This window comes from Lytechinus variegatus, chromosome 11 (genome assembly GCF_018143015.1).
Source record: "Lytechinus variegatus isolate NC3 chromosome 11, Lvar_3.0, whole genome shotgun sequence".
Lineage (NCBI taxonomy): Eukaryota > Metazoa > Echinodermata > Echinoidea > Temnopleuroida > Toxopneustidae > Lytechinus > Lytechinus variegatus.
In genome coordinates, this window is record NC_054750.1 from 29,744,130 (window position 1) to 29,816,218 (window position 72,089).

The window sequence follows — 72,089 nt, forward strand, 5'->3', positions numbered from 1 at the left end:
CTTATGTAAAATGTGATGCTGATTCCAAATATATCAGTCTTAATGACCCTATTTAACAGCTTTAGGTTATTTTGGCCACTTATGGCCCTTAAAATGGCCAATAACATCAGTTCAATTTATCCAGAAATACTTCGAAAGTTACCAGAATCTTAACAAGGGTGTGCTGTAATACCCAACACTGGTGAATGAATCCTTAAAATTGAGCATCCCCAAAGTTGACTACCTTGGTCATTTTGGCCACCTTGACCCCCCAGCCAGCCCTGCTCATTGTGTATGTTAATTCAGGTGATATCGAACATGGTGAGGAGAAATTTTGGATTGCGTTAATATTAGCATCAATTATTGTTAAATGGGGAAGTTTGAAAGCTTCTTGGTAGAAATCAATGAAATTATTCCACACAGACCATAACTATTGGACCCTGTGGTCATTTTGACCACGTTTCCCTCCATATTGACCAGTGACCATGGACCCTAGGAATCTCCAATTAGTGGAGAGATTAGCTAAGAGAGAGACCTTGCATGCTTTGATGAGTCAAAAAGGGCTCAAATGCTGGTCAGTATCATTATCAGCATGAGCTACCAATAATCGGTGAAGAGTGTCGATAATTGTGATAAAATCCTTTACATCGTGCATACATAAGGTTGTTTGACCATGGCACTGTGGTCATTTACATGATTTTAGCCACCTTGACCACACAGGAAATGTTTATGGAAACCTCACATATATGGGGCAGTAAATTCAGGAATGAGACACTTTAGCATCATTTACATGTTATTTTAAGACACTTTTCTAGATTAATGTAGATTAATGATTCCAAATATATTAGTCTTAATGACCATTTATGAGCTAGTGGTCATTTTGGTCGCTTTTGGTCCCGACAATGACCAATCACATTTGCATGTATCAAAGAGGATTCAAATGTTGTGCGTCGCTCCGTATTGTTAATAAGATGTATTATATCAATTATTGATTTCAATATGATATGACTAATAGCACATTATCAAAATTTTGAAACCAATTTGGCCATTTTGACTATCTATCGCATGTATGACTTTTGTAAATAAACATGACAGGAGCAGTTGTGGAAATGCGTTCAATCCCTTTCGATTGGAAATATTAAAGCTCACCTTGAGTAAAAAAAATTGTGCCAAATACCTCACCATTTGGTCATTGTGTGGTCATTGAGTAGCCATAACATCATTCCCTCCTTTTTTATTTAAATTATACAGATAACTATATTCTAGAGGAAGGCACTAATCCTGAACTCAAAGGTGCGTCATTACAAAGCTATTGGTCAAAGTGGATTTCACGAATAGATTTAACCATGGTGCATTTTTATTACCTTTGCCATTTGGTGTAATGTTTCACAAACCTCACATTGACATGATTGGTAAAGTTGAAAGTGGAAAACTTGCCCTAAATTGTTAAAGAGTGACCAAAATTCGGCACAGATAATAATTTCATATAGAGAATGTATTTTATTACCCAGTACGTCTTCAAAAGAATCAAGGGTAAGTTTGCTGCTCACCAATCATGCCAACATGTGAGCTTTGTGAATCACTGTACAAGAAAAAAACAAAGATTGTAAAAATGAATGATAGTCAAAACTCTTTGTGAACTTCACTGTGACCTATTTTGCTTTGTAATGATTCTCAATAAAATTTGACTTTAAAGAAGGAAAATAATTCTGGCTATTTAGGAACATACAGTGATCAAAGGGGCCACAGTAGACAGTCACATGATATTTGGCACAATTTTTACTCAAGGTGAGCCTTTGATATTTCCCATGAAAAGGGATTACGCATTTCATCATGTTCATAGACCTACAATTGCTGCTAAGTCATGTTTATTTCAAAATTCACACATTGGATAAACGGTCAAAGTGGCCAAAGTGGTCACATTTTGATTATGTACTATTAGTAATATCATATTGAATTAAATAATTTGTCATTGAAAATGATTGATACAACAAATCTTACAAAAATATAGCAAGAATATTGGAATACTTTTGATACATGTAATTGTCATTGTTAATTGTAGGGACCAAAATGACCACTAAGTAGTCATTAAGACTGATATATTCTAAATCATTGTATTAATCTGGTGCAGAAAGTTTTTGTAATATGTCTTATCTAACATTCTTGAATTCGTTTCCATGAATTACAAAATGGTTAATATGCCTAAACTCATGAAAATGACCAAAGTGCATGGTCAAACAACCTTATGTGTACTTGATGTAAAGGTTTTTATCACATTCATTAAACTCTTGATTATTGGTGTAGTAGCTCAAGCTGAAAATAATATTAAGCAACATTTGAGCTCTTTTTAAATCAAATAATGTGTGGTCACGAGAAATTATTGAGGAAAGGTGATCAAAATTACCACAAAGTCCAATAGTTCGGCCAATAACACTGATTTATATGGAATCATTGCATTGATTTTCACCCCAAAGCTTTCAAACTTTTCCAATTTAACAATAATTGATGCTAATATTAACACAATCCTGAATTGTCTCCTCACTATGTTCACTATCATGACTATAGGCTAATTTAGTATACACATTGGGCAGGGGACAATCTGGCCAAAATGACCAAGGTTGTCAAAAATATTTTTGGGACACTCAATTTAAATGATTAATACACCAGTGTTAGGTGTCACAGCACACCCTTGTAACGATTATATATAGTAACATTCAAAGTATTTTTGGATAAATTGACATATTGAACAGATGGTATTGGTCATTTGGGGCCAAAAAGTGGCCAAAATGACCATAATCTGTTAAATGGGGTCATTAAGACTAACATATTGGGAATCAGCTTGAAATTCTACACAAGAACGACATATGCATCATTCCCATTTTATAAAGGAGGAAGATAAAGCACACTGAAGACCTCAAATTCCTGCCGATTTGCACAGTTATTATGCAAAATTGCACGAATGGTCAGTTACCCAAAATGGTCAAAAGTCAAAACTAATGATATGAATTACATGAGGTCAAAATACTTTTGAAATGTTCATTTTAAAGGATTAATACACCAATGTTCGATGTCACAGCACATCCTGGTAACGATTCTGGTAACATTGAGGTATTTTGGATAAATTGAACTGATGTTATTGGTCATTTTTATGGCCATAAGTGGCCAAAATGACCATTAGGTGTTCAGTAGGGTCATTAAGACTGATATATTTAGAATCAGCATAATATTCTATACAAGATTTAAATGTATTACCATTTTATAAGGGAAGAAGATAAAACACACTGAAGACCTCAAATTCCTGCCTATGTGCGAATGGTCAGTTATGTCTAAAGTACCCAAAATGACCCTCATAGGTCAAAACTGATGGAATGAGGTCAAAATAATTTTGAGATGTTCAATTTAAAGGATTAACACACCCCAATGTTAGGTGTCGCAACACACCCTTGTAACGATTCTGGTAACGTTCGAAGTATTTGGGGGTAAAATGATCTGATGTCATTGGTCATTTTAAGGGCCATAAGTGGCCAAAATAACCATAAGCTATTGAAAAGGGTCAATAAGACTGACATATTTGGAATCTGCATAAAATTCTACACAAGATGGATTTTTGAACGCATTTGCATTTTATATTGGGAAGAAGATAAAACACGCTATGAGACCTCAAATTCCTGCCTACATGTATATGTGCACTTTATTATGCAAAACTTCGTAAAGGGTCAGTTATGTATAAAGTACCCCAAATGACCCTCATAGGTCAAAACTGATGGAATAAATTACATAAGGTCAAAATACTTTGTGAGATATTCAATTTGAAGGAATAACACACCAATGTTAGGTGTCGCAGCACACCTTGTAATGGTTCTGGTAACGTTTGAAGTATTTGGGGGTAAAATGAACTGATGTCATTGGCCATTTTGAGGGCCATAAGTGGTCAAAATTACCACAAGCTATTAAATAGGGTATTTATGAATGATATATTTGGAATCAGCATAAAATTTTACACTTGAAGGACATTTGAATGCATTCTCATTTTATAAGGGAAGAAGAAAAAACATGCTGAAGACCTCAATTTCCTGCCTATTTGAACAGTTAATAATGCAAATTGCGCGAATGGTCAGTTATGTCTAAAGTACCCAAAATGACCCTCATAGGTCAAAACTGACGGAATAAATTACATGAGGTTGATGGTTATGATCCAGCGCACATTTTGAAAATAAATGTGGATTTCTAAAAACATCCAGTCGAAGCTCTGATCAATATTTGTAACACATTTCGGCCAAAAAATCATGAAAATTGTCATTTTTGGCCAAATTATGGCCAAAATGACCACTGCTATTGTGATTTGGCAAATGAAAGCACTTTATCTGGAATCTGTGTGCATTTTTACTTAAGATAGACCCTTTTAATTGCATGTGGCTACAAAATCAGTCTGTTAAGGGACCATTTTCCAAAGAGTGGTCAAAATGGTCATTTTTGGCCAAAATGACCAAAATGGCGTGAGTACGGTCAATAAGAGTGGCATTTTTGGAATCAGCGCACAATTTTACCCCGGATAAGCTTGTCAAACCTTCCCCACCAAAAATTCTGAATAAAGCCCCCTGGCTCCTAGACTACCAAGGGTTCATTACCATCCTGCCGGTTTCACAGGCTTAATTCATTCCCCATATACTCATGTGTTAAATTGGCACTTTAAAAAAATCATAAAAAATAAGGATGAAATTCGGGGGTTGAATGTTTACTACCAGTGGATCTGGTAATCCATATCTGACCAGAAAAGGGTCCCTCGACCGGCTCATTTTAAAAGTAAATTGGCGTGTTTGAAGACACCTTCGGGGGGAGCAGATTCATCACCTCAAACAGCAAAATAGCCCTAATCCTTCCGCCAGTGAAAATATAGTCCAAAATTGGTGATATTTCTTCCCAATTTGGGAAAAGGAAGTTCAGTAATTACCAAAAATAGAATCAGTGTTAAATGGACAATCATATGCATACACTTTGTCAGCCATATCAAAATAAAAAAAATAGCAATGGGTTGGCTCGAATGAATATCTATGGCCTGCCACTAGTGATTAGGCCCGTGAAACCTGCCTGTGGGGAACCAACAGGTAGGACTATGGTATGCCAATGCTGTACACAGCACACAATTTAAAAAAAAATCATTGAAATATCACATTTGTGACCAAAAAATACTATTTTCCATACAGTTTCAATTTATTTTTCATTAGTAACTTGGGGGTAATTTTGTATTCACCAGAGCGCTCGAAAACTTGAAATTTGGGCATATTTTTGTGTACGCCCTCTATTGGTGGTAAGTAATACGGCAAGATAATTGTAGTTTTTTAATCTCTATTTTTGATTAGGAAAAACTTATTTAAAGAATCAAAATATACTTATGAGCCAAATCATATGATGAATAGCTGTAATCAAAACTGACAGTGTAAGGAAATCGGGCATTTGTCCTAAATAAAAAGAGAAAATAAGCCAAATATTGCCTACCTTATTTCACCACACAGGTAACAGAGGACAAGGTTATATCCATGGTTATATCATAACCTTGTTCATAGAATGAGTGGGGTTGATTAGTGTTGTATGTTAGGTCTAGGGTAGGGTTTAGGATAGGGTAAAATCCAGGGTTGAAGTTGGTCTTTCCACTAGTCTGTGGAATTTGAAGCGGGTATATTTTTATTCATTTTTTCGTTGCGAGTCAGATTTTCTGTCTGGCTAAAATGCGTCATTTTATGTATTAAATAATGTGGCACACCCTTTTTGATTACTAGAGAATTACTAAGAAATTGCACATCCGGTCTGCCTTCCCCTCCCTTTTTTGAAATGTTGAATCTGCTTCTGTTCTTTTTTTGGGGGGGGGATAAAACATGAAATATTTTGTAAAACATTGTAGAACAATAAATTAATATATAATACCAACGCGTTTTGTAACTGATCGTATTAGTATTACATTGTGCGAGTTTAAGTAACCTTGTAGCTTGTCAAACCGATTTTTCGACACAATGCAAGCAAACATACATGACAAAGTCAGATAGGCCCTGTATTACAGACAGATTGGTTCAGTATCAAGTATTATAGAATAAATTATGATATATAGGTCTTGATAAAATATCAGGATCTACTGAGGACTGTTAAATTGACATTAGTTGATTAGAATGACTGATATGGTGGAACCCCGGGGCCACTTCCATTCACGAGTGGATACCATGCGCGACCATGGGGTCTCGAAAAGCACCCTAAACACGTAATTTCCATATTCTGAAAATGCACCCCTTAACAAGTATTGGCGTGTGAAACACTACCCTTAACAAGTATTGGAAACAAAACGATACTCTTGGCAAATATTCCCTGAAATGAACCCCTAAACAAGTACAGGAATGTTTTATTGTTACGGGTCCTTCGGTCGTCGGCTTTACCTTATTTGGTTTAGTACGACCTCACCTTCTACACCTCTCGCAAATAGGACTCTAAACACGTAGTATTGGGGCAAAAGGACATCCTTTATAAAACATTTTAATTTTGTTTTATCATCCCCGCAAATTCGACCCTAAACACGTAATTTTCCTAGCGAAATAGATACCCTTTTTTCATTATCTTTGTGTTTTTGACACCCTTATCACGTTACGTACGTAACGTGCCCTATCGTGAAAAGGACATCCTTTTTACGTGTTTTTTTGGTCGCGCATGGTATCCACTCGTCAATGTAAGTGGCCCCCGGGGTGGAAATTACCAAACCCGATGCCCCCCAGAATAAAAGACGAGGCAAGACCTTGGACGTAACTTCAGTACTTAAAATTAAAGGGGTATTCCAGGCTGAAAATAATACGATTTGAACAGATTAAAAGTAGAATCAGACAAACAAAACAAACACTGATCATTAGATCAAATCAGACAAGGAATAACAAAGTTATAACATTTCAAAGATAAGCATTATTTCGGTGAAACAGTTCCAGACATGTCTTCATGAATATTCAATGAGCCTATTGACGTCATAGATTTTCAGGGTTCTTTGTTTGGTTCCGTTAAGAACAAACCACATTTGGGATAAAATTGTACTCATTCATTCTTTTCACTGCATGGAATGTTATTATTATATATACCATGGAGACGTTGAAAGGGATCTTTAAATAAAGATGGACCTTGAACCTGGATGTATTACCAGATAATCCAAGAATATTGGAACTAATGTTATTGGAGGAAGGCGGTATTCTAACATTGATTTTAGACTAACCTAAACCGAATGAAAACAAACCGAACACAACAAAACAAACTGGATTGAATAAATATCAAATATCCAGGTACTCGTAAACAATTTCTCAATATTAGCCTTTAATTATAATACCATTCTCCTTGAAAATTCGGCGATGTATGTCGCCGATTTTTTAAAAGTCTTTTAATGAACTGTGTAGAAAAACAAACAAATAAGGAGGCGCTAGAATATTTATGAAGTTCTTCATTCGACAGCATGGCTGTTGTGGTTGTAGGTAGACATTTGGGAAAAAAATCTCCACTGAGAATAGTTAGATAAATTTGAGGAAAACAGAATCAACTGGCACTTTCAGTTCTGCATTAGAATACTGAATATTTTCTTTTGAATAATGGGACCACTTCCATTGACAAGTGGATACCTCACGCGTCCCAGCTCCAAAACATCGTGAAACATGTAAAAGGGGTACCTATTTCCAGACGCCCCTACGTGATAAGGGTCTAATTTTAGACAAACAGTCTATATTTTGTTCACATTAAAGGAGAATAAAACCCTTGGAATAAGAAAGCTGGTGTGAAAACAAAAAAAATCAAAGAAACAGATCAACGAAAGTTTGAGAAAAAATCGGACAAATAATGAGAAAGTTATGAGCATTTGAATATGGCGGTTCCACAGGCGTATCCCGCCACAAGCATTATGCTTCTAGGGACATACGCCTTCCTCTTTACACATAAGTTGTTTATATTTATATTCTTTATAGAAATTGATTTGAAGTGTATTCTTGTGAACAATAATGAATGTAACTTTGTAAAATGGAGGAAAATAAATGTTTATTTGAATTGATTTGAATATTGCGATCACTAATGCAATGGAGATCACCATACATATTTCACTTAAACTGCCTCTTTTATCACATATATCAGTAGATCATGTGTTCTTTCTATAGGAGGGCATGCAATACAGACTAAACAAAAATACATCGTGGATCAAGAGTTTGTATCACCTTAAGAAAAAGCAAAAAGAGACATATTGGGGGTACTTTATAGTCCATCAAAGGGAAAGTTGTTCACATGTGACATCACACATCCTTGTCGCATTGCCAATTTGAGGATCTCCATTGCATTAGTGATTGCAATATTCAAATGCTCATAACTTTCTCATTATTTGTCCGATTTTTCTTAACTGATGACGGTCCGATCTACCCCGATCAGATTTAAATACAAGTGATGTATCCCTGACACTCTTCTCAAGTAGAATTACTTAAGACAACTGACCTGGGAAAAGGTCCCTGGGAGTAGCTGACCTGGTACAGTCCAATACTCAAAAGGTTTTCACACGACTTGTGAAGGGGTGCGTTTTCACTTAAAAATATTTGATTAGTATACGCTTTTTGAAACCCAATGGAGGCGCATGATATCCGCTGGTCGATAGAAGTGCATCGGGTTTAACATTCATTTTACATTACGGTTTAGCCATAACATAACTATGTAGCATGTTATAGATAGGAAGTCTGAGACTTCCTACAGCGACTTCAGTCAACGACATACCTTTCATAATGTCATAGGCGTATCTAGAAATTATAGAAAAGAGGAAATGGGGGTGGGGGTATGGGAGAGTATGGTATCTAACGCTACACGAAATATTCTACAATGGAAGTTATGGAAGGGTGGGGATGGACAGAGAGATGAGGGAGGGCTGATATATGTGCTCAGGAACAATCCGTCGCCGCACGTCTATATACATCAAGGTCATGCTCGAAATGTTATTCTATTTCGGTGGTATACAATAGAGACCAAGGGCTCACATGAATTGATAACATTTTCGTAGGAAGAGTACCAATGCAAAGTACCAATGCAAATGACCTGTCTGTAAAATCTTCTTCTTAATTTGATTTGACACCAAGAGATTTCTTCTGAGACATCATGTTCTGTCCAACGTCTGCATGCCAACCAGGCTGTCGCCTTTTCCCTTTGGCTTTAATGCTGCTTCTCCTTAGGGCCTCATCAGTAAGTATTGATAATGTTAATCAGTATTTGCAAACATTGTTGTTTCCATTATTATATCACTGTTGATTGTTATTTTTTAATTTACCTTCATTTGAACCTTCCTAGGGAAGCTCCTTCATCATGAGGGGGGGGGGGGGGTAGGGGAAGCCCCTGATAATGTCTCAAGTACTTTATAGGAGGTAAGTTGGGGAAAGACAGAAAGACGGGAAAGAGTACAGAGGTCTGGGCCATCGAAATATACTGGTTTCATCCTGGCAGGAGAGTATTAGACAGTCGGGAGGGGTGGGGGTATATTTTTCAGCCCCAAATACACTGTTAAAAACCCGTGATTTTACAGAAAATAAACAGAAGATTTTGCAGAAAGCAATAACAGAATCATTCTGTAAATTCATAAAACAGGAATTTTTCTGCAATTTAACATAACAGGTCTGTTAAAAAAAAGGGGAAAAGGGTGTTTTATTCAAGGAAATTTGTAAGATTCCATACACCAAATACCAAATTCCTGTAAGATTACGCAATTCAATAAGATTACAGATGATCTCGAGACTCTGCTGCAGGAACTTCTTTTATTTTAAGGATAAATTTTCTAACAGTGTAGCATATTATGCCGTTTGAAACTCGAGAAGCTCACTCTAAAATGATGTTCAGTTCACTCTAAAGGGATTGAGCCCTAGTATCACTCAAACCGCCCTTTCACACGGTAAAAAAAATCGTAATTTGAATGATGATTCCAGCGAAAATAAGGCTAATGACGAATTTTTAGCACGAGTGAAACAAAACTAGAATCACGAACGCTAATCACAATCACGAATTCCAATTCTACTCCGGAGTTGAATTCCAATTAAGTTTCACTCAAATTACGGTACGAATTTTCCGAGTGAAATGTCCGATAATTCTAAAGACGAATTACAATCATCATTACAATGATGATTCAAGAATAATGTGTGAAAAGGCCCTAAGAAAGTAATATACCCCCTGCAAATATCTATTTCATCCGTCGTCTTTTTCAAATCTTTTAATGATGATAATGATAGTTGGATTTATAAAGTGCCTTTAGCCTCGGGATACAAAACGCTGATTTAGCTCGAGCTACCATTAATAGCGCTCAGTGCATGCAATGAATTAATCCTGCCGGGTACCCATTCACCTCACATGGGTCGAGTGCAGCACAGTGTGGGTAATTTTCTTGCTGAATGAAAACAAGCCGTGGTAGGTTTCGAACCCACAACCCTATATGTTTGAAAGGCGAGGTTCAGGAGACCACGACAACGACCACCCGATCGATGCTACAGCATTTCTGAAATTTATATGAAGTTTGACATCCACGTGGAATAAAAAAAAAATCATTATTTTTATATTTAAACATACATATTGGCTGATCATGGAATCCTTGAAAAAAAATGTAATGAAAATATAAGTTTTTGAATTAATATTCGTAATGAGGTTAATGAGAGGTCTTGGTGCTTGGTGGGGGGGGGGGGGCGTATGAAACACACTCGAAATATGGTGTACAATTCGTCTGAGAAGAAAATAAAGGTATGTGGCTTTAGTAAGAACTTAACCACAAAGTTACCTGATGAATTTAAATTAATTGCAAAGCTTATGAGGAGTCTTTTCTTCAATATGATGTCAAAAATTCGCGCATGAGTAACTAAAACAAAAGAAAGGAAACAAAAAACAACATTTGGTAAACCCTATCTGAATTTCAAAGACATGATTGCAAGTTCGTTTCCTGTTTTAAAACCTCAGTCAGCATAAGCAGAGAAAATGGCCAAACAATAACAAAGTTCTGTTTTCACATGGTTTTAGGCTCACATTTCCATTAAATGATGACTCGATTTGAATGACTCTCTCTAAACCTACTAATTTGCTTTGTTGTTGATCAGCCGTGCAGCTTTAAGGCTATTCTTTTGCTACGATAGGTAAACAGCATTGGCGTAGCCAGAGGTTACCTGGCCATTTACCTTGTGATGTTCACCGAGCAATAAAAGAGGAAAAGGAAAGAAAACAGATAAATACATGTATATAGATAGATAGATAGATAGAGAGAGAGAGAGAGAGAGAGAGAGGGGGGGGGGGGGTGGTAAATTATCTAGTCTACTTAAAGTCCCTGTGCGTGCCCCCTAAATGTTTTAATAATTGTGAAACTATATGCTTCATAATTAAAAATTAAACGGAATCGCTACGATCTCTCACGTGTAAATACACGGACACTGCATGTAAGAAACTTAAAACTTTGTCATATGTTGGGAAAAAAATGTTTGAAAGCAACTTTTCTTGCATGTTGACTAATGACTATGCCTTTCACAAACAAGTATCCTCTCCTTTGCAGTTTTCCACTGTACACTTCTTTTTGTAGGTTCTTAATTCTTTATTTCATCTCTGAAAATATTTCTGAAACTGACTCTCTCGACGATGGCGGAATAGGAAAATTAAATTATAAACGTTGAAATCTTTGAGTTACTCTGTCAAAGTTCGTTTTATTTATAAAGTAATTTGTTGTGTACTATTTCAAAGTTGTCTATGATGATTCATGTTGATTTGACCATGAAATCAGAATGCTCTGCTGCTCGGAAATTTCCAGCGGTTAAACAACATTCTTTATTCATGTCCCCCCCTCGCGTGATTTTATCATTTTTTGTAGTCCATTCACAACAATGCTTTGTGAGAAATAGAGCATAATGATGATACTTTTGTAGCTGTGTTTATTTATTCATATCGTCGTTACCAGGGAATTTGGGTATTTCCCTTTTGTTTTTTTTATTGTTTCTTTAAGATAATCACTGCGGCAAAGAGCGGGGCGGGAGGGTATTTTGTGTGTGTGTGTGTGTTTGCAATGGTGTGGTGGTGGGTGAGTGATTCGATAAAGCAACCCTGTCTGTCTTTTCGAGATTCGCTCTCTTCCTTTCACTTTCTATGATAATCTATACTCTCAATTATTGGGCATGTTAGGGGTGGATGAGACAATACAATTTTGCCAATAAGTATGAAAGTAGGTTCCATACCACTTGGATATTTGGAAGAAGATGAACTATATACCATAAAACATGGCCCTGGAAACGATTTCTTTTTACTGTAAATTTGAAAAAAAAAACGGTTTTGAGTACATAATGGACAGCAAATGGTCCCGAGAAATTTGAGAAGCACAAAAAGAAGGGTTCCCACTACAAAATGGAGGTAACATTGCATGGTCTCGAGATGATTGAACAGCAAATAAAAAAAAGGTTTCAAAACAAGTTTAAGGTCATTTTGGTTACATTTTTCAATATTTACACATCTTCTAGAATGCGAGGGGTGCTTCGTATGGAAAATAATACACGCAGCTTCCCCGAGGAATTTTTTTAAGGTGCTACCCCCAGCACCCACGCTTCCCAGTACCATGCCATAGGGGTGGAAATCTATCCAAAAAGGTAGGGGGGACAAGAGGCTGGAAAATTTGACAAGCCAAAAAAAAAGAATAGGAAAAAAGATTATCACCTCAAATTTAAGGCCATTTGAACGAAAACAAATTTGACAAGCAAAAAAAAATGGTAATCCCAAAAAGTAAGGTCATCTCGTCCAAAAATACATGTTTTATTTCGATTTTAAATGATGTATTTCTTACCATCATGAAAGACCAAAAATAGTATGGGAACATCTGATATTGTGTCCCCCCTACTATTTTGACTAGGGGTGACATATCCCCCCTCGGATTTCCGCCCATGCCATTTCATGAATTCAAATGGCCAGTGTTTGTTACCTTCCTTTGAATTCCTCATCCATGTTTGGAACTATTTTGTTAGTTTGAAAATAGATTTCTTTCTGAAATCCTTGACTGTAATAATGATTATCCGTGCACATGCATCTTTACTTTATTGTATGTATACAGGCCTTTACAAGCATTTGCTGCAGTCTAGGGTCGTACGCCGCCATTTTCTTTTTCTATAGATGTAATATGTACATATATATTCTTCATGATAAACTGATATTTGTATGAATTAATGTTTGAAAAAATGAAGAAATTCGTAAAACAGAATAAAATCAATTTTCATTTAAAATGAATTGAATTATATAACAATGTAGAAAACAATCCTAATTAAATTTCCCAGTAATATTGAAAACTTAAAACGTGGAATGGCATAGTGTCTCCTACGGACTAAAATAATATTAAGGTCGTGAGCGAAACCAACCATGATGTATTGGAAACTTATTTGTTGAGTTTTCAAAGTCGTTTCCCACGGGATTACAAGTTGGTGAGGAATAACATTTACCCGTCGTCATATTGAATACGTAATGTGTATTTTACTAGCTCATTAATCAGTCTAGTTATTGAGCCATGACATTAATTCTTCAATAATGGAGCAAATGTCCTTCCAACCATTCTTGCAAAAAGCCGAAATGGGCATACAAAAATATGTTTTTAACTGCATTCAACAGTTTTCTGTGAATATGCTGTGCCATAAATATCAATAGGAAGAAATGTGTGCCAAAACTCACATCTCTTTCAATGTCTATTTTTGAATGGGCCCCGTATATAATTTGATGACGGCATTACTTAACGCAAAACGCAAGAAAAATAATTTAAACCAAAAGCAGTTGAAACAAAACAAAATGATAAATAACAAGAAACAGAAACACAATAATGATAATTAAAAACGAAACACACAAAAAACACCGAAAAAAAGTCTCACATATTTAAAAATTGACCATGTTGACGGTTGTGTCAAATAAATTCTGTTACTTTATAAATTAGTTTGCAATGATTAAAAAATAAAGTTATTAAGTTAGAGTATTTTTTTTATTTGCTCCATTGAATACTGATTACCTGTCGAATAATTTTACGATCTTTAATTCACGTCACAATTGAACAAACTATGTAACGGAGCGTGTAATTGCGGTCATATTCAGAGTGAATTCCCCCATGTATCATTCGGATGTATTTCCTTGTCGATAAGCTATTTAACCAATTTGCTTTACTTTTTATGGTACAGAAGATTGATTTAGGTCATTGCCAATCCACATAATAATAATAATAATGATAATAAATAATAATAAAGGGTTATTTACCCAAGGTAGCCACTTCAGTTTAATAGGAAACTGCTCTACCAGCGGGCCCTGCATAACATAACATGTTATTATTACTCTTCTCCAATCTAAATGCTGAGCGCCAAGCAAGAAGGCAGAAGGTCCCATTTTTATAGGTCTTTGGTATGACTCGGCCGAGGATCGAACCCACGACCTCCCGTTCATGAGGCGGACGCTCTACCGCTGAGCCACCATGCCCGGTTAATAATAATGATATGCATTTATATAGCGCCATCTATCTAGAAATATTCTATTCCTAGGCGCGTTGTTATTATTATTACCCCGGCTTTAGCTCGAGCTGCCTTTCAGCGCTCATGCATTCAAGGAATTAATCCTGTCGGGTACCCATTCACCTCAAATGGGTCGAGTGCAGCACAATGTGGAAACATTTCTTGATCATGAAAGATAAATAGAAAGGATAATGTAATTGGTTCATGAATTTACTTATCCATTGTATGATAGACTTACACTCTAAAAAATGAAGTGCTAATTCAGCTATTAAAGAGCGAGTATAGTGACTGCACATCGGAGTGCTGATTTGTCTCGTTCAAATTTGAACTAAAAAAAATCAGCACTCCGAAGTGCAGTCACTACGCTTTTTAAGAGCTGAATTAGCACTTCATTTTCTAGAGTGTATATTTATAGAGTTGCATTTTCAAGCTTAAACCTTCTTGCTTATCATGGTAAAATTTACTGTTCACCACGAATCATAACTTATGATTCCGTTTTTATATACGATGAACTGAAATTTGCTTAAAATTGCCTTCAGTTATAGCTTGTGGATAGACCAAATGATAGTCATGGCAAGACCATTATTTACGAGGTAGAGGGGGGGGGGGGGGGTAATTGCTGCAGTAATATCATGTCAACATCTTTAAGAGATGATGAGATGACAAGATCCCGGATCTCATCATGTTGACATCTTGTAGAAGAGATGATTAGATGACATGATCATGGATCGAAGATCTTGTCATCTGACCATTCTAAAAGATGTCGACATGACGAGATCCCGAATCTTGTCATCTCATCATCTCTTCTAAAAGATGTCAACATGATGATATCCGGGATCTTGTCATCTCATCATCTCTTCTAAAAGATGTTGACATGATGAGATCCGGGATCTTGTCATCTCATCATCTCTTCTAAAAGATGGTGACATGATGAGATCCGGGTTCTTGTCATCTCAACATCTCTTCTAAAAGATGTCAACATGATGAGATCCGGGATCTTGTCATCTCATCATCTCTTCCAAAAGATGTTGACATGATGAGATCTGGGATCTTGTCATCTCATCATCTCTTCTACAAGATGTCAACATGATGAGATCTGGGATCTCGTCATCTTATCTTTTGCTATCAAGATGTCGACTTCCCGAGATAATTATCTCAACATCTCGGTGGCACTTTTAAGCTTCCATAAAAAAACGACTGTGAATCAAATGCATTACCTACTATTCTAGGGTGTAATTTAAATATATATCAGGTGTTTTCCTCATTCTAAAGGCAACAATTTGTGATGATAATATCCATTTTTTTTTACTGTTTTTACGCGTCATTATTATGAAATATTGAATTGTTAAACCATTTTATTACTATTCATATTACTAATCAAATTATACGTTTGTAACAATTACTGTTTTCCACGTGTTGTTCTGCAAATAAGAGCAAATACTGAGCCTACGTGCAGTGTGATTCCTATCTTATTCCTTTTTGTATTCGGTACTTTTTCTCATTAGTCTCATTAAAATATCAATACTTCTTTCGCACGTAAACTAATCCTATTGCCACACTCCTGTTTTCCGTTGTCGTTTCCCTTGCCGGTTCAATTAAGATTGTTCCTTAAAATAACATTTAGGAGACAGTCTTCAAAGCGGAACTTGAACGTCTAAATGTTTACAGCTCAGCGACCTTGAAAATATTGAGCTGACTGAAAAAAATTATCCATGTTTAGAGAGGAAAAAAGAAAAAAAAAGAAATACATGTACATGTATATTTGTCAGTAAAATTTTGAGGAAAAGCTCTGAACATTTTACATCATAGGCATTGTAAGAAGCATTACAGAATGTAGTAAGTCTCGAGTACTGAAGATGGTTGATGCCGGGGGGGGGGGGTAAGCCTAACAATATTTTCAATTCAAACTTAAGTACAAATAATCTGGATAAAAAATACTGTACAGTAGTATAAATACGTATACAAAATGTAATCAAGTCAAGTCAATCAAAATTAATTATACACTAGATTTTAATTCGTCATGCGGACAAATTAGGTGGTCTGTCCTTATTCTCGCCATTATGGTCATTATCACCATGTTCATGCAGATCAATATAATCATCATTATGACAACTGAATGTTCATTATTGATAGAATACTTGTAAAAGACGGGAGATGATAAAGCACTGTGAAAAGGTCTATTTAATTTATGACAATACATGTGATATGAAAAAAAGTAATTATAATCTGTTTTATCTTGCTAAATTTTAACTTTTATGCCTTTTATTTGTCATAAAGGATCATGTACGAGGTGGTAAAAAGAAAAAAAATCGTTTTGTTCACCCGAGGATTCGAACCTGGAACCCCAAGGACGGTAGTCAAGTGCGTTATCCATTCAGCCACGATATTCCCAACATACATGTAGATTACATGTTCCTATAGAGAAAACACGTAAGCAAATTTGAGAATTACAAATCCAAAAAGAATTGCAATTAAACCAATACCTAACAAATTAAAAAAGAGAAAATCATTGCCATTGTTATCATTATTTTAATAAGATATTGACTTTTATTTAGAACATGTATAAATTAAAAATCAAACAACAAAACGTGTTATTTTCTAAAATTCCATGCTAAAGACCAAGCATCTCCCTTGTCCACCCCCCCCCCCACGTCACTCATGCACTTGCACGTTTAAAGACAAGATATATGAATGATTTTGGCTTTTTTCCAGGGCTGTTACGTTTTCAAGCTTTGCTTTTGTGTCGACCCTTGCAACCATCCTATTTTTTGTGTAATAGAGAATACCACTTAAATTTTTTTTTCATTTTTGTAAGATATATTTGATTATTAATAAATTATTGTTCATTATATTGATGTAAAATTTCAGATATGTATTTTCTTGTCCAGGATTTTGTTATAAAAAATGTTGCAAAAACCAATAAATGAATAAATGAATGAGCTTAGACCATGGTCTAACTCTGTGCTAAAATTATGGGAGCCAAATATAAAAAAAAATATGTTTGTATTGTATATTTCTTAACATAATGAAGAAAAATACATCAAAATACTTAATTTATCATTCAACAATCCCATAAAAGAACAATTTGGATGTCATATGAATTAAAAGATTGGATGTGTATTGTTAGGAATTAGCGCCCCAAATGGATATCCATCGTTAAACCACAACTTTAAACCAGAGTTCATATGCCCGAACTGTATCATGTGCAGTATGAATAAGGGAAATGGGCAAGAAATGCTAAGTTCGAGAAATTTATTTTCCCAATTCACATTGTATATGTCGGCTATTTGAATTGAAAATAAAAATAAGTATACAATGTGTAAAGTTATTCATTGTATAACTTTACACATTGTATACTTTCTACCATACGTGTACTATCAAAACAATACCTTTGATCCAGCTGAGGCATGGCGGCTTGTCATTGTTCAATTACCCGCCTTTACCCGACAAAGGAAATTATAATTGGTATAGTGTCGAAAATCTGTCTATCTGACGGTCAATCGGATCGGGGTCGCCCTAGCCACCCACCCGTCTCTGTGGTCTAGTGGTTAAGGCACCGGCGTTCAAAGCTGGGGGCCCGGTTCGATTTCCGGCAGAGACATTTTTTCGGCATCACCAATTTTTCCAAAATGGTAGATAGCTCTGTGGAACCTTGATTTAGGCTAAGCCTACCAATGCTCTCTTCATCCATTTCTTTACACAATATATATATATATATATTAAAGGTTCGCCAAAATTATCTGCCCTTTGGAAAAATTAGTCATGCCGAAAATAATATGTATAAGACAAGCCATGCCTCATGTAGACTGGACTTTACATCAAAGTTGTCTAGATGACGATATAAATATATCATCGTAATAATGACAATATGGTTTGAAAATGCACAAATATACATGTTACCCCACTGTATTATTTGTTAATAATGAAGTTTATGTCTAGTACGTTCTGCCGGGAGACCTTTAGGAGCCCTTTAGGGCAAATAGCCACACCCCTCATTGCTAATAGTTCCAATCAAAGGAATTTCCTCTGAAATAACGACTCGCAAAGTACTCTTTTTCATCTTATTCATTTTTCCTCGTATCACTTGAGAGTATCGACAAAAATATTTTGAATAGTCGTGAGTAATGGCGACATTGTATCGTAAAAAACATAATTCCTCATTGCCATGGTAACTTATTACACAAATATACGCCTTTCTTCCCTCTCTTTTTCTGAATAAAGTGCATGAAAGAAAATAATATTGCATTTTCATAGTGAATTTCGTTGTACTTTGAACTCATAACACAAGAATGGGAAACATAGAATGGTCATGATGATAAAGTATTCACCGCAATACACCGTTGATTCTTCCACCTATCTAGAACATACCTTGCGGTATTCTGATTGGTTGCAGTATTTAGTAAAAAGAACGAATGAAGCACAAAAAGCCCACTTTGCTATTTGATCGCAAGGAGCGGAGACCCAACTTGTTGTCTGATTAATTGATTTTCCGATTATTTTGCTTTTGGAAAAAAAAAACGATTACGATGGATTTTTGTTTGGTATTTACTCTCACGCTGTCGCTTCTGATTTTACCCTCTCATTCGGTAAGTAAGATAGCTATAACATAAAAGCAGATTATATTCAAAACAAGTGGAGTGCCTCTGGCAGTCTCACCTGCAGTACGCGATTTGACATAGCAACAGTTTTGACTTTGAAAACTACTATAAAACAATTATTCACAAAAACACCGTTCAGATAATGATACAATACTACGTTCATTGACCCTATGACATAATGACCTTGATATGACCTAAGACTTGTCAGTGATATTTAATTAACCCTATATGTCCACAATTCATAAACTATATCCATACACTTTGAAAGTTTGGGCAACAATTTAATAATTACCTCCAACATGGCCAAAGTTCATTGACCTTAATGACATTTGACCTTGATCATGTGACCTGAAACCCGCACAGGGATGTTCTGTGATACTTGATTAAAATGTCCAAGCTTTGTGAGCTAGACAAACACAATGTCAGAGTTATGATTCAAATTCAAGAAATAACCGCAAATGGCCAAAGTTCATTGACTTTAAATTACCTTGGACCTTGATCATGTAACCTGAAACTAGCACAGGATATTAAGCGATACCTGATTAATCTTAGGTCTAAGTTTCATAAACTAGGTCCATATACTTTGTAAGTTATGCTGTCACTTTAAAAAACTCAATCTTTGGTTTATGATGTTGACGCCGCCGCGGTGGAAAAGCGGCGCCTATGCAGGTGAGACAATAAAAGAGCAAATAGATTTATTTCTCTAAAATGCTACAATCTCACCAAGGAAGCCGATGATAGACCAATTAAATCAATTTCACTATTTTCAATTACATACCATCGGTCGGTTTAGTTGATGTGAATGTGCTCTAAATTTAGGGAATCCAAGATGTAAATAATATGGTTCCCATCAGTAAAGTAAATTCAAAGAAGGAAATACCTGAAATATCGACAAATGGTGTGAAAAAAGTGTACGCATTCAGATCGCAAGTGTCATGCAATTGAACAGGTCAATGATGATATTATTTTATATTTCTTTCTGGAGAAGGTACAAAAGTAGACTTGATGAAAGGAGCCTTTAGTATATTTGTACATGCATTATGTTAAAGACATTTCCATTATCCGTTCATAATAATTCAATACCACAGCTCGGATCTGGAATAGATTCTATTTCAGTTGAGACCAGTCCAACTTCCATCAACATATCCTGGGTGATATCATCAGGGTCGTCTTGGGATTATTACACCTTGGAGGTCATCAAGTCATCTCGGTCTCTGAGTGGTTATCCGACCAATACCACCGGAACAACACATCTAATAACTGGACTCGACCCTGAGAGATTGTTCACTATAACTGTGACACCTTGGAACGCTGAGGGCGCAGGAGATTCATTGACAGAAAATGCTACTACAGGTAACTTATGAAATTGAATATCAAATCAAGCGAAATCAAAATGAAAGCCTCCTTAATTAACCCTAAAAGGACGGGGGGGGGGGGGGGAGGCATGATTGGCCCCTCAACGCTTGCGCGATATTTCCGAAACGCAAAAAGATAACGCAGCAATTTTTAAAAACCTTTTTCCTTACATTCGCGCAACTTTTGAGACCAGGTTTGCGACATACAGACCAGTAAAGCATCGCCACGCCACATGACTTTTTACGAGACAACGTCATGCCAAAAAGGGCTAATTTTTATACTTTGTGTAAAAGTCTACGGGAGATGAAATTCATCAAAGGTTGATTATTTTTTGTTCTAATTAGTCTGCTTATCTGTAATGTTTGATTTAGTTTTTAAATGGAATGTAATAAATTCCATTAAAAAAACAATGAAAAACAAAATATGAAAAAACAAAGAAATACATAAGAAATTTTAAAAACATCTTGCCTTTCGCAATTTTTCTCGTGGAAACCTTTAAGTTGGATTACAAAGATGACATCTGAAAAGAAGAAAATTTGAAGTGAAATTGGGTGTTAAAGAGAGCCATTTTGTATACACAAATTGATTAGCCCCTTTTAACTGTGTATAACCCGAAACACCGTTATAAACAAATAGTAATGATAATATAATGATATTAAGAACAATAATAATAATAATGATACTAAGCATTTATACAGCACCATCTATCTTCTATTCCGATAGAAGAAAGAAATAATAAACCCATCGTATTATAAAAATGTCTATACTTATACAGAAGCGATCCCCGAAGGAGTCATATTGGTGTCTGATGTGACGTCATCGTCCGCGTTTCTTCAATGGAGAGCCGTTGAAGGAGTCCTCTTCTATACGATAGTCGCTGAACCAAGTGATGCCGTCGGGCTGTTAGGGGGTATCTTTGAAGAGGAAGTCGGACTGACCATTCTACTTCCGGGTACAGTGTTCAATGTGACTTTACAAAATGGCCAAACATTAATGGAGCTTGCATCAACGCAAATAAGAAGCGGTAACTATATCATAAAAAAAATGTTATTTAGATGAATCAGAAATCAACTATGGGATATTCTTGAAATAGAAGTCAGTCATATATATAAAAAAATGGGCGTTGTGGCGTGCGCTTGTAATCCAAACTCTGGGGAAGTTACAAATAGATGCAGGGGTTCGAGGTTCGAGCCCTGGTCACGTCTTTCGGATGGTGGCATTAAAGGTCGGTCCAGACGTAAGTAATTATATCTGATTAATACTTTTTTCAACATCGAATGGATTACATAAACTGAAGGTAAATACAAAATATTACAAATGTTCATTATATATCAGCAAGGATATTCAAAAAAATATTTACCCAAAACTGAAGCAAATAAGGATGGAATGAAATTCCTTAGAAATATACTATCTAAAAAAGCAAACAAACTAACATAACTGAGCCCCAACCCTCTATGTATTTTAATAATTAATAATGAATGACTGAATGATTGAATGATTTGCAGCAAAACACAAATCAACATACATGTATTATCATTGCATCCCATTTTACATCAAGCTTTAACATAACTTTACATAATTATACACAAATACACACACACACACACTTATACCCACCCAAGTTCTTTGGAAGCGCATCAATTATATTATGTACATGTATGTGATATGTGTCATAAGAAATGAGTATCATCGTCATCATTATAATGAAAATAATATCATGATAATGATAATTAATAATAGTTATAGCGTTAATAATATTAACAATAGTAATGAAACTAAAGTTCTACTATACTATACTACTAATGATGATAATAGTTATTATTATCATTAATGATTATTGTTATTATTATTGTTATTATCATTATCATTATGTGTGATATCATATTTATTGTTATTACTTTTTTCATTTTTATTGATTCAGTTGAAGGCCTAAAATTTCGCTTTCGTTTCCATTAGTAGTCATGCACATGGTCGGATTAAAAAAGAAAAGAATTAACTTTGGCATCGGTTGCTTCAGAAAAAATAACTTGCAGGTGGTGGTGGCTTAAGTGGCAGCAATGATGGTGGTGTTGGTAGGGCGATGTTCATCCAAGCAAGTATAAGACTGTGAAGCAATTATGATCGATAGGCGCAAGCGGCAATCAATATTTTCTTTACCATATCTCATTTTTCTAGCACCCGAGAGTCCAGTAAACATTTCTGTTAAAGAAATTGGTACAACCATGGCAACACTCTCTTGGATCCCTCCTTCTAGTTCACATGACGCATACGAGTTCTACGTCATCAACAATTCAACCAATGAGAGGTTACTGATTACAACGGCACAGCGTGGTGACGTCAGCGATAATATGGAGACGTTACCTGATCTATCACCCGCTACGATTTATTTATTTGAAGTTGGATCTGTACTGAACCCTATGGATTCTTTCCGATTACAGAGGAGTGATGAGGATGACAATCCGACAATTTATGTTCGAACTGGTAGGTCAAATATCGTGTTACGATACTGCAACAAATAACAATAAAAAAATGTAGTTTTCAATTTGATTTCCTTTTATTTTATGAAAGAAAATTCATTATGATGACAATCCGACAGTTTACGGTCGAACTGGTAGGTGAAATATCGTCTTCCATTTCCATTAAGTGCAATACTCTATCGATACGACGAGATGCATTATCATGCAAAGTCGACTTAAATAACAAACATGTCAAAAGTTATTCGACATCATGACGAGTTTACGTCATTGTTATCTACTACGTGCGTCATCGTATACGCCTTTTAGCAAAAAGTGTATAAGTCGACTCGATAAGTTAACGTATCGCGCCAGTTCGACATACAATATTTTACCAGTCGACCTGGCAAGATAATGTATCTAGTATGAAATAAATTTCTGAACTCTTAGAAAAATTTGTGCGACAATTTCTAACACATCACCCGATCAACTGCTTAAAAAGAATCCAGGAAGCTATGCCATATTTTTTCTCAAGTAAATAATACGGGTAACAATTACTCGATCAAGATCTCTATTTTTTAATGAATATTTTCTTCTACTTCCCATTTCTTTTTGACTACCGAAAAAACCCAAACTGAGAGAGCGAAGTTGGCTTTAGAGCGTCTACCCGTCGAACCAAACATCGTTGGTTCGAATCCCCCGGCGGATGACTGAAGCCAGTGCGTTGTGTGTAAACGTCTCTCCCCTGTTTCATAGATGCAGGCTATGTTACAGTGGAAAACACTCCGTCCCTCGAATAGGACGTTAAATTGAGGCCCCTTAATTGTAGAGGAGAATCACCACCTTTGCACGTTAAGAACCCACTGCACTATTAGAATAAGAGTAGGGGGAAACCCCGGTATAGTGGTCCACCTGCATTCCCGCAACCAGTTGTCGGGAGGAGAGACCTGCGGGTCACAGTTCTGTGTGCGCGCCCTTGTAGGCGACCCAGATTGGCTGGTTCCTCCAATACGCCTTTGAATGTCTTTGACAGATGTATGGCGCTACACAAATGCTGTGCATCATCATCATCAAACTGGAAAGCATCGAACAGACATTTTGTGGTTTACGACGTTTTCCTTTTCGTCTTGTACTATCCTAGGTCCCGAAGCTCCGTTGGATATCGTTATAAACGGTATCACCGAAAGTTCAATCGAAGTGACGCTGATACCCCCAAGAAGCCACCATGATGGATACGAGATCATCTTATCTTATTCAACAACAAACCAGACGACATATAATTCAACCATCCAGATGGAGGAAAATGTGGCCTACAACTGGACCAGTTCGGGTTTGTCCTTCTCCACCGACTACACTTTAGTGGTTGGAACGTTTCTCAACGTAGAGGGCTCTTTTCCGTTCCAGAGGAGTGAAAATAACCTGATGAAGACATTTAAAACAGGTATATCTTAAGTCATTTCGACCATCAAAATCAGTCATGCGTCATGTATAATGCTTATACCATTAATACTACTACTACTACTACTACTACTTCTGCTACTAATAATACTACTACGACTACTACTACTGCTACTAATAATAATACTATACTGCTATTACTACTCCTACTTCTACAACTAATGTTACAACAACAACAACTACTGCTACTACTTCTACTTCTACTTCTACTAGTATCACTACTACTAGTATCACTACTTCGTGACCCAAGAGGCGTGACTATAACTACAGCTCAAATTTTGAACCTTTAACATGCTACTACTACTACTACTACTACTACTGCTATTACTACTACTACTACTATTACTACTACTACTGCTACTACTACTACTACTACTACTACTACTACTACTACTATACTGCTACTACTACTTCTACTATTACTACTAACTTTACTACTACTACTACTACTCCTTTGACTACTACTACTACTAAGACTATTTCTACTACTACTACTTTTACTACTACTACTACTACTACTACTACTACTATTACTACTACTACGCCTGTGACTATTACTACTACTACTACTACTTTTACTACTACTACTACTACTACTGCTTCTACTACTACTACACTAATAATATGCGACAAAAAAGTGACCTACTAGAGCTCAAATCTTGAACCTTTTTGTAAATGGTAACTTCTTTAATTGTTGATTATATTACAGGCGCACGTCACAACGCCTAATCACCTATTACTTCTTACCCATGTTTTCAGTTTTCATGCTTTCCTCCTAATTTTCACTCCAATATCATCATCATTGTCATCATTATCATCATTACCATCATCGTCGTCAATCATCATTACCTTCTTCTTCTACTTCGGCTTCTTTAATTTCCTAAATTTCATTCTTCTTTTTCTCTTCCTTCTCCCTCCTGATACCGATATAATTATGATTGTTGTATTTTTCTTTCTTGCAGGAAGCGCCGTTGCTCTCAACCTTCATTACGTCCTTCTTCTTATCACTGCCTTCCTGTCTCTCTTACTTGTTTGAACTAACACAAGGGATTTTAAAGAATCGGCAAGCAATTTTGAAGGACACCATCAAGACCAGCCGATAACAAACTTGGAAGACAGCGAAATGGATATAATAAGAAACTAGACATATGCACAAAAGGCAACATGATAAATAAATTACAAATTAAAGTAAACGGAAATTCACGTCAATGCGTAAGAAATCTCGTCAACGTTACCCGATTTCTAATTAATGCAACAGCTGTGTCAAAAATGGTGCACAAATATCACAACATGAATTGTTTTGTAAGATCTGATCCGAAAAGTAAGTTAACTCAATAATATTTGAAATTGATATTGACTATTAAAAAGACCGATCTAAAAATCAAAGCTGACGTAATCAAACTTGAAAATAAGAACAAAAAATCATCTTCAGATTGTCTTTTACAATCCGAACCAAAAAGGAACGTTGACACAATCAGACATAAAAACGGAACAAAGTCCCACTAGATGGACTTGTACAATCAAATAACAAAAGTAAGTTGGTGCACTCAGAATTGAAAATAAAATAACAAATCGCAATTAGATTTACTGCTACAGTCCGATTTAACGCTGTGTTGACGCAATCAAACTTGAAAATATGAAAAAGATAATAATCAGATTGTCTCGAACAATCCGAACCATAAAGTAACGCAATTGACGCAATCATAATTGAAACAACAACAACAAACAAAGTCAACTGACTGACTCGAACAAGCTGATAAAAAATTAAGTTGACGCAATCAGACTTTAAAATAATTAACCGAAATCTTTATCAGATTGACTCGTAAAATCAAACAAAAATTAAATTGACGTTATCAGAAGTGAAGGTGATAAAACAAATTTACCAGGTTCACTGGTACAGGCTGTTCCAAAAAGTAAGTTGACGCTTATCAGATATGGACTCAATAATAAAACAAAGTCACCATTAGACATGTTAGATGTGCTGCTACAGTCCGATCCAATGCTAACTTGACGCAATCAGACTTGAAAAAATGAAAACAAAGTCACCATCAGATTGACTCGCACAAAAAGACTTGAAAATAATAAAATGAAGCCAATAGGTTGACTGGTACAATGAAATCCAAAAAGTAAGTTGACGCAATGAGACGTTAAAAAAAACAGTCCCCACCAAATTGATTCGTACAATAAAAAATGTTAGTCGTCGTAATCAGACTTGAAGAGGATATTAATTGACTGCTACACTCCAATTTCCGGTGCTTAGTAAATACAATCAGACATGAAAATAACACAACAAAGTCTTATTCATATTGTTTCGAACATTCCGACCTAAAAAGTAAATTGATGCAGTCAGATTCAAAAATCATAAAAAAGAAAATTACCGGAATGACAAGTACACTTGTTGACGCAGCGAGACATTTTAAAAACAAACTCGCCATCAGATTGACTCGTATTTTCAGATCCAAAAAATAAATTGACGCAAACTGACTTGGAAATAATAAAAATTATCAGATAGACGGGTACAATCCGACCCAATGCTAAGTTGCCACAACTACTGTAAGGTTCATTTATTAAGCCATATTGTTTACAATTTTAAACAGTGTTTCAAATTTTTAACGATATGATGTTCCATGATGATACACTTGTTGACGCAGCGAGACATTTTAAAAACAAACTCGCCATCAGATTGACTCGTATTTTCAGATCCAAAAAATAAATTGACGCAAACTGACTTGGAAATAATAAAAATTATCAGATAGACGGGTACAATCCGACCCAATGCTAAGTTGCCACAACTACTGTAAGGTTCATTTATTAAGCCATATTGTTTACAATTTTAAACAGTGTTTCAAATTTTTAACGATATGATGTTAAAGGGATGGTTCGAGCGGAAAATATTTATATCGAAATAAATCGAGTAAAATCCACATAGCAAAATGCCGAAAATTTCATCAACGTCGGATAAAAAATAACGAAGTTATTGAAATTTTAAATTCTATCAATATTTTGCGAAAACAGTTAAATGCACATGGTAATGAATATTCATTATATGGGCTGATGTTACATTCCCACCTTCCCTTTTCTTATTTTATTACATGAAATCATAAATGTTAAATTTTTTCATACATTTGATGTGTCTCCATTGTGATGAAATAAGATAATGACAATAAGTAACTAATGTACTTGATCAGTTTCCTATCATATTATCTTAGTTCTTGGCAGAAAAAAAAGAATAATCTAATTTATTATAATAAAATACAAAGGAACAAGTGGGGACATGACATCATCAGCCCACCAAATTAATATTCATGAAGACATGCCTAGAACTGTTTCACCGGAATAATGGAAATCTTTAGAATTCAATAACTTCGTTATCTTTTATCCAATTGTGATCAAAATTTCAGCATTTTGCTTCGTAAATTTTACTCTATTTATTGAGATAAAAACATCTCAAGCCTGGACAATCCCTTTAGCTACATGTATGAGCCCCGTCTGTGATTTTCTTCGTCAGTACTTGTGCACCCTTCGTGAGAAGTGTTATGACAGAGAATTATCTCTACTTCAAACTCACAAAAAATACACTAAAGCAATCATTTAGTTAAATAAGAATGAAATCGTCCTACTTTGAACCTTTAATCAAAAGTAAGCAAAGTTAAAAACAAGTTTCTTCCAATTTGCAACAACATTGAACATGCTTTAATTATAATTTCAGAAGGTTCGATAAAATTATAAATATTGTTTCACAAATTGTTTGACCGTCACTCAATCCCAATGCATTCCATTTGTATTTCGGCTAGTGTTAGTGGATTATGACTATGACTATGAGCTCACTATTTCAACCTAAGGCACTTTAGTTCTAGATCTAGATTAGATTTGTTACTTTAACTTTACCAAAAATAAATGTTGGGGCCCATGCAGTAGCACTAGCAGTGAGACTGAATTCAGTTTTATTCAGGGCTCTTCATGGTGTACTCACAGTCCAGTTCGCGATTTAATTGCGTAAAGTTAATCCGCTATGTTGACAGCGTTCACTGTGCAGTCCACATATAAATGTGTACGTAGATTATTCTTACATCTCCGAAGTGTACTACGGTATGTGTGTAGTCCAAACAGTTTAAACAGTAGTCCCACCTCAGAAAACTGTTGATTTAAATCAATAGAGAAAAATCAGACAAGCACAATGCTGAAAATTTCATCAAAATCGGATGTAAAATAAAAAAAGTTATGACATTTCAAAGTTTCACTTATTTTCAACAAAATAGTTATATGAACGAGCCAGTTACATCCAAATGAGAGAGTCGATGACGTCACCTACTCACTATTTCTTTTGCTTTTTATTGTTTGAATTATACAATATTTCAATTTTTACGAATTTGATGATTGGGACCTCATTGCCTGAAGTACGAAATGTTAAAATAATGGAATTCCACGTGTTCAGGGAGGAATGAAACTTCATTTCACATGACAATGGCGAGAAAATAAAAATATTTCATATTTCAAATAATAAAATACAAAAGAAATAGTGAGTGAGTGATGTCATCAACTCTCTCATTTGGATGTAACTGGCTCGTTCATATAACTATTATGTTGAAAATAAGCGAAACTTTAAAATGCCATAACTTTCTTATTTTACATCCGATTTTGATGAAATTTTCAGTGTTATGCTTGTTGAATATTTCTCTTTTTATTCAAATCAAGTTTTTGTTGGGGTGGACTTGTCCTTTTAATGTTGTGCAAAGACATTTTCAAACTCGGTTCCAAATCTCTATATTCAACGCGTCGAAACACTCAGGCGAAAGTCCACATCTTGGTTGAAAGAATAATCAGTTCAGCTAATAGTCAAGATAACTTTCATCTCGGGACAAAATCATACAGGGTTGAAAAGAACGACGAAGTTTAGCCCAATAAAATAAAATACGTCACTTTCCGCTTTTTACACAGTCCATTAATACCAATCCTTTTCTCGAAACCATGGAAACAGTCCGTAAGCCTTGTTCCGAAGAGCAAAATCTTAATTCTAACTACATGATAATAAGATGTTGAAATAAACTATAACCTTAATACGATACTATCAAGTTTATTCGTAACAGAAGGCATTTGGGAATAGCTTTAGCCGTGGGCCTGACACATTTTCTAGAGACTTATCGAGAGACGATGTCATCAAAATTTGAAGTAGAATGTGATTCAGTATAGGCCTATAGCATTTTGCCTTTGTATAAAGTGTCGTAGCTTTTATGGATCTTTATTACTCATGGCTCTAATTTGTTGGTAGCTTTGTTCGTTTAAAGACGCCATAGGGGAAAACGGCCATTGGATCGTTTTTATACACTCTACCAAACCGGCAGTTATAGCAAGCCTCCAAAACAGCCTATTTATCGTCATTCCCATAGCCCTCTTACGTCAGGTGTACAAGTACCAACGAAATAAGAGGGAAACAAAAATCAGTCAATGGGTTCTCCTAGTTAAAAATAACGATATCTAAAGAAACAGAGCAGATTCTTTGGGCACAACGCGAAAATTTCATCAAAATCTGATAAAGAATATTTTGTAAAAATAGTGTTTCTAAAAAAAGGTAACCGAAAATCAAAGGTAAGCTATTATCAGGAATCCATGATTTATTTTTGTGATGTCTATTCCACGTAATTGCGTAACTCATCCACTTTAATTTGACACTTTCCGTACGTCACAATGGTAACGGGTTACAGAGTAATATGGTCCATCGAAAGCGAAAGGTACAAAATCCACTTTTTCCAAGTTTTGGGTTTTAATGTACATGCACGAAACTCACCTTTCTATTTAATCATAGATTTTCCCTGCAAACGTCAGACCCCCGAGGATAATTACCCCCGGAAAATTACCCCCGAGGACATTTACCCCCTGGACATTTACCCCGGACAATGACCCCCGGAGAATTATCCCTGAGGACATTTACCCCCGAAGACAATTACCCTCGTGAACAATTACCCCCCGACAGAGGAAGAGCGCAAAGTCATATACGACGGCGACCGTGCGTTTAATTTTATTATCTGATTAGATTAGGAAGCATGTATTATGTTGTTCATTGTTCAAGCTTCACAGATGCAGATGACGCAGTTTAATCTGTGTAGCTTGTTGTTGTTGTATGTTTTATGTTTGTATTTTTTGTAAAATTTCTTTGTTAACCCATTCATGACAGTAGTTGTTCAGAGGAATTAAGATATACTGTTCTTAAAGGACAAGTCCACCCCAACAAAAAATTGATTTGAAAAACAGGAAAAAACCCCAACAAGCAAAACACTGAAAATTTCATCAAAATTGGATGTAAAATAAGAAAGTTATGGCATTTTAAAGTTTCGCTTTTTTCACAAAACAGTTATATGCACATTCTGGTCGGTATGCGAATTGGCAGACTGATGACGTCACCCTCTCACTATTTCTTTTGTATTTTATTATATATGGAATATGAAATATTCTAATTTCTCCTCCTTGTAAAGTGAAACAAACTTTTATTTCTCCCTGAACATGTGGAATTACCAATATTTAACAGTTAATGGTTAAGTTAAGTTGGTCCCTATTGTCAAATGAGTAAAAATTGAAATATTGTATTATTCAAACAATAAAAAACAAAAGAAATACTGAGTGATGGACATCATCGACTCTTTCATTTGTATATCGCTGACTTGTGCATTTATTTGTTTTGTGGAATATAAGCGAAACTTTAAAATGTCATACCTGTCTTATTTTACATCCGATTTCGATGAAATTTGCAGTTATGTTTGTTTGATTTTTCTCTATCGATTCAAATCAACAATTTTCTGGGGTGGACTTGACCTTTAGTATTCAATTCAATTCAAATAAAACATTTCTTTTCTTTCATTTCTTTACATTTTTCGTAAACATAACTTCATACATAAATCAATTTGTTATAAAAGAATATATATGTACATATTGGGTTTAAGGAGGAAAGCGTATATCCTCAAAGCTAAGGCTTGTGGCGGGATAAGCCTTAGACAAAGACAAGACCTGTATTTTTTTAAGTGTTTGATACGTTAAAGTGAACTAATTGTATGTTTAACACTATCATAATTGCAAATGTGTATATGGAAAACACTGTATTTGATGATGTCATATCGTTTACAATTTAGTGACTTGGGTACTTGATTACCTTCTTCAAAGGGATCGTCCGGGCTTAAAATATTTATATCTAAATAAATAGAGTAAAATTCCCAAAGCAAAATGCTGAAAATTTCATCAAAATCAGAAAACAAATAACGAGGTTATTGAATTTTAAAATTAATCAATATTTTGTGAAAACGGTCATATGCACATCGTCATGAATATTCATTAGGTGGGCTGATAATGTCATATCCACACTTTCCCTTTTCTTATGTTATTACATGAAATCATAATTGTTTAATTTTTGCATATATGTGTAAATTGTGTGACTCCATTATGTGAAATAAGTTACGGCAATAAATAACTAATGCATTTAATCAGTTGTCAATCCAGTTGGTTCCGTTCCTGGGAGGAATGTTTTGAATAAACATATTTTCAAATAATAAAATACAAAACAAGTGGGGGTATGACATTATCAGCCCACCTAATGAATATTCATAAAGATATGCCTTGAGCTGTTTCACCGGAACAATGCTAATCTTTAGAATTCAATAACTTCATTATTTGTTATCCGATTTTGATCAAATCGTCATTTTGCTTCGTAAATTGTACTCTATTTATTGAAATATAATTATCTCCAGCCTGGATCACCCCTTTAACGCTTCATTGCTTTCACACTAAATGGTAAAATTACATGGTGTTCTTGTGTGTATTATCTTTGCTTTAAGTTTCCTGTGTGTATTATCTTTGATTTAAGTTACTGTATTAAGTTACACAGGTACATCTTAATCTGGACTGTGGACCAATTGTTTCATAATTCTTAGCTTCTTGTAAGTTAAATTGATTTGAAATAGCAGTTTTATACTTGTCAGTGTTAGTGTTGATGGTTGCGTTATCGTCTTTCAATATTTCTACCTTTGAATGTGTCTTTTTAATGTTTTATCTATTTGCCTGATTTTTCCTGAAATTAGCCCAAAATAAATAAAAATCAAATAAGTAGGAATGAGGGATATTCAGCATTTGTGAATATTATGTGCAGTCGTGTCCTTTCATGAATGTTCAATTATTCTATGAAAACCTGAACATAAAAAGGTAGTGTGAGGGCCAGTTTACATATTTTCTGATGCATCTAATGCGCAGCCAAACGGGAGGTGTGGGCGCGAGCCCCCCCCCCCTCCCCCAAAAATGTTCATGACGCTGAAGGTGCCGGTAAACAAAGAAAAACGGAGAAGGGGGGGGGGGAGAGAGAGAGGGGGAAAGAGAAGAGAGCGAGAAAAAGGGAAAAGAGCAATGTAAAAAAATAAAGTTATGAAGATAAGATAAAATAGAAAATAATTCCAAAAACCTGTGCCACCGTCCAACACTTACAATGGGTCCCTTTTGATTCTAACATCGATGCCGGAGCGGAGGGGAGGGGGGGGGGGTAAGAGTCCTAGGGGTTGTCCTAGAACCCAATATGCGAATTATACGAAAACCTACATGTACACAGCAAAAAGTGTGCTGTTAACCGGTACATAGAGGACCACACCAGTTATTTTACACCGGTGTTAAATTGGTGGTATAGTTTTACACCTATAGGTGTTATTACAACACCTATGGTTGTCACATTTACACCTTTGGTGTTATGTTCAATCTCTAGGGTGTTATTTTAACACCTCAGGGTGTGGTCCTCTATCAACACCAATTGATGTCAGTTTTAACACCACAGTTTTTACAGTGTACGGGTCTTCCTGCAGATCGAATAAGGGTATAGAGGGGGTTATGAGAAGGGCTATTTGCCAATTCGTCTACTGCCATTCCGCCCACTCATTACATGATCTATACCTTCATTTTGTCTAATGACATTTAGTCCATCAACATTTCGTCTACCACCCATTTCGTCAAATAGCCATTTCCTCTAGACATCAGTTCGTCTAAAACCATTTCGTCTACAACCATTTTATCTAACACCTATTTAGTCTAATTCCATTTAAGCTATTGTCAACTCTTACATTAATTAACTTGTCCAATGTTCATTTAGTCCAATAGCCATGTCGGCTAATATCAGTAGGTCCAATGTCCAAATCGTCTACTTATCAATCGTCTACTTATGATGCGGTACAGCGTTACACCCCCGCATTTTAGCCCTCTATCACATCACGTACACAAGGGGGGGGGGGGACTGGAGTGCAATAGTTTCCTTTGATTCGGAATTTATCCTCCTTTCTTTCTCTATTTTTTTTAACAAGTGCACACCTAAAAAAAGGATAATCATTATTCATCATTGTCGTATAACAATGATAATAATAACCAATAATAGTAATGAATAATGATAACACTAATAATAATAAATAAGAATTGTATTGTAATAATAATAACAATAACAGCTATTGGCGGCACAACAAATGAAAAGTGAGAAAGGAGGGGGAGAAAAGGGGATAGGTAAAAGAAGTGGAGGAAGACAAATGAATAAAACGCGAGGGGGGAGGGGGGAGACCTGGAAAATTTAAATTCGTACACATCACATTTTTTTGCTACATCGTGCTTCGCGCTGGCATTGCCTGTTCAATGAAATACATCATCTTGGGTAAGAGCATTATCCCAATGGAGCTTAAAATAGAGTACAATAAAAGATTAACCAAACAATAGGTTTAAATTTGTAACAAATCACAAGACCAACAGGAATCGAGTAAGCAATACACATGCACCAGACACGCTTGGCTGCTAGTAGTAGACTGTTCATGTTAGGCGAATGAATATTGGACGATATGATGATTGGCCGAGATGGCAACTGGACCTATTGGTGATTAGACCATATAGCAATTAGACCAATTGATTATTAGACGAAATGGGTTTAGACTATATGTCATTGGACAAACTACAATTAGATCAAATGGAACATAGACGAAATGAAAACAGACTATGTGTATTAGACCATTTTCCTTTAGACCGGTAGGCTATTGGAGTAAATGATAATAGACGTAATGAAATTGGACAAAGAGGAAGTCATTGGACCGATTAGCAAAAAAAAAGCAATTTGACCAAATGGCTATTAGACCAAATGATATTAGATGAAATGGCGATTGGACAAAATTGTAATTGGACGAAATTAGTTAGTTGGGCGATGTGGATAGTGGACCAACTGATGGTAGACGAACTTGCCATCAGACCATGTGGTGAGTGAACAAAGTGGCAGTAAACCGTGGAAAGGGCATATTGCCGGGCCCTTTGCCGAGTGTGTATATTGTATTCATATTAATTTTCCATTATGATGGTCAAGCTCTGAAAGAATTTCCTTGACCCCACAATTATTTGTTTTTCTCTCGGTTTGCCATGGTATTGACTATCTAATTGTAACTAATGTGTAGTCTGTAAAAATACCCTTCATTGACTCCTTGTAATTTGTATAGGATTAGAGAAAAGGCAAGACTAGTCAAAGTATAGCTTTGTTAGCTTTGCCATTGGCATTGTTGGCTGCACATACCATCGAGAATATTAGTTCATTTCTTTTATTCTTCCCTTTATTGACTGCTAAATGTGTATCAACAACTAGGGTCTGTTATTGCACACTATACTTTACATCGATGAGCGGCATGCAAAAACCCGTTCATATTTTAATATCTATTCAGTATCTCCATACATAAATGCGAGAGGTCATCACTGTGATATGGCCGGCGGCCTTTCCAGCATACAGTAATAGATATGAAGATCTTGCCTTTTACCTTAAGTTTGTGCGTGAGAAATCGAGTTTAGTCAGACGTATATCATTTACGTCTTAAACATCACTATCCGAAGGACGTGACCAGGGCTTGAACCTCAATTTGTAACATCTATCACCAAACTTGGATTTTGGATTACAGACACACGGCACATTGCCCAGTATGTATTCTTTCCGTGTATTATTTTTTAAATAGATTTTTGATTATATTTGATCAATCATTTCATCCACATCTTATCTATAAAATGATATCAATGTGATATTTTTCTGATCATGTTTTAGAACCATGCTTATATTGGCTGTGTGTATGAAGTGGATCGTAATTGAATTAATCACTGGTTGTGCATGTGCCTACATTTTGTTCGTCACCAGCCCCCCCCCCCCCCGCAGATTGCATGATATACGCATGTGCCGCGGTCGACCCTCATTTTCAGCCTAAAATTCCGTTCCCTATAGCATCACCCGTTTAAAAATCCAAAGAAATTCCTATTTCCTCTGATCCAGATACCCTCAAACTTGTGGTTTCTCGTGTACCCAAATTCCGACCCTAATGAAAAATATTTTCTTGTCAACAGGTTTTTTAATTTGTATAATAACAGCATTCTCTTGAAGTCTTCACTACGGAACTACACACAAAAGAGACAAACAAACAAAAACAAAATTCGAGATCTCCCTAGATCACTACGTCTCTTCTTCGTTGTATTAACAGGGAAAAAAAATCGTCTTTTTTGTAGGGACAACGAAATTAAATCAGATCAATGTAGGCCTAAACATCGATGCTCTTCATATAGTAATACCCTTAGCACACTACTTCGAAATACTAAAAATAATTATTTTTCTAGACACCTTGAAGAAAACAAATATGTCTCAAGTATGTGGAAGGTGATGAACAATGTTCTAAAAAATACTAAATTTATCATCTATTTTTTACAATTATGATCAACAGCTCAGAAAATAGAAATCCAATGCTGACTGCTGAAACATTTAATGATTATTTTATAAACATTGGTTCAAATCTTGCCCGCGACATTCCAAATTCCAATGTTGATTTTTGATTGCTTTTAAAAGAACCAAACCGTCAATCTATATTTTTTCTCCCATTACTTTTCTTGAAATTATCATTGTTAAAGATTTGAATACTAAAAAAAGCTCTGGCTATGATATTACGAATTTTCTTTTGAAGAAGACGATACATTAAATAGTGCAGCCACGAACTTATTTATTTAATCTATCTTTAACAATTTGGGTAGTAACCGAAAAAAAATGAAAATAACAAAGGTCATACCGATACATAAGAGTGGTAATAAACATGACATTGGAAATTATCGTCCAATTTCGTTCTGTTCTTTAAATGCTCGAAAAATTAATATACCCCCGCACTGAAAATTTTCTAAATATATATTATTTTATCGAAGGTGCAATATGGTTTTAGAAAGAAACATTGAACTACCCATGCATTATTAATGTTTATAGATAAAATAGCTACATCATAAGACGCTCTTTCTCATACTGTTTGTTTATTTCTGGACTTCTCCAAGGCCTTCGATACAATTTATCATGGCATTCCTATTTTCAAATTATCACATTTTGGAATACGCAGAAAGGCCTTTGAGTGGTTTAGAAGTTATTTAACCGTCAGCAGTTTGTAGCTCATATAGAACTTGCTACAAGCGGAGTACCACAGGGTTCTTTACTAGGCCTTTTATTATTTCTCATTTACATCAATGACTTTCAAAATTAATTGTTCTAATATTTATGAATACATTCTGTTTTCAGATGACTCCAATTATATCTCTCATATAAACCCCCAAGCTCTCTTACATTCACTAAATCATGAACTGATTTTTGTTTTGAACTGAATACATTCCAATGAAATGTCTCTTCATATCAATAAATCAAATTATATCTTATTTAGTAATACGATTGCTAATTAACCCGGACCTGTATTTTATTTTGAAAAAAACCCACCTCTTGTAAATGTTGACACGAAATATCTTGCAGTATATCGACAGCAAATTAACTTGAAAAGCTTACATAATTCACATTATTTAGTGAAATATCCAGAAATACTGGAGTCATTTGCAAACTTAAGTAATCTTTTCCCACCCGTGTCTTATGTTTGTACTCCACTCTAATTTTGCTGTTTTGAATTACGCTATCCTTTTTTTGGGGGGGAAACTTCATATCAATAAAATTTCACTTATCTAAAAAGACTAATAAGAATCATCAGCATGATCAGTTACCGGGCTCATTCTTAATCACTCTTTTATTCTTGTATTCTACAAATCCATGATATTTACGTATTTAGCCTTTGAATATTTATGCTTCAACTCTCAAGAATTACCCGCCACTGTATCTTCCTTATTTAGAAGGCATGGCGGGATTCACAGATATCCTACTCGTTATCATCTTCCACGTACCCTTACGGCTTTTAACATAACACAATAATTTCACTGGTCCTTTATTTTGGAATGATCTCCTAACCGACTAAAAAAATTGCAGTTCTATGTATTGAAATCTTATATTTTAAACAAATATCTCAATGACAATTCTTCAGCTTCCGAAAATTTACGTATTAAAAAGAAAGTGAATGGGAATGAAGTCTTCCGACTATTAACCCTTGAAAAAATGCTCCCTCCTGTCTACCCAAATACTATCCTGGGGATTTGCTGCTGGTGCTTCAGGTGATGTGGTCATCTTGTGATGGTATAAACAGCGTGCAGCGTGAGGTAGGTGTGTGTGTTCCTCTTACAGCATTTTAAGGGGACAGGGGGTTATTGTAGACTATGAGCTTGTGGAAAGTATAACTGTGTGTTGTTGAAATAAAGCTAACTCCAAAATAAGTTACTTTCCAACTCACCGGAAAACTGTGAAGTTCGAAGAGGTGTAGATCGAAGGCGAATGACCACCAACTGGACCGAGACGCGAGATGAATGTCCGCGAGAAAAGTTCGGGGCAATGATAGCTGAGCGATAAACGGCGTGAAGCGCTCAGGTCAAATACGGTAGTTTTTATCACCGCGAAAGTGAAGTCCAAGTATATTGCACAAATCCCGGTAGATGAAATTAAATAAACATGTCGCGTTTCTTGATTGCGAAAATGAGCTCATAAAATAATACGTAACTAAAGATCCGACATGAAAATGCAATGTATCCGAAATGATATTCCGTGAGTAAATTAATATCCAAAATAAGGCAGTAGAAAAGGACCGCGTAGGTAGTACAGAGGTTGACTAACTCCTCAAGACGTGCGAGATGCATGAAATGTACATGACGAGTTCGCAAGGAGAAGTGAAGAAATTACTTTCATGAAAATTAACCACGAGATCGTTCCAAATGATGATTGGTAGATCCAAAGTTTCTTGACCTGGACAAATCATGATGATTGGTCACTTGAATATAAACATTGCCGGATTGGCTATCTAAAACAGCGAGGCAGGCCCCAAGACTTGGAATGCGGCGCGCAAACTTGACAATAAGAAAATATGCGACTCTTGCGTGAAGTTAACGAGGTACACATGTTCGCGGTTAGCCAAAGGAATTTGGCCATTGTATTTACAGATTAAGACGAAAGAAAATGTAGACGGAAATTTACATTTGGGTCAAAACAAATGCAAGTCGCTACAAGCTAATGCATGTTTCAACATTGATGTCTAAACATATAAATGTACCAACAATATTTAAATTTTCAATCTTCAATACAGGAATAGGATTTTTATTTTATTTTCTTACAAAATAATTATATTTATGGTAATTATTTTGAGTACCCAGCTATAACCTGATGGGTTATTTAAGCCGCGTACTATAAAATAAAATTCTATGATATGTCATAACTCATATAAGGTTAGCTGAGAACATACTATGTCACAAAGATTTGAGCTGATCTTACTGGCATTTGTTTTACCTGAAAAAGTCATTCTTCCACCATGGCGTACTGCTCTGTTGGTGACTTCTACGCCGGCAAGACGTTGATGATCACTGGTGCCACTGGCTTCATTGGTAAGGTGCTGTTAGAGAAACTCCTTCGGTGCTGTCCAGACATCAAAAAGATATTCCTCCTTGTCAGGAAAAAGAGGAACAAGGGAGCTGCCGCCCGCATCAAAGAGATCACTTCTGGCATAGTAAGTCTATTGCAAAGAGAATTTCAATCAATCGCAATTCCACATTTCAATCGCGACTTGATTTTTAACTAATCAGAAGTTTGCATCAGGGACTTGCATTAGATCCTTGTTGGTTGCGTTCCCGTGCAATTCTTTCTGCCTGAAGCTCCATTTCGCAAGTCGAAGCCCAGCTTCATGGTAATTTTTCATATTTAAAGCGCACACAAGTAATTTTAAATGTTTTCAAAGCAAAAAAGAAAATCGTTGTTCCTACTTGCGTTCTTGGTCTTTGGTACTTCACTTCATGGGAACCGCGAAACGGTTTGGAAAGTTGGAGAGTGAGCCGAAAGTGGAAGGAGGGGGCTCGTCATGCCCAAACACATAATTTTTTGAAACATCTTGGTGCTATTTACCGGGATATTTTCTGTGGGGAAGGGGGGGGGACATGTCAGGAGACTATGGGCTCTTCCCCCTCAATTTAATGTGAAATATATCTAGTGTATTATATAATAAATACTTTTGGTACTTTTTCACCATATATATCTATATCTATATATCTATATCTGACTTTTAAAATCAGATGGGTTGCCCCCTGTCCCTTAGTATGAAGCTGCCCTTCAAATTCGAGGTACTCCTGCTCTTTACTCAATTAACTCGTACCATATTCACTGAAACAAATTCTCCTGTAAAACGACTGCGACTTTTCCAGAATTCAGTATTGCATTTATTGTTTCTATTCCTCAGGTATTTGATAAAGTTAGGGAAGCCCAGCCGAACTTCCGGGCAAAACTAGTCCCAATTGAGAGCGACCTCAGTGAACCCAACCTCGCCTTAAAAGAAGAAGACATCAGGACACTGAAGGAAGAGACAGAGCTTGTATTTCATGTTGCAGCCACACTCAGATTCGATGAAATACTATCGTAAGTACTGATTCATATTGGATTCAAGTTGTTTACTAATTCCAATGTTAACAAAACGCGTGACAACGTTAATATGATGAAATAATTTAAAGAACATAAATACCTGTTGGGAGGGGGCGGGGTGGCAAATATTCTGTTAGGAATATTGTAAGACTAGCAGAGAATGATTCACCATTCTGTGGGCCGTTTCATAAAGCTATTCGTAAGTTAAGAGCGACTGGTGAACATGGTGAACCTTTCTTACGTGCTAAACCAATTGCCAATGAACATTTTGCTTCATACCATTTTCCACAAGAAAGGATCACCTGTCGTTCTTAACCCACCAGGTGACTTTCTCTTATAAGAGTACACAGTCCAAAGGTACATCCTTGGTAAAAAAGAAAGAAAAGGAGCTATAGGACATGTTATGAAACGCACACACTTTTTTGTTTTTTTTTTACTCACACACAAACACTATATATATATATATATATTTATAGTCACAAAATATGCTGAAGATAAATGGTAATGCTTTCAAAGCCAATATAGTTTTTAAAAACTATATTGGCTTTGAAAGCATTACCATTTATCTTCAGCATATTTTGTGACTATTAGAGAAGCCAATACGTGAAACTTTAAGATATATATTTATATATATATATAAACATTCTAAGCACTGTTTGTGATCCTGAAACAGATACTTATGTAAGTAAATAGTTATATACTGCGAGCGCGAGCATGATTTTTTTATATACGTTCTGGGCTTGAAAAGAGACACGTTAAGACTGTTTGCAGTTACCCATGAAGACAATCCGACCTAAAAACTGGAAATTCTAGGCACTTTTTGTAGTCCTGAACAGGATAGGTTTAAAACTAACCAATTGTGATGCAAGCACAAAGCTCGAAAATAAACTGACATTTAGACCTAAAAACAGGACACTTTCTTAATATCTTGGAAATCATGAAAAGGACGGGTAATTGGGTATCTTCCTACATTAATATTGCGACCTGGATTTGGGGCATTCTTAATACATTTCTTTTATTATGAAAGTCAAAAATGCGAGGGCGAATTGTGAGCTGAAAATAATTATGCTCTGATCTGAAGAAGGGTCAATTTATGCACCACTTCAAGCACTGTGTATGGATAAAGCTTCCCGCCTTCAACATGTTCAATCTACCACATATTGCTCTGATGATGCGCTGCTGTAAGTCATCCAGATCTGCAGGTGGGGTGCTGTACACTTTTGACTTCAATCACATAAAATGCTTCTTTTTTGTCGACTGATTTTGATTTAGACACTTCGCAGGGCCATGGCAGCAATGCTCCATTGAGCTTTGAAGTGCATCAAGAGAAATGGACAACATGTGGAAGATTGAAGATGGGAAGCTTTGTCCAAGTTGTGGCCGAAATGACAATGAAATAGAACTTTTAAGTGAAGATGATTTATTGATTTACTGGTTCTCGTTTATTTTTCGTGATTGATAAACATACGCATAAACTTTACGCTCATTGTTTGTGTGAATGCTTTTGTCTCTGTTTCAGCAGGTACATGTAATCACCTGACTTGGCGCAAATGGGTTTTGACACTTTTTTCAAACAATGGCTGTTGTGCACTCAACCATAACAACAACGCTGAAACAAATTTTACCAAGTGACAAAGGAATATTTACTCTGTCCTTGCATGCTATAATTTCTCTCTGAATCCCACATTTCTTGAAAAATACTTAATTTAAAAAGTGTAACACTTTTTCTGACTCACACTGTACAAAACTCACCTGGATCAGCCTATGGAAAAAGGGGGTTTGCCATTTTCTTGTTTATTCACTTTATTCTAATGCCTGTATGATGAGATTCCTGCGAAAATGTAGGGCCTACCGTAAGAAAAGTTGCAATGATTGATGGAATCATTTCCCGCGCGGAGAAATCATTATTTTGTACTGTATATGTTCAAAAACTAAATTTTATATTGTGTTTGGTTAATTTGCTGATTTTTGTGTAACATTACAATTTCATTTAATTTTTGCATTTGCGGTATCAGACAGTAAACCAGTCCCAGCCTTTTTGCCAGTCAGTTAATTCCAAAATTATTTTGACAATTAAAAGCACCTTCAGTTCTTGCCCTAACTATGTGTATGTATAATAATAATGATAATTATACTACCAACATGCTTATATCGCGCATATCACTACCAAATGCCTTCCTATGCACTAAATTGGATATTATTACCCAGGCTTCAGCCCCGCAGCTAGCCTTTACAGCGCGGTGTCAATTCAAGGAAAATATTTCTGCCAGGTGCCCAATTACCTGACCTTGGACGAGTGCAGCACAATGTGGCTAAATTTCTTGACGGAGGAAATTATGTCATGGTTGGGATTCGAACTCACGACCCTCTGTTTCAAAGCCTGATGACTAATTAACTGGGACGCAACACTGCACAGAATCAGTGTTAGATGTCGAATCATAGACTTTTGTCAATCAGTTATGACTTTGCGTCGAATGAATACTTTTTCGCCTTCTTGTCACAATTAGGCGTGTGCGACCTATACGTGCACCCGGCAGTTTACTTCATTGTTGTGGCATTTTTGCTTGTCTACAAAAACAAATTAGATGAAATATCACTGAGGGATGCCTTAAACCAAAATGTCAGGATCTTTATATTTAATATTTTATCTATTTTTAGAATCTCCCTCCGAATGAACGTGCTTGCCACCAGAAAGATATTACAACTCAGCAAAGGGATGGAGAAATTATTGGTAAATGAATATTTGTCCGGTAATCATTCAAATTAATATGGTCAGACACGGGGGTTTTCTAACGAATAATTAATTCCAGCAATGTCTTTTTTATTGATTACTCTATTAATAATCGAATATTTCGGGTATGAAAACATGATTAAGAATAAGAGATCGATACAAAATTTTTATATAGAGATGTAAAATTCAAAGAATTATGAAAAAACAAGGTGATTGCTAATGTAGCAAGTAATCTTTTGCCTGGTAACCTTTTTTTGGAATGTCACAACCTATGAAGAGTTTTGAAATTTAATTAAAATTAAATTTAAGAAATCTTTGAGATTTGTATTCCTTTTCACATAAATTTGCTGGCATTTGTGTATCCTAAGATAAGATAAAAGCCTGGTTTATTTTCTTTGACTGGTAAAAAAGCGATTTACACAATTTTATACAGATATACAAAGTCTGGAAGCAATGTGAACTTAATTAGACGTTGAATTAATGTTCTCTTTTGTATAGTTTAATTAAGTTTTAATTGTCACCATTTAAGACTTCTTTCCCACTGTTATTTTCGTCATCTTGATATAACTGTTTTCCATAGTCTCTGTACAATTAGTTATAATCATAAAGTCATGTACATACCGGAATATGTAAAATCAGTCAGTATGTATGAGTTCTGAAATTTCCTGTATAAATTTCATTCGACCCTTGCTTCACTGTATTTGTTTAAATAATTTGAATTTTGATTATGCTTTCATTCATTAAAACACCCCGATTCAATTTCTTTTTCATACGGTCAATAAAAATAGAATTTCATACTGCAAAACATACGAGTGCATGTTGTTAGTTTTCTTACATATTTATACAGTCACTGCATATCAGACAGTCTTATCACAAATATTTTTAATCTACACCTTGCATTTTAAAGAATATTTTTTTTAAAGTTTTTTTTCACGTACATGTAATTTTACCTTTTTGCTCTCTATTTGCAGGCATTTCATCATGTTTCAACAGCATATAGCAACTGTGACAAATCAAGAATAGAAGAGATTGTTTACCCCCCTCCCGTCGACCCATGCAAGATCTTGGATGCTGCAGAGTAAGTTGGCCAACCCCTACCATTGACCCATACAATATCGTGGATGCTGAAGAGTAAGTTGTCCAACCCTACCATTGACCCATACAGGATCTTTGATTTTGCAGAGTAAGCTGCCCAACCCTTCCAATTGACCCATACAAGATCTTTGATGGTGCAGAGTAAGCTGCCCAACCCTTCCAATTGACCCATACAAGATCTTTGATGGTGCAGAGTAAGTTGCCCAGCCCTTCCAATTGACCCATACAAGATCTTTGATGGTGCAGAGTAAGCTGCCCAGCCCTTTCAATTGACCCATACAAGATCTTTGATGGTGCAGAGTAAGCTGTCCAGCCCTTCCAATCGACCCATACAAGATCTTGGATGCTGCAGAGTAAGTTGTCTGCCCCCTCCCATTAACCCGTACAAGATCTTGGATGCTGCATAGCCTTTGTCTACCCCCTCCATTGACCTTGGATGCTGCAGAGTAAGTTGTCCACCCCCGCCCATTGACCCGTACAAGATCTTGGATTCCGCAGAGTAAGTTGTTTACCCCTTCCCGTACACAATCGTTGCAGAAACGGAACCTTGTCTTCCGGAGATTGACTGAGCACCATTTGCTATCCATTCCTAAAACGCACCCTTACTACTGAGTTTATTAGATTTTCCATCAGACCATTCAGCTTTAATAGGGTACAGGCCCTTTTCCTAGTATATGTATTTTTTTCTACAAAATTAATTCGATTAGTATATTTTTCACCAGAAATTGTTATTCAAAAAGTTCATTTCCCAACATTTGTAACCCCCCCCAAAAGAAACAATACAAAAGTTCTTTGATACTCTCAAAGAATTGCAATGTTATCACTTAGATGGATGTCGGACGACATGATGGAGGCGTTAACTCCCATGCTACTGGGGAAGAGGCCAAATACATACACCTTTACCAAGGCTCTGGCAGAGTATGTGGTCAAAGAAGAGGGTAAAGGAATGCCAATTTGCATCACTAGGCCGTCTACTGTTTTAGGCTCGTGGAAAGAACCATGTCGTGTAAGTCACTGCGATAGTCTTCGGTATTCGGTGTGAGCGATAGTGTTTAATTTGAACCTTGAGTGATATCACAATGGCAGAAGTGCTGAATTATGCAAAATTTGGATGTCGTCCGACATCAAAAAAAAAACAACCAAACTCTGTCTTGTCCTTTATTTTTTTTTGTTTTAGCAGTGTGGAAAGATCCTTGTCCTCCTAGTAATGCACTAATATGCAGATGGGGCTCAATGGGGCCTTGGACCCTCCAAAGAAGAAATTAATGAATAGTAGATAGATGAATAAATGAAAAAATAAAATAAATGAATAAAATAAGAAATAAATTATGATCATGAAAAAGAAAGAAAAGTGGCGGAATATATTTGTTTTCTGTATATTATTTCAAAACCTGTCCTAATTGTATTTTGCATTATTTTGCTCGCTCGTTTCAATCCCTCGCAGCTTTTAGGAGTCTCTCGCACAGCCATGTCTGGCACCCTTAAGATTTTCGGTTTATTAATGTTATTAGTCTTCAGCATTTTAGATTTAGTAAAAGTGTAATTCTTTTGCCTTAAAGTGATTGGTTAACATTGGTTTCACTTTAAAAAAATCTGAGCTATAAGGTCACACTTGTCATCTGTGTCTAGGATATGTTACAAAAATTAAGCCCAGAAAAAAAAATGAGTTCAAAAATAATTATTTAGTTCTTCAAAAATTGAAATATAAAGTAACCGGAAACACCATCTTAATTTCCTCCCATATACTTATGTGTACTATTTAGGCGTCTATAAGACGCCTATTTACAAAATCGGGGTTTGCCTTGTAGTTTTAGCTTTTAATTCTCAATAATTGTTGTTTTCAGGGTTTATTAGTTCTAATACATGCACTGGTACACATGTTTCATCTTGGTTTGATAATTTTTTAAATCGGCTGCTCACAAAGTTAAACAATACCTTTAAAAGTGGTTTTGTTAAGGTGTGAGCCATGATTAATACAAGATAATTATTCGACAATTTCAAAAATACACATTTTCCTTCATTTGTCGACCAGTTTGATTTGGGTTTGTTGTTTTCACATGGTTTGGCACACTGGGACCGTCCACACTCTTGATTGAGATACGATCGACGCTGCTTAATGCAAAATTGATTTTAAATATTGCTTTCTTTCTTTATTCGTGAATGTAATTGTTTTCTTGCTCATAGATTTATGTATCTATTAATAACATGATCTGTTCTTTGAACGTAAGGATAAGGTAAGATAAAAGGAAATTAGATTCAAATTCATTTTTATAGCATTGGTGCATTATATAATTCAAAATAAACACATCTGTCAGTTATTGCTGAGTTTCCAACTTAGCAAATAATGGAGTATAAAGAGGCATGAAACAAATAGATGAAAAACTACGTGCTCATCAATTTCCATATCTATGAATGTCTCTATCATCTTATAACTTGTTTTTTCGTTTTTCAGGGCTGGGTAGATAACATATTGAGTGGAAGTGGACTCATGGCTGCTGTAAGTAAAATGATTTTTTTTAAGGATATTAGAGTAAGCAATCCAGCAATAAGAACCGTCTTATTGCATTTCATACCTCGTCCTTGGTTGGAAGTTCGAAAATGGGAATCTGGATGGTAGACCGAACCACTCTTTTGATACTGCTTTTGCTTTCGAGATTAAACTAATGAGAATTCCTTGATTGGTTTGAGTTCATTCAAGCTACTAGAGACCTGAATCTTTTACCTTTTGAATGATAGATCGAGGCTGACATGCTCCTGTGACAATTGCTCCGTTCTTATCATCCCAGAGGGCATAGGGTCAGACCTTGGACTGTAATATAGTTTTTTGATTCAGATTTATGTAAAGAGTATGATTATGGTTTATTTAGTTTTAGAGGTTAGGTTTTTAGTGTGGCTTAACGTGCAGATTTTCATCGTCGGAGCAATTGTAACCGGAGCACATGTCATGGAGCCAGGAGGATAACTGCCATCCAGAATGGCATCTTGTTGTGAACTTGTAAGTGCCGTGTATTGTTTCGGGTAAATTTCTGAAGCTAGCCAGCTTCTTCTTATGGCATGTATGGTGTCTTTGTAGCAAATTTGTCTTATGGTGTCTTTCAACGAACGAATAAACTACCAAGAAATTTCACAAGTGATAGAGATCCATCCAATTAACATGGGTCCATGTGTTTTTTTTGGCTATAGAGCTTCAAAGTTTAGCCGAATGGACGTTCTTAATAATTGCACATTCAAACGATTTTAGCATTTTTAGACATCACGAGATCTCTACAATGAGTTAAAACCTCTATTACTCTATCAAACTCTATACAAAAGTCAGTTTACTTGCAATATGGGTTAGGTCCACAATGATATTTTTTCATAAAAATATGTAAAAAGAAATGAAGACAGGTAGATTTCTTTTATAGCCAATTTTATGTTCACATGATAGGGTAGTACATCATGCCAATATAGTTTCTCATAAGAATATTGCGATAGTTGAGAATAAAAAAAAACATGGTTTTTCTCGGAATGGTCCAAAATGGACCTAACCTAACCTAACCTAACCCCTTTTGCAATTAAACTCCCTCTCTCTATATTCATATAGTTAAGTTTTTACCGTGTGATATTCTTTCTCTTCTTATAGGTTGGTAAAGGTATGGTAACAACAGTGCTCAGTGATCCAAATGCTATTCTTGATGTAATTCCTGTCGATGTTATAGTAAATGCAATGATAGGTGTGACGTGGTACACAGGCGTCCACAGGTGAGTTGGCCGAAAAGACTCAAACTAGTGCTGCATGCAGCCGAACCAAATCGAAGTTCGCCCAACATGGCGCTTTTGAACCAGCCTGAATCGAACCCGAAAATGTTGCCTGACTTGCGGGGGGGGGGCATTCAGTATATAAGGCATAGTGGGTCTGTGCCGCGGAGGGGACCCCCATTTTTACACTCAAATTTCCGTTCCAAGGCATAGCATTTTTGTCTTATTGAGAAAAAACCTAAAGAAATCCGCTCCAAAGCATATCACTTTCTTCTTATCGTGAAAAAAAGAAAGAAATCCGCTCCAAAGCGTCGCATATTTTCCGTTACGCCGTTCCGGTCGCATTGATCTGCTATAATGAGCCGAAATTTTGGTGAAAAGCGGCCGCGGAGCGCTGTCCGACTATCGCCTCTGCGCTAGCGCACCCATGCAGCGCCCGTGCCGCCGGGCGCGGCACGTATGCCCGTTCCATAGGGATGCTTACGCACTCACATGCAGGGAACCCGTTCCAAGGAACCCCGTTTTCACAAACATTTTTAGTTCCGAAGCCCGTTCCAAGGAACCTCCTTTTTACAATTTGCCCGCTCCAAGGCCCCCGTTTTTGTCTCTCCAGCGGCACATCCCTACTACCTTTTTGGTCGAGTGCCCCCCCCCCCGGGCCTGACTTGCAGCACTTTGTCATGTATAACGCAAAACCTCTTACTAACGAAAAATGTATATTATTAAAGCTTATTTATGTAATCATTGGCCAGTAGCAGTTGAGGATTGCCACATGACGTCACCACTGCACATTACGTTGACAAAAATCGTGCAGTAGACCATGCCAAGAAAGCAGTGGTTGATCACGGTTGATGTAAATGTTTTTTTTATTGTTTCCTCCGAAATGGCTGCTTTTTCCTGGCACCATCTATTAAAGTATATAATACTGTTCTTAACAAAACAGAAAGAAATTAAGATTGGTTACCCAATTCATATGTTTGGTATTGTACACAGATCTCCTACGAACGTGGTCGCTAGGGCGCCAGCCCTGTCAATCCAAACACCGTTCTTAAGAACAAAATAAAGACAGATTGGTAACCTAATTCAAATTTATGTGTTTCGTGTATTACACACACCTGATATCAGTTCATAATTTGTTCTGATCCAAACAACGTTCTTTAATACAAAACAGAAAAGATTGTTAACCCAAACCATATGTTGGGTATTATACATAAACCTGATGTGATATTAGTCCATAACTTCGTCACCAGTCCAGGTGGGCGTTTCATAAAGCAGTTCGTAGGTTAAGAGCAACTTTAATAACGACTGGTGATCCTTTCTTGTGGAAAAGGGTATATTCATTGGCGATGGTTAAGCGCGTAAGAAAGGTTCACCAGTCGTTCTTAAAGTCGCTTTTAACTTACGAACAGCTTTATGAAACGGTCCCCTGTACATTCAAACCATGATTGTAAGTTCAATAAGAAAAGATTGGTAACCCAACTTATTTGTTTTGTATTATAAATATATCTGAAACATAAATGACATCAGTCTATAATTTGTTCACCAGTCCTTTTAATCCAAACCATGATTCCTAATACAATATTCACACGTTAATATCATGCATAGACCTGCCACCGTCTCAGTATATAGCTTGGTCATCAGTCTTGTTAATCCAAATCATGATTGATAGACTAACAATCATGGTTTTTGGATAAGCAGGACTAGACCTATGAAGAGATGACATTCATCTCTGAGATAATGAATTTACTAACAAGTGACTGTTTATTGGCATCTGAATAACATTCTCTTCATACTAGTCTTCTTTGGTCCTATGATCGTCATCGTGAGAAGGGACTGAATCATTTCGTGATTGGACATTTATATTTCACAAATTATATGCCCAATTGATAACAAATCAATGAAATAATGGAAAATCGATGTGCAGTTCTTGTTTACCTTTGGTAATCTTCGTTCCATGTGTTTTATGTGGGAAACAGAGGAAAATTTATCATTGTTATCCATTTAAACTTCGATATTCCAAGGCTTCTCTATGATATTCATGGGCCCTGTCTTAAAAAGAGTTACAATTGATCCGACCAATTGTAACTCTATGGAAATCCATCAGTATAATAGTCTAAGAAAAAAAATTGCACAATGTCCTTCGTATTCAAAGAGAAGCGCAGTGAATTTTCAAGAAACCAATGAATGCATGATTATACATCACAGCTAGAAAATATTTTGAACAAACATTGACGTTGCTGGTCGTCCATAGTTGCGAATGATTGGATCAATCGTAACTCTTTGTAAGACGGGACCCAGATATAGGTGACACATATTGTATATGGATCGTGTATCTCTCATTGTTATTGAGGTTCTTGCGTGCGTCCGGAAGTGTCCGGATCGAATGATATTATATTTTATATCACAGAAATCGTCTGCTTCTAAGGTTTGCTGTTCCAAATATGAAGCATATTGATTGAAAGCACATGCTTGGAACAGGGATCATCCAACAAAACTAACACTGGGGAAACTGATTCGTCTATAAGTGATCCGATACGTCATGGTAGTCATGGTGATTGCTATTGTCACAACACCTGTATGTTCTTGTTAAGATGCGCATAACCAGGTAGCGGTGACTATCATTGGATCAAAGGAAGGCTCGCGTAATCGTGCATCTCTATATGATAGGTCCATGACAGGTATAACAATGTTACATGTAGTTCTATAAGAAAAGATTGGTAACCAAGTTTATTAATTAATATCATGCACAGGCCTGCCAACATCTCAGTCTATAACTTGGTCACCAGTCCCGTTAATCCATACAAATTAGGTTCACATTGGGGTAAGTTTATTGAGAACCTTTTCTATTCATAGTAGGGGACGGCGGGGTAATTTGAGCATAGGGGCAAGTTGAGCCACCACCCCCAGTCTAATAATGAATGAGTCAGACAGACATTGTGGTGGTGTCATGTATTGATGACCCATTGCATAACCCTTAACCCCAACATTTTGTTTCCAACTTTGAAACAAAAAGTACTTTTTAGAGGGAAAAATACAAATTTCAGCCAAAAAAGTAAAAAAGGGTGTGAAATAGATAAGTGCTTTTTACCCACACACGTCTTTAAATATTGTTAGTCCAGGTATGGATTTTCATTCTTGTCATAGTCTTTTACATGATGAATGCATAAGAAATGTGTGGATGTGAAAATATCGCAATAAGTTTGTACTGGGGTAATTGAAGCCAAATCAACATGGGGCAAGTTCCCGGGGGGCAATGATAATTTTTATGGGGATGTATAATAAAAAAATAAAAAACGTAAAAAGCCATTGATATGCAGGCAGAAAGGAGCAAATTCACATGACAGTTCTTTTCCTTTTTAGAAGATGTTAGTTTTATAGAGAATTAGCGAGTGAAAAGACTTGAAATGAAAAATTGACATCCTGGTTCTTCCCACATACATTTTTACATAGTTTTTGTGGCTCAACTTACCCCAGACGGTGGCACAACTAACCCCGCAGATGGGGCAAGTTGAGCCATTTGACATCGTTTTTTTTTTCAAAGGTCACGATGACATTCAGCGTGGGGGTAGAAAGGTATATATAGGTGAAAAATATTTCTCAAGAATCAAATTTAAAGGTAAGGTACTTATTTCTACAATATTACTAGTCATATCAATTCTAACGTGCAAAATACAAAAAGTGTCACAACTAACCTCGCCTTCTATTCATTTCCAATAATCCTTTCTACTTGCGATTTTTATTCGTTATTGCAAAGGGATTTTTTTAATGAATGTACATATTCATTAGAAGTTATATTTTCCCCCTTAATTTGGGGGATTAATATCATTGTATTGTATTTATCAATTTTGCTGACATCATTAGTGTGGCAGTCAAGAAATATCTATAATACATTCCACTTATTACAGAAAATATTCCACATTTACTTTTTAACAGCGCTAACTTAAGTCCTAATGTACCCATCCTGTTCCCATCCTGTCCCCAGATCCCTACCCAGGATGCAAGAATTGTATACGTGGTGTTTTGCCCACTTTAATGACAACTCCCTTTTCTATTCTTTATTTCAAAATGCATATTTACACTGAATAAACATTTAATTTTTTTCAGACAAATAGTAAATGAATATAATCCTTTGACATTCAAAGAAGAAAATAACGTTTCCATTCTGCTTTATAAATGTATGTATTAATTTAATAAATTTTATTCCGGGGTTGACATTTTTTTCAAGTAATCTGCTTATAATGACAATCCTCCTGCAAACTGTAAATTTTAAGTTTTCTTTGTTGGTAGTATATCATAATTATTTGTTTAGAATGACTTTTTTATTTTGAAAAGTAAAGTTGAAATAATTCAAAATTGTTAGAAGCACCCATGATTTCAAATTTGGCAGTATAGATACGTTGCTCAAATGAGATATTTCTTTTTTTCCGGAAGAGAAGATACCGCCTGTTAAGTCTAAAAATCAAAGTTTTGTTACAAGAAATTTTTATGGTCACATATCTCATAACCAATTTTCTGTAGATTTACACAATGTAAGATTCTAGGAGTCCTCAAGACTCTGCTGTAGGAACTTTTTTTGGGGAGGGGGGGGGGGTGGTGGAGGAATCTTCTAACATTTTAGCACTTTATCGATGAGCGAAATTGTAATTCTGACTCGGACCAGCCACCACAAAACTAACACAAGGCCGCCCAAAATGAATTTTGAGATTTTAATTGAATTTCAACAAGTACAGTATAAGCTTTAAAAAGACATAATTATGACTTGTTCGAATACATCAACAATAAGACAACTCAAGTACCCGATTAAATGTAAATGAAACTAAGCGAGATTTTAAAGGCTTATAATTGGTTTGGGGTACATGAAGCTGCACGATCAATTTGATTCCTGAAATCGAATTGACTATAAAAAAATCTTTACAATGATTTCATTTGACTACTTTTTAGGTTTTGAATAAGGTGAGTATAATAGTGGACTTATGGAATTTAAACATTGGCTCTTTGTATTCCACTTACACACAGCTAATATCCTAGATTGTCTCCGGAAAGTTCCCCTGGAAAAGGGAATTGGACGACCAATGGTTCAACTCACCAAATACGAGTAAGAATAATTTTTCTCTATTAACACGCTGTAATTATTGTAATTAAAAGGAAATTTTCTACATTGCTTAAAGTCAACGACCAAGAAGAAGAATCACGATGAGAGTATGAAGGGGGAGGGGTGTCTGCGCACCAAACAATTTAGATTAACATTAATCATGGTGCTTCCTTAATTTCAAGAACATTTTTAGTTGGTAATGTTTCTTATACATACTACAGGCCTAAAAACCTCATATAAAATTGAAAGATATATGATTTTCTTGAACCCCCCCCACCAGCCAGTGATTTAAAGATTGAACAGAAAAAACATGGTGCCCCATGTCTGCGCACCCATTCAAATTACACACGATTCCAGGATTTTCAAGAAAAAACCTGAATATTGAGGCCGTCACATGAACTGCCCGAAATTCATTATTTTTCCACCATTTTGAGTTGGATTTTTTAATGAGTATCTTTCTATGTATTGCGTTAGTAAAGTCTGTGTTCTTCGCGTATCTTCTTTTGCTAGAATCAAGCAGATACACGCATGCATAGACAAGGTGCCCTGCGCAGACTTAGGGGACCTTCATTTTAATACGTTTGCCTTTTTTATGGAATAATTTACACCTGACATCCGCAATATTCATCACAGTCTTATCATCTTTAAAATCACCAATAACCCTGTTTATTCACAATGCCTTCAAGTAAATTGAACTCCCCCATTCATTATGTTCCAATTTCTTTGAGCATGTCTTCTTCCAAATACGAACCGGCGCATTGATTGTGACTATAAATTATAAAAGGGGCTCAAGTTAAAATTCACCTTTCTACATTTTTCTGGAACACCCTGTACACTCTATGTAACATCTCTAAAATTTCTACAATATATTAACCCATAATCTGCTTGTTATGTTTTATTAATAGGGTTGTATTTGAATGCATGAACATGATAAACGGCAAGATACCGGCTTTTTTCATAGATTGTGCATTGAAGCTAACGCGACAGAAACCTATGTAAGTATGATGGGGTGTCCAAACTTTCCGACATATCAGAAATATTCATGAACCTAACATTCATTTATAAAATATTCACATTTTACTGTATACTAACAAACCAAAATAGTTACCGAATTGACGGTAAGATCGTAAAATAAAAATTATTGACGAAAATGTGAAACAGGCTAAAGCGTTTCGCAGGTTACGCGATAAAAAAATCCTATTCCGATAGACATGTGCTGTGAAAAACCGTTGTGAAAAAAGGTGTGATCTGGCTACGCGGTAAAGAGTTTTGTGAAGATTGAAACATATGGTTAAGCTAAAAAGGCGAGATATTATTATAATTAGATGGGCGGCATTATGCTATAAAATCGATCACGTTTTGGTAATATCTGATTTCATGATGCTTCTTGAGAAGTTGGTTTTTTTCAAAACAGGCGCCAGCGGTGATAATTTTCCGATATTTTTATGAATACTGGGGACTGTGTCATCAATATTTTTGTCTGACAAGTTGTCAAATCTGACAACTTTCCTTCAATGGATTGGCCAAGAATCACTGTTCCTAGGGTAAATGTCAGATAAAGCCAGACTTGTCGGATAAAATATTCGACAAGTACTTTCATGAAACGCCCCCTGATCTAATCCTAAAGAAATTTACGCGAAAGTATTATTTCCGGTCACTTTTCATGATGATGTTAGTTTAGTAAGATATTTCATGGTTTTTTTTTATATAAGATGACCGTCACGCAGAGTTGACACGCTACCATATCGTAAAACAGGACTAGTTTGTCATAAGTGCTCTTAACCAATTGTGATGATCATAAACCACAATTTTCAACTGTCAGCTGTAGGTAAATCTTACATTACTGCATTCTAAATAATTACGATGATAAAGAATAAAATACAGAATAGCTCATTCATCTTCATATTTTTTTTGCTAGGAAGATGAATTTAAGGATCGCATCATAATAATAATGGTGATGATCATGATCATGATCATAATTAACTTCTCCCATTTTCAAGTTTTCATTTCATATTTAATGATCACGTCATTGTGACATTGTTGCGTTCGAGATGACAAAGGCGATAACCCCTGGCGTTTAGATTTGGGCTATAGAAGGGGGGGGGGGATGGAAAAGGGTGACAAAAATATTTCAAACTTAATTAATAAAGTAGAGATTTTTTGTATTAGAAAGGTCACAATTTTGGTCGCTCGCTCGCTTTGCTTGCCCGTGGCTTTTTAATAAAATTGCCCAAATACGTTATGTCAGGTCCCTCAATTTTCTTGTTCATTATGCCATTGAGGATAGCAATAGACGACAGATAACCTGATCCGTTGTCATGACTGTTTTTTACAGGATGATGAAGATGAACCAAAGGATCGTAAAGCTGGTTTACGTACTGAGGCCCTTTTTGTCGAACTCTTGGGACTTTGGCCATCATAATATAGAAGCTCTTTCTGCTGCAATGAACGAGAAAGATAGGGAGGTATAAAGGCAAACCCATTCAAGGCGATACATTAACTGAATCCTTGTTTGATCCCCTTTTATTCCGCAAATTGGCCACATTATTATTTCATTATTTTAATAACTACATTTCTTTTTATTCTTAGAGGTCAAGCCCACCCTACAAAAAAGTAGATTTGAATCAAGAAAAAAATGTAACGATGAAAATTTCTTCGAAATCGGACATGTCGAATGTTATATTATGACATTTTAAAGTTTCGCTTAGTTTCCACCAAAAATAAATTATATGCACAACTCGGTAACATGCTTGTTGATGAGAAATTCAATGATGTCTTTCAGTCACTATTTCGTTCTATTTATGTTATTGTTTTGATTATACAATATTGTATTTTTTTGACAGATTTGACATTGCTAGGACCAAACATAAAATGTTAAAAGAATGGTGATTCTACATGTTTAGTGAGGAATAAAACTTTCACAGGACAATAAGGACAAAAAATAGAATATTTCATATAATGAAATACAAAAGAAATAGTAAGTGGGTGACCCAATCAGTCTTCTCGTTTGCATACCGACACGGATTTGCAAATAATCCAAATAATCAATGAAAAGAAGCAAAAGTTATATTGTCATAACTTTCCTATTTTACATCCAAGTTTGATGACATTTCAGTGTTATGCTTGTTTGGGTTTTTCTCTTTTGATTCAAATAGTTTTGTTGTGGGAGTGGACTTGTCCGTTAGTTTTCATGTCGGGAATTTATGGCAATATAGATTTCTCGAACATTAAACCTATAATGATAAGCTTATGTATTCAAATGAGCCACTTTACATTCTTTTTCATCGCTACATTTCGTTTAATCTAAACTGTTCATATCGGAAATGAATGGAAATTGATAATGCCAATTTGCCTATAGAAAAAATATGCTCTTCAAGAATGTCAAGCGTTCATTGTTGCCAAGTTTACCGGTGCAAGCGATATGGCTCAGCGGGAAGATATACTTAGACTCTATTTATTTGTCCTTTAATTTTCTCTGATGTTAAAAATCTTTGCAAAATGAATGATCAAATGAACAGAGGGATTATGTTAACATTTCCAATAGACTCGTGTTTTAAAATGGCACTGTTAATAAATTCATTAAAAAAAATAAAGTTGAAATCAGAGGGTTGAATGTTTACTACCAGTGGATATGATATATACCAGTCATTTCATATCGGACCAGAAAAGAGTATCTTTTAGCCAGCACATTTAAAGATAAATCTGCATTTATGAAGGATCATTTTGTCACCTGAAACATTAAAGTAATCAAAATTCTTCACCACCTCAAAAATAGTTCCTAAGTCATCAATATCGAATCCTAGTTTAGGAAAGGAGCTCAGTAGTTGCCCTCCCAATTATTCATGTTAGATAGTCAATTATGCTCATTCTCTTTTATCAATCAGCAATATCAAATATATTTTTTTTTAAAATCGATTAATCAATATTATATAGCGCCATTTTATATTTTCAGGTATTTTTCACTGATGTGAGCACGCTCGATTGGCCGTCATATGTAAAAGCCCACGTAATCGGTGTCAAGAGATACATGCTAAATGAAGATATGGAAAAACTGCCTGCAGCACACGGTCATCAAAGAATGTAAGCTTTCATGCAATGAAGATCTTTCCGTTGGCACTTTGAACAAGATCTGTGACGATGTCACACATACTCAAGTCTCCCCGTTGGACACTGTTCTTCTCATTTGGCCAACGATTGATCCATGATAATGTTGGTAAACCTCTTATACATGTGCTCCCATGAAAAGAAAACTTGATCTGGTATCAAAATACAAAATAAAAACGGGAGAATTTAAGTGAGATAATATAACAAGGAACTTGTATGTGTATGACATAAGATATCTTGTAGCGGCACAGCTTTGCAAGACGGCCGGTGGCCGCCCACCGTCTTGCGCTGCCCACGTACAAAAAAAGACGGGAGTCAAAGAATGACAAGTTCGATGAAGTTAAGTTGTGTATCAGGTTTTATTCTAAATCAAAGTCAAATTACATGCTGGATAATAATAAATGTCGCATCTCTGGGCTGGACGACCGACGACAGACAAAAATCAAACCGACATGGCCTACGGCGGCAAAACAAATCGGGAACGAAAAACTGCCCCTTGTCAACTAAACACTCCCTTTTTATCCCCTTTTGGGTCAAACACCGCGTGGCGAAAAAAGCCTTTCCCCAAGTCGACCCTATCACTTTTGGTGTAATGCGCGAAATTAATCCGCCTATAATGTAAGTATATAAAACGGAACTTAATTATTGTGTACTCCGATTCCAAATTCAAGTTCTTCGGCTTTCCATTATTCTTCCAACTTACGTAACTCTCTTGACCGCTCCCCCAACTGCTCTCTCAGTCAATTAATCCTCTTTTGCGACTCTTGTCACTTCAGCCACTCCCACTCACAGCTCACTTCCACCAAGGAATTACCAGCACTCCTTGCTTCCACACCTGTTCACATTCTCTCTCTCTCTCTCTCTCTAATCACTGAAGAATGCAAGCGAGCCGAAGAACATGAATAAGAAGCAAAGTAGTAAATAACTGAAGTTCCAATGGACTTCTATTAGTCCTGAACGCCTAGCAACCCAGTCAGTTTGCCCTCTTTCACTTCCACATTCCAATCGCTAGCCTGGCCCAGAAAAACTAGCAAACGAAATCAACACCTTTAAGGAATGTAAACAATGGAAGAAGGCGAACGAACTTCTTTACCCAAACAAACAAATCTCTATTTTCCATCCCGCTATAGTATGACATCAAATAGCTTGTTAGCACTTCCAAATAACTACCTCAGTATTCAAATGTTCTCAACTTCCTTATTACTCTATATAATATGAATTCAACTTGCTTAAAGAGTGTTCATTCATATCTAAAGCACGTCGGAAGCATTGGTAAAAGTAATGTAAATTATACTTATTATATCATAATTATATTTGGCATTTGTTTCAGCCATTCGAATTCATATTTAGCATTAACACCCTCTGTCGATGTGATTTTGTGTAATATAAAAACAGGATTTTGAACACTTGCCTCACACATATAATATTCATTTATAGAAAGCTAAAAACAAAGCCATTTGAAACAACCTATTCAATGAAAACCCCATTTCTTTCTTTTAATAAATGGTCTTAGTGATCTCCTTTTCCAAACATACATAAAACGTTTTAGTATCGGTATGTCTTAAATTCCATGTGAAATAATCTCATACATTGATGGCGATGCTTAAATTTACAAAGGAACCTACAATTTCTCCTCAATTGGCTTTGGGTATTTTTGTGTCCCTTTCTCCCTTCATTTGTATTAAAAAAAATATATATATAAAAATATAGAGAAGTGTACTTGCATCTCGATGTAGTCTTTAATGTTGCGTTCAGGGCAATCATTGTTTCAACAGTGTTGAATTGTGGAAAAATGAATAAGTTGCGTCAGATTGAAGAATGGATATTTCTATTATAATGATTCTGTTTTCTACATGGATGCATTCTTACTATGAAGACAAATATTTTCATACCAATAAATTCAAGCCATAGAGATGTACATATATATCTCTATGATTCAAGCATATTCTTGCTTTTCCTTCAGGTTGCGCAACCTCCGATGGGCCTTCAATACTGTCCTCGCTGTCATCATTTGGCGTATCATCATGACCCGGTCAAAGGTCGCCCGGAACTTCCGGACCTTTATAATCAACGTTTTGTTCAGACTCATTCGATGCTGTCGCGTGCTCATTACCATTATTACGTCCATGGGTAGCTCTCATTGAACAAACGTTGCCACCACATTGTGTTAAATGCGGTGGCAGGTGACCTGTGATAGGCAATATGAAGATTCTTTGATGTACAGAGTCACTAATTCATTTATACGTGTATATCAAGAGAAATGCGCCCTCTACGCTCGTTGATTACAGCTATTTAGATTTAAAGAAGAATGAAACCTTTGGAACAACCGAAAAATCAAAGAAACAGATCAAAGAAAGTTTTAGAAAAATCGGACAAATAATGAGAAAGTTATTAGCATTTGAACATTGCGATTACTAATGCTATGGAGATTCTCACATTGGCAATGCGACAAAGAAGTGTGATGTCACTTGTAAACAACTCTCCGAATTACTTAACTATATATTTCACTTAAACTGCCTCTTTTTATCACATTTATCAGTAGATCATGTGTTCTTTCTATAAGAGGGAATGTCATACAGATTTAAAAAAAATTACATCATGGATAAAGAGTTTGGTCACCTTCAGAAAAAGCAATTTTGGAGGTATTTAAGAGTCCATCAAAGGGAAAGTTGTTCTTATTTGACATCACACATCCTTGTCACATTGCCAATGGGAATATCTCCATAGCATTAATGATTGCAGTATTCAAATGCTCAAAATTTGTCCGATTTTTCTCACACTGTCTTTGCTCCTTTTCTTTGATTTTTCTGTTTCAACACAAGCCTATTTGTTCCAAAGGTTTCATTTTCCTTTAAGTTATTCCCTATGTGTATGAGATGCAATTTACTAATACGGCAGAAATAAACCCAAATAGATAAATAAATAAATGAAAAAAATAGAATAAAAAATTAACAAATAAAAGAATAAAGCCATGATTTTCTGTTTTAAGCTTCCCAGTGATTTCTATTGATGCTTTATGCTTAAACATTCGAGAAAAATTGTAAAGGTAGCTACGTTTTGTAAATATCTGTTTTATGTTTAGGATGTCAAAGAAGGATATGAAGCAAAATCATTGACTCCTATACTGCTTCACTGTACTCTTGGTAGTACTATATGAAAATTTTCATCATTATCTTTCAAATTGCATCTTGCCTCCTTTTGAGCACAACATACATGTATGTCATGGGAAAATATAATTCTCACCCCATTATTATGGGTAAATAAAACGTTATTATTATTATTATTACTATTCCGAAAGGAGTTCCAGTCATGGTTAAATGTTATTTTTACATTTCATTAGGTCAGTATAATTTATATAGCCTTGGTTTGATTATTGACCATGTCCAGTCAATCTAGCCAGAATAGGGGGGTGACCCGCCACTAATTGCAACACTTGATTTTCCACTGCAATGCTTTCCAGGAAGGTCCCCTTAACAACATACTAAAAGTCCCAAAAAATCCAAGCAGTGGAAATTTATGAAATTTGCATATTATGCAAATAAGCCATAAAAAATAGAAATTTAAGGAAAATAGTCCAAAAATTACAAATTAAGTGTCCAAAACAATTTCATTTGAGCGAAAAGTAATGATAAATAACTGTATTCAATGTTTTTATTCAAACGCGCCAGCGAAACTACCTTATTTGCATATTATGCAAATAAGCATCCTTATATGGAAAAAATGTTAAGATATTGTGATTGTTCTCATATAGACTGCTTGAAAACATTTCATTTATGTAAACATTTTTGCTACTATCACTAAGCATGAGAATTCATCACAATGCCTGAAAATTAATTTGCATATTATGCAAATTAGCCATTAAAAATAGAAAATAAGGAAAATAACACAAATATTATAAACTAAATGTCAAAAGCAAGCAATTCGAGCAAAATTTCACGATGAATAAATAAGTACAATGTTTTTATTTTAAAAAGCTAGCCAATCTGCCTCATTTGCATATTATGCAAATAAGTATCCATATATGAAAAATGTCAAGAAATTTTGATTTTCTCACATTGACTGTTGTTCAAATCAATATTGCTGCTATCACTAAGCATGCATATTTATCATAATATGATTTGTATTTAAGGTAAAATACTGGAAATGTGTTCTTCACGTCCTAAAGCCATGTTGTTAGTCTGACAAGATGATGGGATTGGCAAGAATAAAGCACAGTATTTGAAATTGGTGAGTAGTTTGATAGAGCTGACGTCCGTTTCTTATATGGATGGGAACGACAGAAGGAAGGCCAAGAAAAGCAAACTTATGGCAGGTGAGATCTGATGAGTAGTCTCATTAGGAAGTGTAGCAGAGATTCCATCTGGCCTAGTAGCTTCATGCAGGTTGGTTTCTTTAACAATTTCTTCAGTAGTTTGGGCTACACCCGCTTGACTAAAAAATATGTTTCCTGGCCATGCCTGGGTCAGAACAGGGTTCCAGGACTTGCAGAGCAGCGTCATCATCATCATGATCAGTGGTAAATACTAATACTAAAAACCAGTTGTCTTCCAATGTAGTCATAGCATGATAACATGATATTAGGGGCTTTCAACATGTTACAGCCTGGATCATTGCCAATCCGGTCAACAAATGGTGACCATTCTATGGTCCTAGTGTAGCAATTCTGAGCTTCACCTTACTGATGCTTTAGGAGCTCAACATGCGCAAGCCTTCCTATAAAACTCTTCTTCTGACACAACTTATGTCCAGCGTCTAATTGAGGCATCTTGTGTCGGAAGAAGACATTGGTAATGGTTTGGTTCTTGCCAAAGTCCTCTTGATTAACATTCAATCTCCTATGCTCGACCTGTCGGATTACAGTACAGAGAGTTGTATGATTGTCCAAAGTACATGTGCATGACACTATGAATGTCAGCATTCCTCCAGACTAACATCCTCAGTCGTACCACGATTTCTGACAGGTTTATTCCTCTGTATACTCACAGTATACCAATGAGTAACACAAAGTGGCAAACAAATCCTGGAATGGGTACACACTGTTTAATCATTGTTGGATGGTATTTGATGGGGACGTTAAGGGTGTTCCGTTATGTTGTGTCCTCAATAATCTGGTTTAGTCCTTCATCCGTTAACGTCTGCTTGGTTGTTCATTGTCTCACTGAAGAATTTCCATTTGCCATAAATATCAGGAAATTGATATCATTTGCATACGATTTGCTTGGAAACTATAGCTACAATATTTGGAGATAGTTGCCATTCTTAGGACATTCATCAAAGAGGAAAGAACAGAATATGGATGCTTCATCCTGAAGCAGCAACAGGATTCAGCAAGAACATCTAATCATGATTCCTGTATCTGGGAATGATGTCTATATACACTTTAAGCCTTTATCATGACTTTATGAATGGCTTTCATGTTGCTCGTATGGGCAAATGCTCATTGGTACTCTTATAAACCATGCCCAGAGATCTCGTGATTCAAGCAAGTACTCATATTCACCACCAAGACAAGTGGTGTGCTACAAGGACCAAATATTCGAAGCTAACGAGATTTTATTTGTACTGGGTGTGACTTCTTGTGCTGATCACTTGACAATCAAGGAGCATGCTAGCGTGGACTATACTAGAAAGAAAAGCAAAGACTCTACCAAGTCAAGGAGAGAGCAAGACTTGGATAGAAATATGAAGCATTCAAACAGTGGGACCCATGTAGAACTGACTCATTGCACAATATGAACATAGAGCTATTAACAGAGCTCCATGATATGAGTGAGGTATCTGCTCCGGTGGTAACTGCTCATGAAAAAGTCAATATCAACCAAGCAAGGTCATCAAGGTTACACATAATCTACGTGGAATTTTAGAGGAAAATATCACAAGTTTACTTGATTATTATTTTATAACATGACGGATGCTTATTTGCATAACATGCACATTCCACTTCAGATATAGATCCACAGAGGGGAGACCTTTGAAGGACCTTTCAAAGACCAAAAATTGGCAAGGTCTTAATTTATACAGCAGTCTCCAAGATCACTGAAATTTGTCATTTCTGTTGTGGAATGGCTCAGAAAGACCCCTCAAAGAACTCTGAAAGACACCTGTCCTATAGAGATCTTTCAATGGTCTTTCAGAGATGTTTATGCATCAGGTGATCTTTCAAAATTCTTTCCATAGACTTTGCCTGGTCTTTAATTTATCTTTCGATGATATTTCAATGATCTCTCATGATAGTCCAGGATAGAAGAGGCATAACCTTGTTTTTTTATATATACAATATTTTTTGATGGTTTCTTGTCAATTCGAGGGTGCTGATTACGAATCTGAATGATGCCACTCGTGTAACCTTGAGCATTTTCCGCAAATTGGCAAAATCCAATATGGCCGCCAAAATATGCAAATTACCCATGAAAATCATAAAATTGTCCGCACATTGGCTGTGAAATGCATGAAATTGTGTGGCAGGAGTGAAATACAGTCTTAAAAAATAATTTTTGACAAAATATTTATTTTCCTGATATTCAAAATGGCCGCCATAGGCCATTGTATACACTACCATGTACAATATGAATAGGGAAAACTAATTTTCACAAAAATGAGCACTAAACTGCAAAAATCGCGATGTATGAACGAAGTAATATATGCAAATCACCATTACTAACGAGATATATAATTTGTAATGTCATATATGGGAAAATTGCAGTATTTTGAAATCTAAAATAGCCGCCACTGGCCCAAACGTTATTGCGTACAATTGCAATGGGGGCCAAAAAATTCTCAAGAGTGATCTCTAAAATGCTTATTATGAAGATTAAACAATTGGAATACTGACTATAAACATAATTATTAACGAAATATATTATTAATATGCTATGTATGTGGTAAATGTGGTATTCTGATATTCAAAATGGCTGCCAAATGCCCTAAATGTATTATACACAATGAGAAATGGGAGAAAAGAAATCACAAGATTGAGCGCTAAAATGCATATATATGTGATAAAGTAATTGGATACTGTCTAAAAACGTATTTTCTAACGAAAAATATCATTCAGGTTTCAAGTTTGTGTTAAATACTGTATTTCGACTTTCAAAATGGCCGCCATCGACATTAACCGTATTATGTACAATGCAAAGTGGGAAACCAATATTCACAGGAGTGAGCACCATAAATGCACGTAATAGTGATCTATGAGTAAAATATTGTCTGAAAGCATCATTTCCATTAAGATATATCATTTATTTTGCCAGTTAGGTGATAAATACGGTTATTTTAAAGTCAAAATGGCCGCTACAGTCCCTTACGTTATTATACACAATATGAATGGGAACAAATCATTTGAAACAGAATTTGGCTTTGCTTGGTCAAATGGTGATGTATGAGTGGAATATTGTCTGAAAACATGATTTATAACAAAATATATACTATCTTATGTAATCTAGGTGATAAATACTGTATTTCAACATTCAAAATGGCTGTCATATGCCCTTTTTGTGAACATCATTTGTCTCCACCCAAATTGTATATATACGATAAGTGCTTATGGTGGCCATTTTCAATTTAAAAATGCAGCATTTATCACCCTAATTACACAACATTATGATATATCTAGTTAGAAACCATGGTTTTAGACAATAATTCACCTTTACATCACAATTCACAATTATATGCAATATTTAGAGTCAAGCAAAGCCAAATTCTGTCAAAATTATATGTCCCATGTTACAATGTATATAATACTTTTAGGACCTATGGCAGCCCTTTTGGATTTCAAAGTACAGCATTTATTACCTCCACCATGTCCACGACCAATATGTGATGTATTCAGTTAGAAATAATGTTTAAGATAATATCTTTACCCGTACATTACAGTTATATGCAATTTATGATTCTCACTCTTGTGAAAATTAGTTTCCCTGTTCGCATCTTACATAATTTATTTAGGGCTTGTAGAGGTTATTTTGAATGTCAAAATACAGTATTTATCACCTGTATGGAAGAAGAAATGCGATGATTAAAAAAAATGTTTTCAAATAACGTTTTACTCATACACTAGGATTACATGTATATGGATGTCATAGTCAAGCAAATCCAAATTCTCACAAAATTATATGTCCCAATTCACATTGTAGATAATACTGTTAGGGCCTATAGGGGCCATTTTGAATTTCATAATACAGTATTTATCTCATGCATGACAAAAGAAATGATATGTCTTGCTATAAAACATGTTGTCAGACAATATTTTATTCATAGATCACAATTACATGCATTTTTTGTTTCTTACTCGTGTGAAAATTAGTTTCTCTATTCGCATTGTACATGATTAATATAGGGGTTATGGCGGCCATTTTGAATTTCAAAATACAGCATTTACCACATAAATGGCATATTTACAATTATGTTTTTAGTCAGTATTCCACTCGTTTATCTTAATAAATCTGCATTTTAATGCTCAATCATGTCATTTATTTTTTGGCCCCGGCCATTGCCATTGTACATAATACTCTTTGGGCCAGTGGCGGCTATTTTAGATATTAAAATACAGCAATGTTCCAATATTTGACATAATAAATAATATATCTCATTAGTAAAGATGATTTGCATATATTATTTCGTTCATACATCGCGATTTTTGCAGTTTAGTGCTCATTTTTGTGAAAATTACTTTTCCTATTCATATTGTACATGATAGTGTATACAATGGCCTATGGCGGCCATTTTGAATATCTGGAAAATAAATATTTTGTCAAAAATTATTTTTTAAGACTGTATTTCACTCCTGCCACACAATTTCATGCATATCACAGCCAATGTGGGACAATTTTATGAGTTTCATGGGTAATTTGCATATTTTGGCGGCCATATTGGATTTTGCCAATTTGCGGAAAATGCTCAAGGTTACACGAGTGGCATCATTCAGATTCGTAATCAGCACCCTCGAATTGACAAGAAACCATAAAAAAATATTGTATATATAAAAAAACAAGGTTTGGTCAATTTTCTATGGGGCCTATCCTGGACTATGAGTCTTACAGTAATCTCCGTAAAAATCTTGAGAGACTGCCGAAAGATCATAAAAAGACTAATAAGAACTTTGAAAGTTCATTGAAAGATCACTGAAAAATCATAAAAAAATAATGTTACTGTAAGACCACTGAAAGAATGTTTTGAACGGTTTCAAAAAGTTTTGGGACTCATGAGGAACATAAAGGCAATTGAAAGATCTATCAGGAATCGTGAAAGATATCGGAGATCTTTGAAAGTTCGTTGAAAGACCCTTGAAAGATCAAGCAAGTTTTATCGTCTTACAGCAGTCTTTCAGAGGTCTTGTTCTCTGTTGAATGGGGGTTTAACTGTTTGTGTGAGAAAACTCAAAATTTCTGGGGTTTTTTCATACAAGGATGCTCATAATTTTATATGCAAATGATGGAGATTTATTAACATTTTTTTTATTTGAAGAATTATTAAATTTGTAAAGATTACCATGAGCTTCCGTTCAATTTATATTGTTTTCCGCATTTGATTTCCATTTTTTTTATTATTTTCCTCATTTGCAAATTATTATGGCTAATTTGCATAATATGCAAATTTTGTGATTTTCCTATGATTGTCTATTTAATGACTTTTAATATGGTATTACTTTCCTGTAAGGCATTTCCATATTCCAATTTCAATAGATAATCTACTTGCAATTTTTGAGGAATGTATCACCAGTGTGTTTTCTTGAATATCTATCACATGTTAGATACTTATTTGCATAATATGCAAATGACACTACAGACACTAAGCTTAATATTAATGTATTCAACGTTCTTAGTGATAGACGCATAGTAATTTCAACATTATTGACATTTTCAAGCAGTCAATTAGAGAAAAATCACAATATCTTAACATTTTTTCCATATATGGATGCTTATTTGCATATTATGCAAATGAGGTAGATTTGTTTGCATTTTTGATTAAAAACATTGATTAAAATTATTTATCATAAATTTCCTCTCAAATAAAATTGTTTTGGACACTTAATTTGTAATTTTTGGACTATTTTCCTTATTTTTCTAACTTTTTATGGCTAATTTGCATAATATGCAAATTTCATGAAATTCCACACCTTGGATTTTTGGGGACTTTTAGTATGTTGTTCAGGGGACCTTCCTGGAAAGCATTACAGTGGAAAATCAAGTGTTGCAATTAGTGGTGGGTCAAACCCTATATTGACTGGACTATTTGTAAATAATTTTGATCAGTATGTTGATAGCATTTACATGGTGTAAAAGATGGTCATGATTAGTTATTTCATACTCATGATTTGTTATTTTTTCGTATGTATGCTACAATCAATAAATTTTACATATATTATTTAAAAAAAATATTCAGTTAAAATTTCTTTTATTTTTATGCATTAATTGTGATTTTCTGGAATATTTTGGAAAATAAAGCAGCCTGTGGAAGGGGGGGGGGGGATAAACGATCGGAACGGAAAAATGTAAATATTTTTTTTGCGTGTTGATAAGATACAAAAGAAAGACAGGTAAAGGAATCATCAGTTCTTTCAGAGGATAATCGTCAGGACTTGCATCGGCCATTATGTTCAGTAAATGTTACACAAGACATGCAAGATATAAATTTTTATCGATTTGATTTTTAATGTTCTTTGTAATTCACTTATACATGTATATATAAATATACATATTTCAGAGTTACAGTATGGGATATAAATTCGTATATGTTGTATCGGGAAGGGGGGGGGGGGGGCTCGAAAAGGCAAAAGCGAGGGGAAGAAATTAAAGAAGAAAACATACAAAAGGGGAAAGAAAGGGTAAAAGTCAGTCCCTCCGTCGGTTGTGTGATATCTACGTAAGTGCATTAACTGGAATACAATATCTTATTGTGCATGTTGTGAGGTCTATGTTTCACTGCATTCGTGTGTGCTCACAGTCACTAAAGCATGCATTGATTTTTTTAAAATCCTGTCAAAAAAGGCGATGTTGCAAAATAATATAGAACAGAAATACTACAGAATGCATAGAGCGATATAAAGGATAGAAAAAAAGAAAAGAGATTTGACAGATATGAATTGATAAATTGAAGAGAACGGAAATTTCCTAAATAAAGCAACATTTTAAAGAAACAAAATATTGGTAAATGTTTAGAAGGTAAAAATAAATAAAGCACATTTTTGCATGATAACATATATTTAAATCAAGAAGAGAATGAATTGAAGTAAAATGAGTGTATAATAACAAAATTTGAAAAAATATCTTTGAAGGGGAAAGGAATGATGTAAGACAGACATAGACATAAGCAAAAAGAAGAGAAGATGCGACTAAATGTAAACGAAACACGGCAGAGGAAAAAATTAAAATAGTGCAATGATCGCTGAAAAAGTTCACTGTCACCTGCTTGCCTATATCAGGTGAGAATGAAGTGAGAATATTATTTGTAGGCCTAGAATCTATATCATCATCAGAGAAATTGGGAGGTAAAACCTTCATGATGAATCATTGAGAGAGAGTTGCATTTTCTTGATAATAAGGTCAATCCAATGGCCTAGCTACCTGCCCAGTTTCATGAACACATCGTTTGTATTTAATCCTATATTTTAACAGATTCGGTTACCTGGAACACATCACTCCAAGGCAAAGCTGTGCCATTGCTCTCTTGCACACGGTTCAGTGGTTGGTGACTTTGACGTAAAACGTAAAATTTATTTTTAATGATTGATGCTGCAGTAAATCTTAACTCCACAATGATAAAGTTGTTTTATTATTATTATTTGTTTGGCGTCACCTGTGCCTGGGAGGCGAAAAGCGAACTGAATCACTATGACCCGCAGGTCTCTCCTCCCGATATGACTGATTTGGGGGGGGGGGGGGGTGCAGGTGGACCACTAGGGTTTCCCCCTACTCTTATATGAATAGTGCGATGGGTTCTTAACGTGCAAAGGTGGTGACTCTCCTCTACACCTACGCCTCCATTTAACGTCCTATCTGAGGTGTTTGTGAGTGTTTTCCATTGTAAATTTTCCAATTTTAAAGTTAGATTTGGGTCTGTAAAGATTTTTGAAGTTCTTCCTCCAGTTCAACCTAAGATTCTTAACTTAATTGAAACTCCTATATCTATATTTATCGGAAGTCCGCTGTGAATCAGTTGTTTAAATATATTTCATTTAAAAAAAACTGACTGGCTTTCAGTGTGAATAAGCAGTCTAGCTGACATACATGTCACCACAACACACACACCTTGATAAAGAAAAATGACTCCTAATTGCTGCAAATTTTTTTAAAAACGAAACCAAAATAGCCAAGTAAGAAGTTTTTTTCCCCACCAAAAAATATGATTTTATAATGATGCTTTTTAAAAGGAAATGATCTCTGTAGGAGTGTCTTTGGAATATGACCAGGGTGACCAGATTTCACAAAATGAAATACGGGACAATCGACAAAAAGATCAACAAAGATACACAGTGTTAGACTTGTGAAAAAATATTAAGAATTGAAACGGAGGGTAAACGAAAGATTTAAGGAGAGAAACAAAAGACAAAAGAAAAGAGGTGAATTGAGAAGAAAGAAAGCAAAAATGAAGAGAAAAAATTAAAGTTAGCATAAAAGAAGGATGAAAGAAAATAAAAGAGAGAAAAAAGGTTTCCGCCATTCTTTGAAATGAATATAAAAAGAAAGGAAGAAAAAGAAAGGAAGGGAAGATGAATAAATGTGTGAAAGAAAAAATAAAGGAGAGAAAGGAAAAAAAGAAAGTAAGAAAAAAGGGGAGGAAAGAAAGAATGAAGGAAAGAAAAATGTTTCCTTCATTCTTTTGAAGTAAGAAACAACAAAGACAGAAGAAAAAAGGAAGAAGGAAGGAAGGGAAAGAAAAGATAAGGGAAAAGAATTAGAAGGAAAAATAAAAAAGAGGGAGGAAAGAATGAAGGGAAGAGAGAATGAAAGAAAGGGAAAATAAAGGAAGGAGGGAAGAACGAAAAAAGGGAGAGGAAGGGAGAAGAAAGCAAAGAAAAGTTTAAGGAGAGAAAGAATGAATTTACGAAATAAAAAATGGAAATTTAATAAAGGAAAGTAACAGAAAGAAGGAAAGAAAGACAAATGAACAGAGAAAAAGAGAGAGAGAGAAAGGTTCAGGAAAACAAAAGATCGAAAATACAGATAGATGGAACAAAAAAGGGCAAGCAGGAAGGATATAAGGATGAACAAAGAATGATACCAAAGAAAAAAAAGAGAAAAAAGTTCAAACTTTAAGCAAACAAAAAAAATCGAGTCATCTAACATGAATTATAATGATATTTGGTGTTTTTAATATATTTTTAGAATTTTTAAAAACTAAAATGTTTTAGAAATGAATAAAATTTCAAAGTAAAACATTGTCAATAAAAATTAGATGAAACATAGCGGCATCATACCCAACGAGACTCAAAACGAAAGCTGAAACAAGATATAGTTATGAAAACTCAATAATTTGTTCCACCGACTACATCTCCAAATTAGTTTTAGTGTTACCTCTGCTTCGTCATCTGTTGGTTATTTGATGAAAATTTATCACTTTTAAATTTATCAACTACATTTTGTTCAATATTCTTAAATACGGGACAAATAGGCGTCCTGGGAAGGGTTTGTCGGGACGCCGGGACAAAGGAGCAAAATACGGGACAATCCCGGGAAATACCGGACGTCTGGTCACCCTGAATATGACCATTTAACGTATCTGAAAAAAATCTCCGCCCCCGACTTTTACCTAATTTGATCAATATGATATTATTTTTTCCAACTAAATCAATCAATAAACAAATTATTATTATCATTATAATACTACTAATAATGATAATGATGATAATGATAATACTAATAAAAATAATTATAGTTATCACCTTTGTCATCATCATTATTATCATTATAATTGTCATCATTGTTATATCATTATTACCGTTATTATTTAATATTACTATTGTTATTAATATTATGCACAATAATAATAATAACTTTAATGCATACTTTTTTATTTCTTTCATGTTTGATGCCATTTGACACATATTTCAATCTTCTACAAGAATATACAAAATCCTGATATCACATCATGTGATTATGCCAGAAGCATTAATATTTCCTGCATGTAAATCGCCGTTTTGCTTTAACTTTTAAATGTTGATTGGCAGTTTTCTTCGTAAAATTGTAAATTGTGAAACGTGTATTCAATTTTGCCAAAAAAAATGGAAATTGTGTAAATTTTGAAGAACGAAAACTAAAAGGTTCAGAATTTGTTCTTTTTAGAAAGAAACAAGTATATTGATTTTTTTGCAAAGAAGCAATTAAAAAAAGGATATATTTTTATCATTTCAAATCTTGCAACAGAATTCTTAAAAAAAGGAAACATAGTATTTTTGAAGATGCGACATATTTTTTTGCACAATTTGAAAAAATAAAAATATTTTATTTAGATATAAAAGTAACGAAAAGAGAAAAAAAGTTAAAGGATATATTTTTATCATTTCAAATCTTGCAACAGAATTCTTAAAAAAAGGAAACATAGTATTTTTGAAGATGCGACATATTTTTTGCACAATTTGAAAAAATAAAAATATTTTATTTAGATATAAAAGTAACGAAAAGAGAAAAAAGTTATTTCTTTTTGTACTTTAGAGTATATATGATCCCATTTTGAAATCATTTAATTCTAGAGTCATATGTGATAGAAAAGGTTCCATGATTTTGTCATGTATAAAATAATTTGATAATAGACAATTTTTAGTTTGTTCTAACCTTGTAAAGATAAGATTCAAAGAAGAATAAAAAAGTTTTGTTTACAGAACAAGGTACATATTTTATTAGTAAAATAAAAAGTTTGCGATGTACATATTTCTTTTTCAAAGGTAAAATTCCATATACATTTTGAATTACGTACTAGATTTCTCACTTTAATCATGAAAAGTCAAATTTAGGTGATATTTTATTTTTAAAAGTATTGAGATAGAAATGTTATTTTTTTAGATTTGAAGAAGTTTATTCCCTCCAAAATACTTTGCTTATATATTATTTTTACAATGTTGGATAATTATTGAATTATTGTATTACAAAAAATATTTATATTTAGTCTTTTTTATAAAAAAAATCAAAGTTTTGGTCAAAATTATTATGATCTCGACAAATTGATGT

The 72,089-nt window shown here is 35.2% G+C and overlaps 2 protein-coding genes across 3 annotated transcripts; both read left to right on the forward strand.

Moving 5' to 3' along the window:
- Positions 1-8,801: 8,801 nt before the first annotated feature.
- On the forward strand, positions 8,802-26,970 carry LOC121423435 (tenascin-R-like). The gene is made up of 6 exons (XM_041618772.1): positions 8,802-9,198; positions 20,179-20,443; positions 21,222-21,470; positions 22,622-22,927; positions 24,041-24,340; positions 25,320-26,970. The coding sequence occupies exons 1-6, from the start codon at positions 9,115-9,117 to the stop codon at positions 25,391-25,393; spliced, it is 1,278 nt and encodes a 425-aa protein (XP_041474706.1). The 5' UTR covers positions 8,802-9,114; the 3' UTR covers positions 25,394-26,970.
- An 8,090-nt stretch (positions 26,971-35,060) lies between these two features.
- Positions 35,061-59,248, forward strand: LOC121424495 (fatty acyl-CoA reductase 1-like). 2 transcript variants are annotated; one of them, XM_041620202.1, is made up of 14 exons: positions 35,061-35,307; positions 39,059-39,266; positions 39,990-40,165; positions 42,827-42,899; positions 43,871-43,977; positions 44,823-45,000; positions 46,447-46,491; positions 47,617-47,735; positions 50,483-50,553; positions 52,749-52,827; positions 53,730-53,819; positions 55,160-55,289; positions 56,777-56,904; positions 58,892-59,248. In XM_041620202.1, exons 2-14 carry the CDS (start codon positions 39,072-39,074, stop codon positions 59,070-59,072), a joined length of 1,572 nt encoding a protein of 523 aa, XP_041476136.1. In that variant the 5' UTR covers positions 35,061-35,307; positions 39,059-39,071; the 3' UTR covers positions 59,073-59,248. The 2 variants fall into 2 exon arrangements, with proteins under 2 accessions (XP_041476136.1, XP_041476135.1); XM_041620201.1 differs by lacking the exon at positions 35,061-35,307 and having other exon boundaries at positions 38,459-39,266.
- Positions 59,249-72,089: the final 12,841 nt, after the last annotated feature.

Bases quoted from the DNA above. Each gene is read 5' to 3' on its own strand.
- LOC121424495 (XM_041620202.1), top strand. From the start codon at position 39,072: ATGGCGTACTGCTCTGTTGGTGACTTCTACGCCGGCAAGACGTTGATG. The intron at 46,492-47,616 runs GTAAGTAAAATG...CTCTTCTTATAG, and splicing joins GAAGTGGACTCATGGCTGCT to GTTGGTAAAGGTATGGTAAC. The intron at 55,290-56,776 runs GTATAAAGGCAA...TTATATTTTCAG, and splicing joins TGAACGAGAAAGATAGGGAG to GTATTTTTCACTGATGTGAG.
- LOC121423435 (XM_041618772.1), top strand. From the start codon at position 9,115: ATGTTCTGTCCAACGTCTGCATGCCAACCAGGCTGTCGCCTTTTCCCT. The intron at 22,928-24,040 runs GTAGGTCAAATA...GTACTATCCTAG, and splicing joins GACAATTTATGTTCGAACTG to GTCCCGAAGCTCCGTTGGAT. The intron at 24,341-25,319 runs GTATATCTTAAG...TCTTTCTTGCAG, and splicing joins GATGAAGACATTTAAAACAG to GAAGCGCCGTTGCTCTCAAC.